General features: G+C 45.8%; 2 protein-coding genes across 2 annotated transcripts; one reads left to right on the plus strand and one right to left on the minus strand.

Moving 5' to 3' along the window:
- Positions 1 to 16,848: 16,848 nt before the first annotated feature.
- LOC125536950 (receptor-like protein 4) lies at positions 16,849 to 39,711 on the plus strand. The gene is made up of 9 exons (XM_048700244.1): positions 16,849 to 17,131; positions 17,913 to 18,971; positions 19,354 to 19,501; positions 37,488 to 37,559; positions 38,552 to 38,623; positions 38,698 to 38,769; positions 38,861 to 38,938; positions 39,102 to 39,286; positions 39,381 to 39,711. The coding sequence occupies exons 1-9, from the start codon at positions 17,041 to 17,043 to the stop codon at positions 39,509 to 39,511; spliced, it is 1,908 nt and encodes a 635-aa protein (XP_048556201.1). The 5' UTR covers positions 16,849 to 17,040; the 3' UTR covers positions 39,512 to 39,711.
- Positions 39,712 to 39,720: 9 nt separating this feature from the next.
- On the minus strand, positions 39,721 to 40,720 carry LOC125536952 (protein C2-DOMAIN ABA-RELATED 5-like). Its single transcript, XM_048700245.1, has 3 exons — positions 40,501 to 40,720; positions 40,322 to 40,417; positions 39,721 to 40,206 (listed from the first exon to the last, which is right to left on the minus strand). The coding sequence occupies exons 1-3, from the start codon at positions 40,615 to 40,617 to the stop codon at positions 39,919 to 39,921; spliced, it is 501 nt and encodes a 166-aa protein (XP_048556202.1). The 5' UTR covers positions 40,618 to 40,720; the 3' UTR covers positions 39,721 to 39,918.
- Between the last annotated feature and the right edge of the window lie 31,369 nt (positions 40,721 to 72,089).

Genomic DNA, 72,089 nt, shown 5'->3' on the forward strand with positions numbered 1-72,089 from the left:
TCCTCTGGAGTCACTTTCAAGGCGGAGGGCTTCTCGACTCGAGCCATGGAAAAGGGGGGAAGTCCGGTCGACTGACCTGGAGTCGGCTGGTCTTTGTAGTAGAACCAGGTCGACTGCCACCCTCGGACTGACTCAGGAAGGATCATGTCTGGGAAAGTGCTTTTACCTCTCATTTGAATCCCAAGACCCCCACACATCTGGATCACATGCGTCCTCTCATCACTCGGGTTGGCCTTCTTGACCGACTGAGAACGACACATGAAAATGTGCTTGAAGAGGCCCCATTGTGGTCTACAACCCAAGAAATTCTCACACATGGACAGTAAGGCAACGAGGTACACGATGGTGTTGGGGGAAAAGTGGTGGAGTTGTGCTTCAAAGAAGTTCAAGAAACCTCGGAAAAAAGGATGGGGAGGCAAAGAAAACCCGTGGTCAACATGGGTGGCGAGGAGAACGCACTCACCCTCCTGTGGATGCGGTTCGGTCTCGCCCTCCGGGAGTCACGCCGATTCCTGGGAGATCAGTCCCCCTCAACCAGATCATCGATGTCTTCCTGGCGAATCATCGACCGAATCCAATCGCCCTGGATCCAGCCGCGCGGCAGGCCAGACCTCGACGAAGATCCGCCCCGGCTGGACTTCTTCCCCTTCGCCTTTGCCGTCGCCTTCTTCACGCGCTCCAAGGCCACCATCTTCTCCTTTCCCATTGCAGCGGGCGGAGCTCGAACAGAGCGGCGGCACCGGGACCAGAGGTGGATGTGGCGGAGAAAACGGGGGAGAAAGAGGATGAATGGGAGTGCACTGTGCAAAAAACCCCGATCCCGCACCTTATATGAGGTGGTTTCCGAGTGGCTGACCAGTGGGTCCAGACGATCCTATCGAATCCCGCAACAGTCGCGCCCGCGATACGTGGCGAAAAAGGTGGCGCGGTGATTGAGGCGACCCTGCCTTATCCAACCCGATTACTACGGCCTCCTCTGCCCCCCGCGCTTCCCAAAATTCGAATCCCACAAGATCCGCGAGCAGCAGAGCAACCTGTCAGACGGAAGATTTTTCCCATATTAGCACTCGAAGCTTAACATTAAAAGTTCACTCGACAAAACCAAGAATGGATCAAGGCGACTGAAAAAGAAGTTGAAGTCATCGTGATTGCTCATTTGGTCCCAATAAGACGCTTTCGAAGCGCGAAATTGAGTAGGAGGTGTTCTCAACTCCTCCACTTGAACCCTGAACCATTCGGGGGCTAATGATGAAGCTATGTACCTAGGGTAGGGTCATAGGCCTGACCTAGTGTAACGCCCTCGATGCGGCTATATCTCCCACGTGTCGAGGCACGACTTAGAGGCATAACCGCATTGAAAGCAATGTCGCAAGTCAGGAAATCATCACACATTCCATGTACATAAATAATATAAAGGGGAGGTACATAGTTGGCTTACACTCGCCACGTCACATCAAAGTACATAAATAACATCCATCATACAAATCACTCATGGCCCGACTACGGTGCCAAAATAGAAAAGACCCCCAACATGCGACAAGGCCCCTGAATCGATAACCCCAACTAGGCACCACTACTGATCATCGGGAAAGGAAACATAATAACGCTGAGAGTCCTCGTCGAACTCCCACTTGAGCTCGTACTCGTCACCTGAAGCGAAATCACCTGGACCTGCATCTGGAATTATAGTATCTGTGAGCCACAGGGACTCAGCAATCTCGCACCCTCGCGATCAAAACTATTTAAGCTTATAGGAAGGATAAGGCAAGTATGTGGAGCTGCAGCAAGCGACTAGCATATGTGGTGGCTAACTTATACGCAAAAGAGAGCGAGAAGAGGAGGCAAGGCGCGAGCGAGAATCTAGAGGAACAACCTGCGCAAGCATAACTCCAACACCGTGTCCACTTCCCGGACTCCGCCGAGAAGAGGCCATCACGGCAACACACGCAGTTGATTCGTTTTAATTAATTAAGGTTTAAGTTATCTACAACCGGACATTAACAAATTCCCATCTGCCCATAACCGCGGGCACGGCTTTCGAAAGTTCAATCCCTGCAGGGGAGTCCCAACTTAGCCCATGACAAGCTCTCACGGTCAACGAAGGAAAAGACCTCCTCCCAAGACGTTCCGATCAGACTCGGTATCTCGGTAACTCAAGACACTTCGACAGGTTAAAACAAGACCAGCAACACCGCCCGAATGTGCCGACAAATCCCGATAGGAGCTGCACATATCTCTTTCTCAGGGCACACTCAGATTGTCCTAGGTACGGGTAGGCCAGCCCAGAGTTGCCCCTGGTGGCCACCGGTAGCTGACAGGTGGACCAACACTCAGAGGAGCACTGGCCCGGGGGGTTAAATAAGATGACCCTTGAGTCTGGCAGAACCCAAGGGAAAGAAAAGGCTAGGTGGCAAATGGTAAAACCAAGGTTGGGCATTGCTGGAAAAGCTTTAATCAAGGCGAAATCTATCAAGGGGTTCCCATTATAACCCAACCGCGTAAGGAACGCAAAATCCGGGAACATAACACCGATATGACGGAAACTAGGGCGGCAAGAGTGGAACAAAACACTAGGCGAGAGGCCGAGCCTTCCACCCTTTACCAAGTATATAGATGCATTAAGATAACATAGCAATATAATGATATCCCAACAAGTAAATAAAAGATGTTCCAACAAGGAACGGCCTCCAATCTTCACCTGCAACTAGCAACGCTATAAGAGGGGCTGAGCAAAGCGGTAACATAGCCAATCAACGGTTTGCTAGGACAAGGTGGGTTAGAGGTTTGACATGGCAATTGGGAGGCTGACAAGCAAATGGTAGGCATCGTAGCATTGGCATAGCAAGAGCGAGCAAACTAGCATAGCAAAGATAGTAGTGATTTCGAGGGTATGATCATCTTGCCTGCACAGTTGTCAGAGTTGACTGGATCCTCACAAGCAAACTCAACGGGCTCCTCGGTAGCGAACTCGTCTCCCGGCTCTACCCAACAAGACAAACAAGCAACAAGGATACAATCAACCACGTGCAAGACCAAGCAATATGATGAAATGATGACATGCTATGCGGGATGCGATGCGGGATGCAAAATGCAAGATATGACAGGAAATGCATGAACCTGGCCTCAACTTGGAATTCCAAGGGTGCCACTGGATAGAGGGGATGAAATCGCTTGAAAACGATATAAAGATCATTGGAATCGGAGTTACGGTTTGGAAATGGCAAGCGTTTTAAGATATGACACCGGTCTGCGATTTACAGCAAGTAGGCATCTAAATGCAACGAAATGAACATGCTACAGCCACCAAACATGAAAACAAAATACATGGCAGTGATGTACACAAGATGGTAACAAAACACTAGCACTGAGCCATAGGCAAATTCATCCATTAAGAGGTTCAAACAAGCATGGCAAAAATGAATATGCAAAACAGATTCCAGACTTAGTGAAATTAACACTAGCCTGAAATTTCAGATCACGATGCTCTCTTTGGAGCAGCAAAACAACATGATAAATGACCTGAACATGACAAGTAAGAACATGGCATGGAGCTACTCAACAAGCTTAACAAAACACCCAAAGTGACCTGGGGTCAAAAGGGTTCACAAAATACTCTACCGAGCTCACGAACATAGCTCGAACACAATCAGTTTTCAGACTTTGAAAACTGAGACATGCAGAAATTATAACTCACGAAGGCATGTAAACGAGCTCGATGCACTCACTACGGTGCAAGTCATGGCAAGGCAAGCATATATCTAGAAAGAAGACACAATATTGCTAGCTACACATGGCAAGAACAAAGGCATAGCATGCATGGAACACTAACGGTAGCATCGGCAAAATCGCAAACAAGTTGACGATCTGCCCAGATTAACAACGAAGCAAAAGTTGAGCTCGATTGAGTCAACCTAGAGCACTCCACATATGCAAACAAAGACATGGATGGATAGAGCATAACATAAATATCAAAACTCCCTTACTGATCATCCTCAAAAGAGGCACGGATCACTAGGAAACAAGCTGGACATATAGCATCATGAACTAAAATATCCCAGACTTAGTGAAAATCACTAAGTCCCTGAAATCAGCAATCTCAGGTACCTCTCTTCGCAAGCTTGCACAAGACAACACACACATCCTAAAAATGCATGGGTGGCACCTCTGGAAAGAAGACAAAATGCTTAACAAAACATATGAAGGACTCACAGGCATAGCATGCACACAATAATCATGGCAAAAATGACAAAAGTGCATGATGAACTAACGGATCTGCAATTTAACTCACGAAGCCTCCTACTAACAGCATTTTGGGAATCAAGATGACCTCAAATGCAAATGATGCAATGGAATGAAATGATGTACATGTCGAGACGAAGATTTTGATATATCATATGCCCAAAACGGAGCTACGGTTGCGGAGATACAAGCAGTCAAAGAATGCATAAAATCTAGGAGATTAGGGTTTCGGGGGAGAGGTCAACCCGACAGATCCAGATCCAGATCGGCACGCGGATCGAGGAACCGGGGATCACTGTAGCTGGCCGGAACTTGGCCGCCGGAGACGCGGGAGGAGGCCGGCCGGGGCGGATCCGGTGGTCGCCGGGGCGGTGGCGCCCGGCGCGGTGGCGCGGAGGCCCGCGGGCGGAGGCGGCGGTGGTCCGGCGGCGCTACGGGCGCCGGCCGGCAAGGGCGCGCACGGCGGTGCGGCGGCGGCGATGGCGTCCCGCGGCGGCGCCGGTCGCCGGAGGCGCGGAAGGCGGCGGCGCTCGGGGAAAGGAGGAGGCGCGGGGGCGCGGGCTCGCGGGGGCCGTCCCCGGGCCTGGCGGGCCGCGGCGGCGGTGGAGGCGCGGCTGCCACGTGGTGAGCCCTCAGTGGCTGCGGGCGGCGGCGGCGGTTGTCCGGGCCGGGACGGACATGTCCGGCTCGGCGCGGGGATTTTTAGGGTTTCGGAGGTGGAAGACGATCCGAAAACGGAGGGGCCTTTAAATAGGCATAGAGGGAGCTAGGAGAGTCCAAAAGAGGTGCGGTTTTCGCCCACGCGATCGTGATCGAACGCTCTAGGACATGGAGTAGAGTTTGGTGGGTTTTGGGCCAAATTGGAGGGGTGTTGGGCTGCAACACACACGAGGCCTTTTCGGTCCCTCGGTTAACCGTTGGAGTATCAAACGAAGTCCAAATGATACGAAACTTGACAGGCGGTCTACCGGTAGTAAACCAAGGCCGCATGACAAGTCTCGGTCCAATCCGGAAATGTTTAATCCCACACACGAAAGAAAGTAGAAATGGACCACCGGAGGAGAACGAAGCGCCGGAATGCAAAACGGACAACGGGGAAAATGCTCGATGCATGAGACGAACACGTATGCAAATGCAATGCACATGATGACATGATATGAGATGCATGAAAACGAAAACAACACACGGAGACAAAGACCCGAACCCGAGAAATAAATATAACTTAACGCCGGAAACGGCAAGAGTTGGATACAAATATGGAAAGTATATCTGGGGCGTTACAACACTCCACCACTACGAAAAGATCTCGTCCCGAGATCTAGGACTGAAAGAACTCCGGGTACTCAGAACGGAGGTGATCCTCGCGTTCCCAGGTAGCTTCACGGTCGGAATGGTGAGACCACTTGACTTTGAGAAATTTGATTGACTTGTTGCGAGTCTTGCGTTCAGTCTCTTCAAGAATAGCAACTGGGTGCTCACGATAGGAGAGATCTTCTTGGAGCTCAATGTCCTCGAAGTTGACGGTGCGGTCAGGAGTCTTGAAGCACTTTCGAAGCTGAGAGACATGGAACACGTCATGAACATTTGCAAAGTTTGAAGGAAGCTCGAGTTGATAGGCGAGGTCGCCTCTCTTGCTGACAATCTTGAAAGGTCCCACGTATCTAGGGGCAAGCTTCCCTTTGATACCGAAGCGACGAGTACCTTTCATAGGAGAGACGCGGAGGTAAACATGATCTCCGATCTCGAAAGCCAAATCACGGTGCTTACTATCATAGTAGCTCTTCTGGCGGGATTGGGCTGCTTTGAGGTTATCACGAATGACTTTGCACATTTCTTCTGCTTCTGTGATTAAGTCATTACCCAGCAGCTGACGTTCACCGGTTTCAGACCAGTTGAGAGGGGTACGGCACTTCCTGCCATACAAAATTTCAAAAGGGGCCTTGCCCAAACTTGCTTGAAAACTGTTGTTATAGGAGAATTCAGCATAAGGAAGACAATCCTCCCACTTCCTGCAGAAGGAGATCACACAAGCCCTGAGCATATCTTCAAGAATCTGGTTGACACGCTCGACTTGACCGCTTGTTTGAGGATGGAAAGCAGTGCTGAAACGGATGTTGGTGCCCATGGCCTTCTGAAAAGAATCCCAAAACTTGGAGGTAAAGATGCTGCCACGGTCTGAAGATATCACTTGAGGAATACCGTGCAGAGAGACAATGCGAGAGGTATAGAGTTCCGCCAATTGAGCTGCAGTGATCGACTCTTTGATAGGCAGAAAGTGAGCCACTTTGGTGAGCTTGTCGATGACAACGAATATAGCATCATTGCCACGCTTGGACTTTGGAAACCCAGTCACGAAGTCCATTTCGATGTGGTCAAACTTCCATTCTGGAATGGCAAGAGGTTGGAGGAGACCTGCTGGCCTTTGGTGTTCTTCCTTCACTCTTCTGCAGACATCACACTCGTTCACGAATTGAGCGATCTCGCGCTTCATTTGAGTCCACCAATAAGCTTGCTTGAGATCCTGATACATCTTCGTACTACCAGGGTGGATGGAGAGGAGAGAGTTGTGAGCCTCGTTCATGATCACTTTACGAAGTTCACCTTTGGGCACAACAATACGATCCTCGAAGAAGAGAGTGTCCTTGTCATCAAGGCGGTAGCACATGTACTTGGACTGACTCTTGGCAATCCCAATCTTCACCTTTTTCACCATAGCATCAAGAAGCTGGGCTTGGCGAATCTGTTCTTCTAAGGTAGGAGAGACTTGAAGGTTGGCGAGGAAACCTTGAGGAACAACTTGCAGATTCAGTTTGCGGAAAGCTTCACAAAGCTCGGGTTGATAAGGCTTGAGAATCAGACTGTTGCAATATGCTTTTCTGCTCAAAGCGTCAGCAATCACATTAGCCTTGCCTGGAGTATACTCAATACTCGGATTGTACTCTTGAATCATTTCGACCCATCGAGTTTGCCTTAGGTTGAGATTAGGCTGAGTGAAGATGTACTTGAGACTCTTGTGATCAGTGAAAATGTCCACTTTTCTTCCCAACAGAAGATGTCTCCAAGTCAAAAGAGCATGCACAACTGCCGCCAACTCGAGATCATGAGTGGGTTAGTTCTTCTCATTAGGCTTCAACTGGCGAGATGTATAAGCAACAACTTTCTTCTCTTGCATCAATACTGCGCCAAGACCTTGGAGAGAGGCATCACAAAAGACCTCGTACGGCTTGGTTTCATCAGGTGGAGTCAGAACTGGAGCAGTGATCAATTTCTCTTTCAAAGTGTTGAAAGCAAAATCACATTCTGGAGACCAAACATACTTGACGTGCTTCTGAAGAAGATTTGAGAGAGGCTTGGCGATCTTAGAAAAGTTTTCAACGAATCTTCTGCAATAGCTTGTGAGACCGAGGAAACTGCGGAGTTGCTTCACGTTCTGAGGAGGTTCCCAATTCACAATTGCAGACACCTTCTCAGGATTCACGGAAATGCCCTTGGCAGAGATGATATGACCAAGATAAAGAACCTCATCGAGCCAAAATTCACACTTGGAGAACTTGGCATAGAATTGATGTTCCCTGAGCTTATCGAGAACCAAACGCAAATGCTTGGCATGATCTTCCTTGTTCTTCGAGAAAACCAGAATGTCATCGAGATAGACCAAAACGAAGTCATTGGTGTAGGCGTTGAAGATGAAGTTCATCATGCGAGAGAACGTCGGAGGAGCGTTGGCGAGGCCAAAAGACATGACAGTGTATTCATATGAACCAAAGCTTGTTCTGAATGCTGTCTTGGGAATATCTTCTTCACGAATGCGAATCTGGTGATAACCCATACGGAGATCAAGCTTGGAGAATACTTGAGCACCCTTGAGTTGTTCGAACAGCTCATTGATGTTGGGAAGCGGGTATTTGTTCTTGATGGTCTTCTTATTCACTGGACAGTAATCAACACAAAGTCGACTCGATCCATCCTTCTTCTTCACAAAAAGAACACCACAACCCCACGGAGAAGTACTAGGCCGGATGAGACCCAATATTTCTTGCTCATCGAGTTGTTTCTTCAACTCCTTCAACTCTTCGGGGCCGAGCTTGTAGGGACGTTTGCACACAGGTTCCGTACCGGGCTCAAGTTCAATAACAAATTCAACCGGCCGGTTTGGAGGCATCCCTGGGAGTTCTTCTGGAAAAACGTCTTGATACTCACAAACAACCGGAATCTGCGAAATAGCATCCAATTCACCCTTCTCATTGAGAGAAAACAACCGGATGGTATTATCCCGAGCGGCAAAGACAATGACATCCTCAGACGAATGAGTCAGTTGAATCTGCCTGGCTGCACAATCAAGCTGAGCTTTATGCTTAGAGAGCCAGTCCATCCCGAGAATAAAATCAATATCCGAGTCACCGAGAACCGTAGGAGAAGCAAGAAACTTGAACTCGCCCATCGTGATAGAAACATCCGGAACGATGGAGTTAGCCTGCATGCGCTTGCCGGGAGAGACAACTGCTAAAGGACTAGGCAAAACTTGTGAAACCAATTCATGCCTATTTGTAAACGGTCTCGAGATGAAGCAATGCGATGCACCAGTGTCAAAAAGAACTTTTGCAGGAATATCATTAACAGGAAGGTTACCCATGATCACATCTGACGAGTCCTCTGCCTGAGCTGCATTCATCAAATTGACCTTAGCGTGCTTAGGGTTATGCTTGACCACAGCTGTACTTGCCGATCTCACAGGAGGAGGAGGAGGAAGACGCCTCTGGTTGAAACACTTGTTGGCATAGTGACCCTTCTGTTGGCACTTGTTGCACGTGACCTCTGAGAGCGGACGGTGATACGGAGCACTCGGTCTTGGAGCTTGAGACGAAGTTTTGTTCTGAAAGCCTGGGTTGGGTGGGTGAGAAGAACCACTGCCACCTTTGCTCTTCTGCTGATACGGCTGACGGAATGGAGGAGGAGGAAGCCAAAACTTCTGCTGCTTGGCCACTTGAGTAGAGGAAGACGGAGTAACATCTCTGGCACGCTTCCTGGAAGCATCACACCTCAACTGAGCAGCCTCTTGCTTCAGTGCCATGTTGTAGAACTCATCGTATCTCAACGGCTCAAAGAGGACAAGAGCGAGCTGAATTTCTTCACGAAGACCACCCCTGAACTGATAGATCATGCTCTTCTCATCAGGAACATCCTGCTTGGCAAAACGGGCGAGCTTCTGGAACAACTTGTTGTAGTCATAGACAGACAAAGAGCCTTGCTTCAGATTGCGGAATTCCTCACGCTTGCTTTCAACCACGCTCTGAGGAATGTGATGAGCGCGGAAATCTCGACGGAAATCATCCCAAGTGATAACACGTTCACCTCTGGAATCCTTGTACTGCTGGAACCATTCTGCAGCTTGATCTTTGAGTTGGAAGGAAGCGAACTTCACAAAGTCCTCAGGCCTGACGTTACTGCACTCGAAATGCTTGCCCAGATCCACTAGCCAATCGTCAGCATCGGTAGTCTCAACACAATTGCTGAACGTCTTTGGACCATTTGCGGGGAACTGGTTGAGTGTAGCAAAATGGTTCTGATTGCTGCCTTGATTCCCTTGACTGCCTTGATTGCGCTCTTGGAGGATTTGCATGATCAACTGTGTGTTTGCATTAGTAGCGGCCATCACAGCTTGCCATGCTTCCTGAGGAGGCGGAGGTGGAGGCGGGTCAGGATTCGGAGTCGTGCGCGTTGGAGGAGCCATCCTGAACAGGTTGACCACCATTAGCACATTGATAGACAAATATTGAAGCTGAATCCAACGGAATGAAAATTGCAACATATAGTCTTCACATCCGAACAAAATGAACGAATGCATTTCTCTTGAAGTGGTCACATATTCCTAAATTGCGAAGCCACGAAGAATCAGGTAGAAGGGGTACAACAACAAGGGATGGAATCAACATATGACGTCGAAGCAAAACGAATGCCACAACTCGAAATAAAACCAAGGGTTGGCTTGCGGAATAAGCCGGAACAAATACATGATAGAAATTTCGTCCGAAGTTTTCGTGGTGGGACCTACACGGGCTCGATCGTACAGCACCATCATGTACAAGGCAGTGCACATGACATACGAAGCGTCCCCGAGTCAGCATAGCCAAGGACTCTTTAAGACACAACGAGACCACTGTAAAATCGACCGTGAATAGGCGAACCACTAGACGTCGAACCCCAATTTCATATCATACATCTGTCGGAAAGATATCCTAAGGCTACTTGAATTCCCACCTATGAAATTCCCGAAATTTTCCCGGTTATGCAATCAGGTGTTGGGGATACAGGGGAAGCATAATATCTCACCCAAGCTAGCAAATCCTACATCCAGTTGTATCCATCCTTCAACACATAACCAAGAAACCTTCGGAAACCATCTATCTCAACCTTCGAAAAGCATCCGTTATACAAGTTATGGCGATACTCCCGAACTCCCGCCCCAGTACTGGGTGGCGTCGAGGTTATCTCACCAACGAACTGCATAAAGGAGATTTTCGATGTCGCGCACAAATCTCAAGTATACCAGAATTGCAACGATAAAATTGTGACGACAACACCTCGGAGCTCAACTCCCCGGGACACTGCCACAACCCCTAAAGACAGGAGGCACCAAGAACAATGTTCTCGTCACAAAACCATCGGAACAAAACCAAGATACTCGCGTGATCCTAAATTTTTTTTTTTGTGAAATTTGAGAAAAGAAGAGTCAAAACTCTACGTCAGGATGCCTTACCAGAGTGATGAGGAGACTGGGAAGTAAAAAGAATTCCTAAGCTCTCCGATATATAATTCCTAAGGACTCAAAACATTTTTCTAGACACAACTCGGCTTCTAAAAACGATCAACCAATGGGGCTCCTAAGGTCGGGGAAGGCTCTGATACCAACTTGTAACGCCCTCGATGCGGCTATATCTCCCACGTGTCGAGGCACGACTTAGAGGCATAACCGCATTGAAAGCAATGTCGCAAGTCAGGAAATCATCACACATTCCATGTACGTAAATAATATAAAGGGGAGGTACATAGTTGGCTTACACTCGCCACGTCACATCAAAGTACATAAATAACATCCATCATACAAATCACTCATGGCCCGACTACGGTGCCAAAATAGAAAAGACCCCCAACATGCGACAAGGCCCTGAATCGATAACCCCAACTAGGCACCACTACTAATCATCGGGAAAAGAAACATAATAACGCTGAGAGTCCTCGTCGAACTCCCACTTGAGCTCGTACTCATCACCTGAAGCGAAATCACCTGGACCTGCATCTGGAATTATAGTATCTGTGAGCCACAGGGACTCAGCAATCTCGCACCCTCGCGATCAAAACTATTTAAGCTTATAGGAAGGATAAGGCAAGTATGTGGAGCTGCAGCAAGCGACTAGCATATGTGGTGGCTAACTTATACGCAAAAGAGAGCGAGAAGAGGAGGCAAGGCGCGAGCGAGAATCTAGAGGAACAACCTGCGCAAGCATAACTCCAACACCGTGTCCACTTCCCGGACTCCGCCGAGAAGAGGCCATCACGGCAACACACGCAGTTGATTCGTTTTAATTAATTAAGGTTTAAGTTATCTACAACCGGACATTAACAAATTCCCATCTGCCCATAACCGCGGGCACGGCTTTCGAAAGTTCAATCCCTGCAGGGGAGTCCCAACTTAGCCCATGACAAGCTCTCACGGTCAACGAAGGAAAAGACCTCCTCCCAAGACGTTCCGATCAGACTCGGTATCTCGGTAACTCAAGACACTTCGACAGGTTAAAACAAGACCAGCAACACCGCCCGAATGTGCCGACAAATCCCGATAGGAGCTGCACATATCTCTTTCTCAGGGCACACTCAGATTGTCCTAGGTACGGGTAGGCCAGCCCAGAGTTGCCCCTGGTGGCCACCGGTAGCTGACAGGTGGACCAACACTCAGAGGAGCACTGGCCCCGGGGGGGTTAAAATAAGATGACCTTTGAGTCTGCAGAACCCAAGGGAAAGAAAAGGCTAGGTGGCAAATGGTAAAACCAAGGTTGGGCATTGCTGGAAAAGCTTTAATCAAGGCGAAATATCAAGGGGTTCCCATTATAACCCAACCGCGTAAGGAACGCAAAATCCGGGAACAAAACACCGATATGACGGAAACTAGGGCGGCAAGAGTGGAACAAAACACTAGGCGAGAGGCCGAGCCTTCCACCCTTTACCAAGTATATAGATGCATTAAGATAACATAGCAATATAATGATATCCCAACAAGTAAATAAAAGATGTTCCAACAAGGAACGGCTCCAATCTTCACCTGCAACTAGCAACGCTATAAGAGGGGCTGAGCAAAGCGGTAACATAGCCAATCAACGGTTTGCTAGGACAAGGTGGGTTAGAGGTTCAGCATGGCAATTGGGAGGCTGAAAAGCAAATGGTAGGCATCGTAGCATTGGCATAGCAAGAGCGAGCAAAATAGCATAGCAAAGATAGTAGTGATTTCGAGGGTGTGATCATCTTGCCTGCACAGTTGTCAGAGTTGACTGGATCCTCACAAGCAAACTCAACGGGCTCCTCGGTAGCGAACTCGTCTCCCGGCTCTACCCAACAAGACAAACAAGCAACAAGGATACAATCAACCACGTGCAAGACCAAGCAATATGATGAAATGATGACATGCTATGCGGGATGCGATGCGGGATGCAAAATGCAAGATATGACAGGAAATGCATGAACCTGGCCTCAACATGGAATTCCAAGGGTGCCACTGGATAGAGGGGATGAAATCGCTTGAAAACGATATAAAGATCATTGGAATCGGAGTTACGGTTTGGAAATGGCAAGCGTTTTAAGATAGGACACCGGTCTGCGATTTATAGCAAGTAGGCATTTAAATGCAACGAAATAAACATGCTACAGCCACCAAACATGAAAACAAAATACATGGCAGTGATGTACACAAGATTTTTAACAAAACACTAGCACTGAGCCATAGGCAAATTCATCCATTAAGAGGTTCAAACAAGCATGGCAAAAATGAATATGCAAAACAGATTCCAGACTTGGTGAAATTAACACTATCCTGAAATTTCAGATCACGATGCTCTCTTTGGAGCAGCAAAATAACATGATAAATAACCTGAACATGACAAGTAAGAACATGGCATGGAGCTACTCAACAAGCTTAACAAAACACCCAAAGTGACCTGGGGTCAAAAGGGTTCACAAAATACTCTACCGAGCTCACGAACATAGCTCGAACACAATCAGTTTTCAGACTTTGTGAAAACTGAGACATGCAGAAATTATAACTCACGAAGGCATGTAAACGAGCTCGATGCACTCACTATGGTGCAAGTCATGGCAAGGCAAGCATATATCCAGAAAGAAGACACAATATGATAGCTACACATGGCAAAAACAAAGGCATAGCATGCATGGAACACTAACGGTAGCATCGGCAAAATCGCAAACAAGTTGACGATCTGCCCAGATTAACAACGAAGCAAAAGTTGAGATCGATTGAGTCAACCTAGAGCACTCCATATATGCAAACAAATACATGTATGGATAGATCATAACATAAATATCAAAACTCCCTTACTGATCATCCTCAAAAGAGGCACGGATCACTAGGAAACAAGCTGGACATATAGCATCATGAACTAAAATATCCCAGACTTAGTGAAAATCACTAAGTCCCTGAAATCAGCAATCTCAGGTACCTCTCTTCGCAAGCTTGCACAAGACAACACACACATCCTAAAAATGCATGGGTGGCACCTCTGGAAAGAAAACAAAATGCTTAACAAAACATATGAAGGACTCACAGGCATAGCATGCACACAATAATCATGGCAAAAATGACAAAAGTGCATGATGAACTAACGGATCTGCAATTTAACTCACGAAGCCTCCTACTAACAGCATTTTGGGAATCAAGATGACCTCAAATGCAAATGATGCAATGGAATGAAATGATGTACATGTCGAGGCGAAGATTTTGATATATCATATGCCCAAAACGGAGCTACGGTTGCGGAGATACAAGCAGTCAAAGAATGCATAAAAATCTAGGAGATTAGGGTTTCGGGGAGAGGTCAACCCGATCCAGATCCAGATCCAGATCGGCACGCGGATCGAGGAACGCCGGGGATCACTGTAGCTGGCCGGAACTTGGCCGCCGGAGACGCGGGAGGAGGCCGGCCGGGGCGGATCCGGTGGTCGCCGGGGCGGTGGCGCCCGGCGCGGTGGCGCGGAGGCCCGCGGGCGGAGGACGTGGTGGTCCGGCGGCGCTACGGGCGCCGGCCGGCAAGGGCGCGCACGGCGGTGCGGCGGCGGCGATGGCGTCCCGCGGCGGCGCCGGTCGCCGGAGGCGCGGAAGGCGGCGGCGCTCGGGGAAAGGAGGAGGCGCGGGGGCGCGGGCTCGCGGGGGCCGTCCCCGGGCCTGGCGGGTCGCGGCGGCGGTGGAGGCGCGGCTGCCACATGGTGAGCCCTCAGTGGCTGCGGGCGCGGCGGCGGTTGTCCGGGCCGGGACGGACATGTCCGGCTCGGCGCGGGGATTTTTAGGGTTTCGGAGGTGGAAGACGATCCGAAAACGGAGGGGCCTTTAAATAGGCATAGAGGGAGCTAGGAGAGTCCAAAAGAGGTGCGGTTTTCGCCCACGCGATCGTGATCGAACGCTCTAGGACATGGAGTAGAGTTTGGTGGGTTTTTGGGCCAAATTGGAGGGGTGTTGGGCTGCAACACACACGAGGCCTTTTCGGTCCCTCGGTTAACCGTTGGAGTATCAAACGAAGTCCAAATGATACGAAACTTGACAGGCGGTCTACCGGTAGTAAACCAAGGCCGCATGACAAGTCTCGGTCCAATCCGGAAATGTTTAATCTCCACACACGAAAGAAAGTTAGAAATGGCCACCGGAGGAGAACGAAGCGCCGAAATGCAAAACGGACAACGGGGAAAATGCTCGGATGCATGAGACGAACACGTATGCAAATGCAATGCACATGATGACATGATATGAGATGCATGAAAACGAAAACAACACACGGAGACAAACCCGAACCCGAGAAATAAATATAACTTAACGCCGGAAACGGCAAGAGTTGGATACAAATATGGAAAGTATATCTGGGGCGTTACACCTAAACACCCTCCCCTAGGACATCACCCTAAAACCAGAAGCATTCGAGGGATAGCATAATCCACTCGACCTCGAAGCATTCCACTCGGAAGACTCGAAGTCACTCGACCACGACAACTATCACTCGATGGACAGAAGATCTAAAGTCACTCTGCACGACAACGGTCGGACGTTTACTTCAGACTTAATAGGCATTTATGTCACTTTATTGCTAGCGTTACCAGTAACGCCCCCTCTTGATGTACCTTAAAACCTTTGTAACATGGGCCGGCTGGGGTCCAGGCGCACTCTATATAAGCCACCCCCTCCACTAGCACAAGGGTTCGCACCCCCTTGTAAACACACATACATAATCCAGTCGACCGCCTCCGGGCACCGAGACGTAGGTCTGTTACTTCCTACGCGAAGGGTCTGAACTCGTAAACTCGTGTGTACAACTTCGCCATAGCTAGGATCTTGCCTCCTCATACCTACCCCCATTCTACTGCCAGTCTTAGATCCACGACAATGCGCCCCCCGAGCTTGCGCGGCGACAGCCCGCAGGGCAGCTCCAGCAGCAGCCGCAGCTCATGGGACGGCAGCTTGGGTCTGGTGGTCGCCGGCCTCGAGGCATTCTGACGAGGTCGCACTCAGGAAAGACCGTGGCGGGAGCTGAAAGTTCACTCCCGCCAACCATTTATTATTTTGCAGGTCCATGCAAAAATTGCCCCCAATCTCGTAGATACGAAGAAAATGAGCTCGCGGATTCAAGATCCCATATAATTTTTTTGAATGGCCGAATTTGTGGGATCTATTCAGTCCGGGTTTACAGGCTCCATCTTGTAAACAATGATTATTTTATTGGATGGCCCGGTTTACGGGATCTGCTAGAGATGCTCTAACGTGCTTGCATCGATGGGTTCCTTAATTTTTGTTGGGTTGATGGGATGCACGACATTTGTCTCCCAAGCGCTTAACTCGCCGCAACAATTGGGTGAGCTGAGCATGAGCCTTCTTCTTCTACTAGTACAGTACTGGGGTACCCGTGAATCCGCCCTTTGTTTACGCCACGGCACGCGCATTAATCACCGCCGTACCAGTGGACGAGACTATGAACTGTACCCGTGCACACGTCTCAGCTGCGTGCAAGCGCCCAAGATCCGGCTCGGATGGTTGTGCCGCACTACAGCGCTACTGCGTCCATCCAATATTGTTAGATCCAGGGGGTGGTGTGTGTGTCTCATGACTTCGTGAGTTGTGGATCGTGGCCAAGAGCGTGACCGGCTCCCATGCCTCCATTAAAACGGTGAAAAAGGGATACACAACAACCGCTGCAATCATCATTATTAGGGCATCTCCAACAGTACCATGTCATTGTTGGTTAGCCATTGCTACACAAGCCAGATGCTAAATGAAAGGGTAATATAATTCTTACTACATGCAAGCCAATGCAAAAGCCAAATCCTACTATGTGAAAGAGTAATCTATTGTCCTGATCCATTTTCAGTCTCAGCTTTAGACAGCTCATTCTGATTTCCCAGGCCAGGCCTTTTGCGGGAGAAGAAAAAGCAAAAGAGATACTAGTACTATCTCGGACTGGACTGGCGTACCAAAGCAAAGGAGAAAAGGCTCGTCTTTCTTAGAGAGGGAGGGGGAAGGGGCGAGAGGGAGGCGCGATGCACAAGAGATTTCTTCTGTGGCCGCTGCTGCTCGCTGTCTCCGCATCGTCAGCTCTTCTTGGTGTTCTCGCGGCCGACCTTAGCAAAGGTGAGCTTTCTTGCTTCCTCTTTCCTTTCCCTCAAAATTTGTTATTTCTGCTCAATCCTGCTAAATGTAGCATATTGTGAGGTATGTTTTTGCATTTATTTATGCGACCGATATTTGCAGTCTTACCAAAATCAAGAATCCAGAATCCAGATTGAGTAATTTTGTGCCTACTTTGCCATCCTGCTTTCCAAGTTTGCTGATGTAATGTGAGGTGGATCTTCCCCAAATTGATAGATTATCCGCCGTCCTTTTCTACGGCTAGCGAAAATTAGAGGCCGTTTGGTTTCAGGCTAGCCAATTTCTTGGAATACCATTCCGTTTCTAGATTTGCGGAGAGAGCTCCCCCTTCCTCGCATTTGGGGCGCTATTAGCACTGTGATGTTTGACGGAATGAAGAATTTGATGGAGACACATTTTCACAAGTTTTGGACACCCCCACCCCACCCACCCACGAATTCTATCCATTTGCTCATGTAATCATATTGATAGCTTCCTTATCCCTCGAAAGTAGTCCATTTACCGCCCCTTCCCGCTCATATGTGCAATTTGGTTTGCTAAATAGTAGTATGTCATTTAAAGATAGATATGCTCAGGCTAGGAAGGAGGCATGGGAAATTTAAGTAGGAGGAAACGAAAGAAGACGTCCAAGCTTTAATTTATTTCTCTACTATATTGTACTTTCATGATTCAATGAACCAAATGGTACATTGATTTTACAGTAATTGCTTACTTGATGCTTCCTAGCATTGCTATTCAGTTCTAAATGCTTGCTTGTTTTCAGAACCTTTTACCATCCGTATAAGCTGTGGGAGTTTCGACGATGTCCACACGGCACCTACCAACACGTTGTGGTACCGAGATTTTGGTTATACTGGTGGCAGGTTTGCAAATGCCACTCGCCCGAGCTTTATTGTACCCCCACTGAAAACTCTTCGATATTTCCCTCTGTCTGATGGCCCTGAAAATTGTTACTACATCAACAATGTTCCCAATGGGCACTACCAAGTCAGGCTTTTCTTTGCCCTTGTGGCTGATCCTAATCTTGATAGTGAGCCAATATTTGATGTTTCTGTTGAGGGCACTTTATTCAGTTCTTTGCTTTCGGGCTGGAGTAGCGATGATGAGAAGACATTTGCGGAAGCCCTGGTTTTTGTTCAAGACTCAAGCTTATCGATTTGTTTCCACAGCACCGGTCATGGCGATCCATCGATTCTTTCTATGGAAGTTCTCCAAATAGATGATAATGCCTATAAGTTTGGTTCCCTTTGGGGAAAGGGAACAGTGCTTAGAACTACCAAAAGATTGACATGTGGTTCTGGAAAGCCAGCTTTTGATGAAGACCTAAACGGTATCCACTGGGGTGGTGACAGATTCTGGTTAGGGTTGAAAACTTTATCATCTAGTTCTGATGATCAACCTATATCAACTGAAAATGTTATAGCAGAGACATTGCTTGCACCAAATTTTTATCCTCAAAGTATGTACCAATCAGCTATTGTGGGCACTGATAGGCAGCCGACGTTATCCTTTGAAATGGATGTTACTCCAAACAAGAACTATTCTGTATGGCTTCATTTTGCAGAGATTGATAATGGAATAACTGCAGAAGAGCAAAGGGTATTTGATGTACTTATCAATGGTGACACTGCTTTCAAGGATCTTGATATAATCCGCATGACAGGAGAGCGTTTTACTGCGCTTGTTCTGAATAAAACTGTTGCTGTCAGTGGGACAACGCTAAAAATCACCTTGCAGCCTGTTGAAGGGACACATGCCATTGTTAGTGCGATTGAGGTTTTTGAGATCATTCCAGCTGAAATGAAGACCTTGACTCAAGAAGGTTGGTGCTTGACACTCTCCAAATTATCTTCCTTTTATTTCAAGCAATAATAAGTTTATGTTATATAGTAAATATGCTTGTTGCTTGGAGACCTTTTTTATTGGTGAACCGTATGAAACAGGCATTTGCAGTCCTTGGTTGACATTCTTGCTATACATAATATGGTTCAGAAATCATCTAGGATATTTTCCATTTCAGGGTGTAATAATCAATTGATGGTTGACAAAATCTACTTTTCAATAAAGATGCTTTTATTAAATGCAAACAAGTAGGACAGCTTTTCTCTGTCTTCAGTTTACAGCTATTCGAATGAGTATCACCAGAGGCCAGAGTTTAGCAACTAGGTATCTATATTGAGTCTCTCCTTTGCCGTGCTCTGTAGTGACTGCTCTGCGGACTTTGAAGGGTTCACTTGGTCTTCCTCTTCGATTTGGCTGGAATGGTGACCCCTGCATTCCTCAGCAGCATCCGTGGAGTGGAGTTGATTGCCACTTTGACAATACCAAAAGGCAGTGGGTCATTGATGGACTGTATGTTCTCTACCTCATACCACTTTATATCACAAGCATTTGTAGTCTTTTATGATCAGGATGCTAAACTTCATGTGTTGTATTCAGTTTGTTAATTTTGTATGTGTTAAAATACCTGTGCAATTATCCCTAATCTATGCAAATAACACAGTGATGATATGCAGGGACTATCTGCTTATTGATTTGAGGTTGAAAAATCTCCCTGTTGGTTGGGTTTCTGTTACTTGAAACTAGACTTGTCCATGTGCAGTCTGACCAAAAGTCTGACTCAGCTGCAGCCAAATAGATTTTGCAAATATATAGACATAATGTGTTATTTAAGATGAAAATAAATTTCATATTACATATAACATAAATAAATAGGAAATAAAGACTTCTGGGTTCGGATCTAGCGTGTACAAGCCATGCATTATCATGCCTGGCCTGGGTCATGAAAACAGTACACAAGTACTTGAAAAATAGTGCATTGGTGTGCTTTACATGAGCAAGATTAAAGATGCAATGTGAATTGCCAACTTCACCATCAACAAAGGGCTTATAAGACCAATGAGCAGAGACAAAGATTGTACCTAGGTGCACTAGTCATCAACTAACAGCCCTAGTTTTCAATGAACTAACACAAATGACATCACTTACAAAATTCCATGTATATTGTGAAGGCTGTGGTAACTGGTAAGCTTAATGGAAGTTGTAGCACCTATTTTTTGTAGAATACTAAATATAAGAGCTTCATCATGTGTTTTGGGAGTTAACAATTTATTGTCCATCTGATATTCCATTGGGCTTGCTAGTGAAATTTTAGGTCTTACTTTCTTGAGAAATGCAAAAGCATCACATGACACATGTTGATGCACATCAAAATATCAGGGCTTCAATTGAGAGGTTTGGGGGTTTTGATCATGGGAAAATTGCTCTCATTATTATTTGAACCCACTTCACTCGCATGGCAGCATGGTGCACGTAGCTCCCTCTCATGCATGGTCCGGAGAAGGATCCGACCACTTTGGGTCTTTTCTATGCAGCCTTTCCCTGCATTTTTGCAAGAGGCTGTTTCCAAAACTCGAACCCGTAACCTCATGGTCACAAGGCAACAACTTTACCGCTGCGCCAAGGCTCCCCTTCACTTCACTCACATAGCGTTCTCGGAAAATGAGTTTGCTAAAATAACCCTACTTAATGGCATCACTATGCTCTGTCTTCCCTTCCCTTAGTCTTTCCTCTCCCCTCAGTCCAGATGAAGCCAAGAAGAAGTCCGAAGCCAACCTCCATTGACGTGATGGCTCATGCTGCTGCTCCTGTGCCTAACCTTCTCTTCTTCTCCCATGGTGATGCGGTCTGTGATCGTGATGTTGATGTTGTCGAAAGGCAATAATGGCTGGCATGATCTCGTCGGCATATGGCTCCTTCTCTGCTTCACATCGAGCGTGTATCTTGTTAAAATATGTGCTGAATATTAGTTGTACGAGTTGTGCTCCAGTTCGACTTGTAATTAGCAGAGGGTTAGGTGTTTTAGTCGAACACGTGTAACCCGGGCCTATTATATAAAGGCACCATGGGGTAGCCAAATATACTAGACATAAGCTGGTAGGCTAGATAGAGATTGTGCGATAGGCAGAAAGCGTCTTACCCTCGTATGAGAGGGCGCCGTGCATGTTTATAGGCAGGGGCGCACATCCCTGATGACAGCACATACAAGTTGTTAAGATTACATCCTTGGAGGAGAAGGGATAAGAGAGAATAAGAGGAGTTCGGTTTACAGAAGATAAGCTATCTATCCAGCCGAAGCACTTAAGCATCTATCTCTATCTATCCCTATGTCACGTACAATCCTATGTTTAACAACCTCCCTTAATCACAACTTCATCAAGTTGAGATTATGCTTGAAGTCTTCAAAACTCCGTGTGGGCAAAGCTTTGGTGAATCCATCTGCAACTTGATCTCTAGAGTGCACAAACCGAATGTCAAGTTGCTTATTAGCAACCCTTTCTCTGACAAAGTGGAAATCTATCTCGATGTGTTTTGTTCTTGCATGAAACACATGATTAGCAGATAGATAGGTAGCACAAGATTGTCACACCACAAACATGGAGCTTGAGTATTTCTCACACCAAGTTCCTTAAGAATGGATTGAACCCATATAATTTCTGCTGTTGCATTTGCCAATGCTTTGTATTCTGCCTCTGTACTGGATCTAGACACAGTTGCCTGTTTCCTTGCACTCCATGATATCAAGTTAGGACCAAAAAATACTGCAAACCCACCAGTGGAGCGCCTATCATCTAGGCTGCCTGCCCAATCAGAGTCTGAGAAGGCACTGACCAAAGTAGATGGTGACTTGCTGAAATTAAGACCAATGCTCAAAGTATTTTTGACATATCTAACTATACGTTTGGCAGCAGTCCAATGAACAGTAGTGGGTGCATGAAGGAACTGGCATACTTTGTTGACAGCAAAAGAAATATGAGGTCTCGTCAATGTTAAGTACTGCAGTGCACCTACCAAACTCCTGTATTTAGTGCTGTCTTCTTTACTTAGAGGTGTACCTTCTGTGAGAGACAGTTTCTCAGAACTTGACAAAGGAGTAGGTGAGGGTTTACAACCTTGCAAGCCAGCCTTTTTCACCAAAGTAGTGGCATATTTTTCCTGGGAGAGATGAAGCCCATCATCATGTTTCTTCACTTCAATCCCTAGGAAATAATGAAGATCTCCAAGATCCTTAAGAGCAAAATCTGCACTCAAATCCTTCAACAATCCAGCTATTACCTCATCAGATGAACTTGTAACAATAATATCATCAACATAAATGAGGACAAATATGGTTGTGTTCAATTTATTGTAAATGAACAATGAGGTGTCAGACTTGGAAGGAACAAAGCCAAGTGTTTGCATCTTATGGCAGAGACGTGAGTACCATGCCCTTGGTGCTTGCTTTAACCCATAAAGTGCTTTGTCAAGTTTGCATACAAATGAGGGTGCATTTTCATTCTCAAAACCAGGAGGTTGTTTCATGTATACCTCCTCTTCCAGAACGCCATGCAGAAACGCATTTTGTACATCCAGTTGTCTGAGACTCCAAGCCCTGAAAACAACAATGGACAAAACAAGACGTATGGTTGCAGCTTTAACAACGGGAATAAAGGTATCCTCATAGTCTATTCCATACCGTTGCTTGAAACCCTTGGCAACAAGTCTTGCCTTATACCGGTTAATGGTTCCATCAGGCTTCCTTTTTATTCTGAAGACCCATTTGCAATCAATAAGATTTTTACCTTGCTGTGGAGGAACAAGATGCCACGTGTTATTTTTCTCTAGTGCCAAAAATTCTTCCTTCATTGCCTTTTTCCATTTTTCATCATGAAGTGCTTCCTCAAGAGTGCTCGGCTCACCTGGTTCACCTGTGGAACAAAGTGGCCATATTTCGTTATATGCTTATAATCAACAGGTTGGATCACACCTTGTTGTAGTCTTGTTCTTCGTTGTGACGGTGCAGCAGGATCAGTTGGCGCAGAAGATCCCGAAGCAGGGACAGGAGTTCTGGATGCTGTGACACCCGAGGCAGATTCGCCTCGTGCTTCTCCTGGATCTTCTGTGGCTGCATCTCGTGACCTAGGCGCTGTAGAGGCTGCAGAAGATCCCGGCCGTCCGACCGGCTCATCATGGGCTCATGATTGCGCGGGCCCGAGCAGACCAGCACCGGATCCAGCGCCTATCAGCCGCGGCTCAGCGCGCCGCTTGTAGCAGCGCGACTCGTCGGGGAAGCGCGTGCCGCGTTGGCCACTTGGGGGCTGCCAGGTGTGAGGCGACGAGCGGAGTGGAGCGGGCGCGGGGCCACCTCCAGCTGCGGTCGGTTGTGTGGCACGTGCGGAGTCGCTGGCGGTTGCGCGGGCGTGCGGCGCAGCTGTCGGCTTTGGCGCGTTAGCCCGCACCGATCCCGGCGCAGATTGCCTGCGCTGCTGCTCCTGCAGCAATCCCGAGGCGGATCCAGCGGGTTCCAAGGCAGATTTGCCCTCCACGCCATGACACATGAAATATGGCATTTGGGAAGTGATTTGTGCATCATTTTCTTCTCTGTTTTCACTGCTGTTTTCTCCTGCAACATCACAAAGCTCATGGGTATGGTTAAGAGGGTTAGTCAGCATCTGATCAACACAATTATTTTCTCCCATGTGATCAAGGCCTGATAGATGAGATGGCAAAAGAGGGATTGATAGGTGTAGGATTTTGAGTTGAGCATCACTTGGAAATTTTTCTTAGTATTTCCTCGACCTCCTTTAACAGTACGGTGTTTCCTATGACTCAAGAAAGAGAAAATGAAACTACGAAAACAAAAGTCTTCACGTTTCATGTTCCTCGAATGAATACCAAGTCTTCAGGATCACACCAATTTCTTCACTTTTAAAGTCTTCAGAAAGTCTTCAGTCGAAGAACTTCATTTTTAGGGGCCGACTTTCTCTGTAAATATCAAACTCCTCATAAACTTATAGACCTGTGTACACTCACAAACGCATCAGTCCCTTAACCTATAAGTCTTCAATACACAAAAATCAATAAGGGGCACTAGATGCACTTACAATCTCCCCTTTTTGGTGATTGATAACAATGTAGGTTAAGTTTTCAACGGGGATAAACATATGAAGTGTAAGTACTGATATTGAGGAATTTGATTGCAAGATACAGAAGAACTCCCCCTGAAGATGTGCATAATGAGGAATTAGCTTTTGAAGCAATGCACACTTAAAGAGTAGAATCATGGAGATCTCCCCCTATATCTTGTAATCCATACACGCATTTAACATATAATATGAAGAATTTGAAATGCATGATGAAATATGGTGACTGATGTAATTCAGCATGCGTGCATTAACATATATGAGGAATAAGCATGCAGAAGAACACAATAAAAGTATCAGACCACCATCGGGTTTAAGTTTACAACTCGATCCAGCAAAGTCTTCAAAAGAACGAGAGTTGTAACTTAGAAAAAACGCCCATATAAGTAGACCCGCTTGAAGACTAACTCAAATCCCCCCCTTTGTCGTCGAATGAGCAAAAGGAACGAAAAATAAGGACTAACACCCCTGAAGAATATCATCACTGAGTCGATGAAGGAGCGCTAGCATTGTTGGGGTCGGTTGTTGAAGTAGGGCCTGCCGCAGTGTCGTCCAAGTCTTCATGTTCATCTGTCGCGCGTGATGAAGAATATGAGTTGTATACCAAGGAAGGAACTTTAGTCTTCTTGAATTTCTTCGCCGGTGGCGGCTGAGACCATTCAAGGTCCTGTTTGAAACCCATTTGCTTCAGATCATCTTCACCATACATATGTGACAAAACAGCCCAGGTGCGACCGAAGACTTCATGGAGGTAGTAATGGTTTTTCTTCACTGCATTGTGTGTAGCAGTCATGTTGTAGAGAATAGAACCAAATTGACGCTTAACCCATTTGTGGTTGCGATCAACCTTCTGGTGAAGACTGAGGAGAAGCTCATGATCAGTCGTCACCCTTGGAGCTGTGCCTTGAGGATTTTGATTTCAAGCATTTGCGGCAGGGTCATGAGTGGCAGAGTCATCATTGGTGAAGTAGGCTGCAGCTTTGTGGAACAAACCATCCAATGGACGAATGCCTTCATCAATAATTGCAGTAGCCTTGCCCTTTTCATCAGATGGGATAAGTGTCCGCTTGAGAACTTTAATGGAGGGCAAGTAACTGACAGGATTCTCAAAATCAGCCTTATAGTTGAGTGAAGACCTTGTTCTGAGGAATCTCATAATTCAAGGAGCATATAGGAGAGAGTGCAATATTAGCCAGAGTTCTCATGAAGAAATCATGGTAGTTGATAGGAATGCCATGTATGATATTGAATAGCAGATTGTTCATGATGCCAACAACTTCTTCATCATTTGAATCCTGGCCTTTGATTGGACTCAATGTCTTTGTCAGAATGCGATAGACAGTTCGAGGCACAAACAACAATTCCTTCACGAGGAATTTGGTCCTTGGAACTTGACCGGGCTTCAGCTGCTTCATCAACACTTGCATGTAGTGAGCAGTAAGTTCAGGTTCATGATAGATGCAACGAGCGCCTTCAAGGGGAGGACTGACAGGCAGGGCATGAAGTAATTCAGAGGTCGGTGCTTTGAAATATGTGTTCTCTGTCTACAGTCCAATACCCAAGTGTTCACATCTTCAGCTTCTCCTGTGATGTGCAGCGTCGCATAGAACTGAAGAATTAGCTCTTCATTCCAATCAATAATGTCAGTGCAAAAGTTGAGCAGCCCAGCGTCATGAAGAACACTGAGTACTGGCATGAAGCAGGGCAGTGATTCCATGTCCACGTGAGGAATATGCTCATGGTCGAAGACTTTGTTTTTGTTGAACAGCGGCGAAGAATAGAAATTTGCTTGGCTGGCAGTCCAGAAGCGCTTCCTTCTAAGGCGAGCAGAGTCATAGGGGTTGTAGTCCGTGAAAAAACATGCTCGTGAAAGAAGTCATCAGACTTGAATTTTTGGTTCTTTGAGAAAGGATCCTTTGGCTTGGGTGAGGAGTGTCAGTCAATTGCATTATAACCTCAGGAATTGCTATCTCAGGTTCCGCAGGCTGAGAAATTTCAGTTTCTTCTTCAGTGGCAGCCTGGGTCTTCAATTCTTCAGCGGCAATGTCATCAGCACTAGTGGCTGGAATCTTTTTAGAGATGGATGGAGTGGGGTGTGGTTCTTCAGAACCCATTTGAACTTCAGTAGTCACTGACGACTGAGGAATTTGTTGCATGGAGTGAACAACGGAGAATTGGGGTGCTGACTTTTCCAAAAGTCATCATTCAGAACGGGCGTTGTGCACCCAATGTCCACATCCTCATTTTCTCCATTCATTTTTCTTCAACGCCGACCTCTTCAGCAGTAAACTGAGGCATGGATGATGAAACAACTGGGGTTGAAGGGATTGCATCCACTCCAATTTCTTTATCCAACTGTTCTGAGGAAGCAGCAGAAGGAATGTCTTCATCGGATCCGCTTGGGATAACGTATTCTTCATCAAAAGGAACGAGTTCCTTTGATGGCATGCTTGAGACTGGAACAATATCAATTGGATTGTCAAACGAGCTGGTCAATTTCTCCATCTTCTTCGGAGTTGAAGAGTTTGATGAAGTTGATGCTTTCCTTTTCTTCACAGCTGCACGCTCCGCAGCCTTGGTCTTCTTAGCTTCTAATGCAAAAAGAAGAATTGGACTTGGTGCAGGTGCAGGAGCAGAGAAAATTGGGTCCATGTCTTCAGGCACAACAGATATGGTTGCCCTGGTAGAAGCAGTTTCTTCAGGCACAGCGGTTCAAGCTTCAGCTGTCGTGGCAATTTCTTCAGGCGCAACATTAGAGGTTGCCCTGGCAGTTCATCAATGGCTGGAATGCAGTCATCAGCCCTGGTATTAGTATTTTCTTCAGCAGTCTGATTATCATCAGCAGTGCTGGCATTTTCTTCAGTAGGCTGAGCAGATGCTTCAGCCTGAGGAATTTCTTGTTGCGTAGGGGCTGTAACATTGATAGTGAACTTTTCAGTTATCTTTACAAATCTGACTTTGGCTTCAAGCCAGTCAGCATAGTAGCGATCAAATTCATCACCCAGTTTCTTCAGTAGTAGACAGTGATACACAGTTATGTTTCTTCGAGGACCAACAGACTAAGGATCGTTCGAGGAAATGGCATGTGCCAGATGTTGACTTGCGGTCCACACGATTACCAGCATAGTCAGAGTCTGAATATCCAAAAAGATCAAAAGCCGAGCCCTTGTGATACCATAATCCAAGTGTTGGTGTGTGAGCTAGATATCGAAGAATATGCTTCACAGCCTTATGGTGTGATTCCTTCCGTGTAGATTGAAGTCGGGCACACATGGAAACACTAAGCATAATATCTGGCCTAGATTCACACAAATACAATAGAGAAACAATCATGAAGTGGTATATCTTTTGGTCGAAGTCAATACCGTTTTCATCAATGCATAGATGACCATTTGTGGGCATAGGGACTTTGACTCCTTTGCAATCTTGCATGCCGAATTTCCTCGGTACAACCTTGAGGTATTTCTCCTGAGATATGAATATGCCGTTTCGTTGTTGACGAATCTGAAGACCTAAGAAGAATTTCAATTCTCCCATCATAGACATTTGATATTCTTCACTCATTATATAGGCAAATTCATCACACGCCCGAGGGGCCTGCTTGAGGCCATAGAGGGCCTTATTGAGTCCGAAGACTTTGTCGGGATGCTTTGGATTTTCAAAACCTGAGGGTTGAGCAACATATACTTCTTCCTCAAGCTTACCATTGAGGAATGCAATTTTCACATCCATTTGATATAAGATGATATCATAATGGTTAGCATAAGCAAGTAATATGCGAATAGCTTCAAGTCTAGCAACAGATGCAAAAATTTCATCGAAATCAATTCCTTCAACCTGTGTGTAGCCTTGAGCTACAAGTCGTGCCTTATTCCTCACCACAAGGCCATTTTCATCTTACTTGTTGCTAGGGGTGGGCATAAAAACCGACGAACCGAAGACCGAACTGATGCCGAAACCAAAAAAACCGAAAGTTCGGTTTTCATTGTTTCTACAGAAAAATTCTGTTTTTAGCTATGTTAACCGAACTTAATTCCTTCGGTTTGGTATTAGCATGGTTAACCGAACAGGAAATCGAACATTGATGGGCGACACGTGAATCTGCAGCGATGCTCCCGGGCTAGGCAGCCTCGAGAGCGCGCGTGCGGTCGCGATAAAAAGATTCCATGGGCCAAACTGCCTGCCTGCATGCAGGCCCAAATTTACAAGCTATTATGGATTTATGGGCTTCTTTTTCACGTGAGGTTGATGTAGTACGCTTGCGCTGCAGTTTGATTGTTTAGTCCCACCTCGGCCAGCCACGCACAAAGAGGTGGATAGCTAGGCTATAAGACAACGCAGGTAGAATCGCTGGGAGGCACTCAGCCTATTCTTTGGCACATTCAGCAAATACGGTACAAACCGATTACTGAACCGAAATGCTCGGTTAACCGAACTATCGGTTAGCTCATTTTACAAGCTATTTTCGGTTTTTATCTTTGCTAACCAAATTTACAAAATAACCGAATGGCAGAAACCGAAAATTCGGTTTCTACCGAATGCCCAGGCCTACTTGTTGCGGTAGATCCACTTTGTGCCAATGATATTGTGCTTACAAGGATCTGGACATTTGACCAGTTTTCAGACGTTGTTGAGCTCAAATTGATGTAATTCCTCTTGCATAGCTTGAATTCACTCAGGCTCCAGAAATGCTTCATCTATCTTAGTGGGCTCTGTGATAGAGACAAAGGCAAAGTGCCCACAAAAGTTAGATAAATGTGAAGCTCTTGAGCGTGTGAGAGGACCTGGAATGTTGATGTTGCTGATGATTTTCTCAATTTGCACTTCATTTGCAACGCGAGGATGAGCTAGTTGTCGTTGAGGAATTTGATCAGCATTTTCATCAGCACCATTTTCCTCAGGTGCATCAGCATGACGTTCTTCATGTTCTGGAACGACTTCTTCAGCAGATTCTTCGGTAGGAATGACATCCTCAGTAGCTTTGAACTTAATAGATTCCCCAGGAGCTATTTCATATGTCACAGGAGGTAGGTGCTCTCTTTGCGAGCCATTAGTTTCATTGAACCGCACATCTACAGTTTCAACAACCTTGTGGTGATATGTGTTGAAGACTGTAGATGTGCGAGTCCTTACCATAACCGAGTATAAAACTTTCATGTGCTTTCGGTGCGAATTTAGAATTGTGATGAGGATCTCTAATCCAGCATTTAGCACCGAAGACTTTGAAATAATTCACATTGGGTTTCTTGCCAGTGAGAAGTTCATATGCAGTTTTCTTGAAGAATTCGTGAAAATATACCCTGTTGATGATGTGGCACGCAGTATCAATTGCCTCAGGTCAGAAGCGAGTAGGCGTCTTGTACTCATCAAGCATAGCGCGGGCCATCTGAACAAGAGTCCTGTTCTTGCGCTCCACGAGGCCATTCTGCTAAGAAGTATATGGAGCAGATAACTCATGAGTGATACCAAATTTATCAAGGTAGTCATCAAGACCAGTGTTCTTGAACTCAGTTCCATTGTCACTTCTGATGTGCTTGATCTTCACACCAAAGTTGGTTGAAACCCTCGCGGAAAATCGTTTGAAGATTTCCTGCACTTCAGTTTTATAAGTGATGATGCAGCATTAGTAAATGTGGCATATATAGATGCAGCATTAGTAAATGTGGCATAGTGAGTAGGGCCAAAGAGATCCACGTGAAGCAATTCAAATGGACGAGTGGTAGTCATGATGGTCTTTGAGGGATGCTTGGCCTTGGTCATCTTTCCGCTTCACAAGCTCCACACAAATGGTCTTTGAGGAATTTGACACCCTCGATGTCGATGACATGCTTGTTCTTCGCGAGCGTGTTCAAGTTCCTCATCCCAACATGACCAAGTCGTCGATGCCATAGCCAGTTTTCTGAAACTTTTGCAAGTAGACATGTAGCAGGTTGTGGTCCTGTAGAGAAATCAACAATATACAAATCTCCTCTCCTAAAGCCTTCGAAGACTTTGGAATTGTTAACTTTCATGATCATAAGACAATGATACTTGCCAAAGACAACAATCTATCAAGGTCACAAAGCATTGAGACAGACATGAGGTTAACCCTAAGGACTCAACAAGCATGACTTTGTCCATGTGTCGACCCTTTGAGATTGCAACCTTACCTAGACCCAATACCTTGCTTTTGCCTTTGTCAGCGTAGGTGATATGCTTCAAATATGATGGAGATAAAGCAGAGTCCATTAATAAGCTTCTGTTACGTCATGTGATTTGTACATCCATTATCGAGGACCCACTCAGTGGCTTTGGGTTGATCATCTTGCAGATGAATTAGTGCAACTTACGAACTCATATACTTCATCAGTGAAGAATATGATATCAATTTCATCAAATCAATTTCATCAAGCAATAAAACAGATAAAGCAGTATGAGGACGTGAGAAATGAAAATTCATTTCTTCATGATTAGCTTGCGTCCTTTCAAGCATATTCAGATCTCCAGCAAATTCTTCAGACGATTAAGTTTGTTTGGAGACCTGACCTTGCATAAGAGATTAGTTCTTTTTCTTCACCACCCACATCTGAAGGGGTGGCAAAGAGTTCATCATTCTGCGAGCTCTATAAGAGAAAGGTGGCATAGATGTCAATCCACTTCGTTTCACATAAGAGGGATTAAGGTAAGCATAAGAGTAAGCAGAGAAATTCTTTGAGGATTTATGAACATAATGATTTGAAGAATAATGCACATATCCATAATTCTTAGATCTTCCCTGTGAAACAGACGGGTTAGCATGATGATGCTCATATGAAGACTTTGATCCTTTTGAGGAATTTGATCCATGTGAGGAATTTGGTCCGTATGAGGACTTAGATCCATATGAAGAATTTGGTCCATATGAAGAATTTGATCTGGGGTTTCTATTCTTCACAGGTGGTGTCATGATAACATCCACCTGAAGATTTTCAAAGCACCTTTTGAGAACCCAGATTTTCTTCATAGAAGGACCGTTCCTGCAGTTAATGCCAACATATCTAGCAAATACTTCACAATTCTGATTTTTAAACAGTTTATAGTTGGCAATTGACTCATCAGAAGAATATGAAGATTCACATGTAAAGCCAGATAAAGTAGATGGATCCACTGAAGGTCCCTTTGCAGCAACCCATGAGGTTTTGGGATACTGCTCAGGTTTCCAGTAGGTCCCATCAGCATTAAGTTTCCTCTCAAAGGCAATACACTCTTTCCTAGGGTTCCTGTTGAGGATCTGCTTTTTAAGCACATCACAAAGAGCCTGATGCCCTTTAAGGCTTTTGTACATGCCTGTCATATACAATTCCTTCAGCCCTGCATCATCATTGATAGTAGCAATGTCCTCAGATGAGGAATTAGTGATAGCAGAGACAGTTGAAGAATTTGCAGCAATGAAAGCATTTGAGCATTTAGGTGGAGAATTAGCAGATTCACGTTCAACGCACTTCAAACATGAAGGAATAAATTCTTCTTGAGTAGCGCTGATTTGTTGAGCAAGTAATGAATCACGCTCCTTCTGAAGATCTTCATTACTCACTCTTAACTGCTCAAGATCTTACTTTCTTTGAAAAAATTCATAAGAAAGCTTCTCATGATCAGATAGGAGAGTGTTATGATGACCTTGAAGATTGTCAAACTTGGACTGAAGTCTCTGAAGATTTCCAGTCAAAATTTTAGTGCGATTCATTTCCTCGCCCAACATATCATCGCTTTTATCTAGCATATTTTGAACCCTTTCCAGAGCTTTTTGCAGTTTTACAGCAATCTTAGCAAGTTTAGAATAGTTGGGTTTAAGGTTTTCATCAGATTCATCCTCACTTGATTCAGAGGAGGGATATTTAAGTACCTTTGCATCTTTTGCCATGAAGCAATAGGTGGGAGCGTAGTCATCATCGCCGTCGCCAGTGGTGCTGGAGAGGTCCTTTTCCTTAGAGTTGAAGATGGACTTGCTGACGAATGCGGTAGCGAAGGCTAGGCTCGCCACACCAGAGTCTGACTCCTTAGATTCCTCCTCTTCCTCATTTTCCTCAGATTCAGCCTTAGAGTCCATTTTCTTGCCAATGAATGCCCGAACCTTCTTGGAGCTGCTCTTCTTGTGAGATGAAGACCTTGAAGGTTTTGATGAAGAGAACTTTGAAGATTTCTTCTTCTTCTTTGAATCCTCAGAACTGTAATCATTGTATTTCTTCTTCTTTGATTTCTTTTTCCACTGAGGACAATCTTGAATGTAGTGACCGGGTTTCTTGCATTTGTGACAGAGTCTCTTCTTGTAATCATGGGATGAGGAATCTGATCTTAAGTCACCACTTCTTAAGGATTTTCCAAAACGACCACGTCTTGAGAACTTCTGGAATTTCCTCACGAGCATTGCTAGCTCTTGGCTCAGTTTTTCAGGGTCACCAAGACTGCTACCAGAATCTTCATCTTCTAATTCAGACACTGTCTTGGCCTTCAGAGGTCGTGATCTACCATAGCTTGGTCCATGGAGACCTCTCTTCTCAGCAAGCTGAAACTCATGAGTGTTTAGCCTCTCGAGGATATCAGCGGGATCAAGTGACTTATAGTCTTCATGTTCTTGTATCATCAATGCCAAAGTATCAAATGAGGAATCAAGCGATCTCAGCAATTTCTTCACCACCTCATGGTCGGTGATGTCAGTGGCACCAAGTGCTTGAAACTCATTTGAGATGTCAGTGAGACGATCGGAGGTTTGCTGAACATTTTCATTGTCGAGTCCTTTGAAACGGTTGAAGAGATTGCGAAGAACGTCAACTCGAGAGTCACGCTATGTTAAGACGCCTTCATTGACCTTGGACAGCCTGTCCCAGATAAGCTTTGCTGTTTCCAAAGCACTCACTCTGCCATACTGCCCTTTGCTCAGATGGCCACATATGATGTTCTTTGCTTGAGAGTCGAGTTGCTTGAATCTCTTCACATCAGCAGCGTTGATGGTGGGAGTGACAGAGGGAACACCATTCTCCACAACGTACCAGAGATCGTTATCAATTGCCTCAAGATGCATGCGCATCTTATTCTTCCAGTAGGGGTAGTCCGTCCCATCAAAGGTAGGATACCCAGTAGAAACCTTGATCATATCTGCGGTCGACATAACTAAAACTCCAGGCGGTTAAACTAAAATCACACAGAACAAGGGAGTACTTTGCTCTGATATCAATTGAAAGTGCATTAAGTCGACTAGAGGGGGGTGAATAGGCGATTTTTATGAATTCTTCACTAGAGGGGGGTGAGGAAATTCCTGAGCGAAGAATTACTTGCAGCGGAATAAGTACTCAGAAGTAAACAAAACAGAACATGAGCACGGTCTTCATGATGAAAGGAAAACAAGCGCAGAGTATAGAAAGCGTAAGTTCAGGATAAAACAGGATGAAGACAAACAGACTGAAGAAATTAAACTGAGGAAATTGAGAAAGTCTTCAGTCAAAGTTTTCGAACAGATATGAACAAGCACACAACACAGAAATGAGGAAATGGAAGGGTTGAGGAAATGGAACCAGTTAGCTCGGTGAAGATAATGATTTGGTAGACCAGTTCCAACTGTTGTGACAGTTGTACGTCTGGTTAGGGCTGCTAGGTATTTAAACCTGAGGACACACAATCCCGGACATCCAATCCTGAACACGCAGTCCAGAACACTCAGTCCTCACCGTATTCCCCTTGAGCTAAGGTCACACATACCTCGTCCAATCACTCGTGGTAAGTCTTCAGGTGACTTCCAAACCTTCACAGACTCGGTCACTCGGCTATCCACAATTTCCTCTTGGATGCTCTAGACCATGACGACTAACCATCTGGAATATGCATAGTCTTCAAAGGTAACAAGCGTCGGATCCACGCAGGATCTATCTCTTCAGTGATGCTCAATCACTTTGGGTTTGTAGGTGTTTGGGTTTGGGTTTTCCTCACCTGATGATTTTCGCTCAAAGTCCTCGGAGGATGGGATGCTCTCAAATGACAAGTGTCAATTTCTCTCGGAGCAGCCAACCAGCTAGTGGTTGTAGGGGGCGGCTATTTATAGTCTAGGGAGCAGCCTGACATGATAAGACATAAATGCCCTTCAATGATATGACCGTTAGGTGGAAGGGTATTTTGGGACAGTTGGCGCGTAGCACAGCAACGGTCGGAAATTTGACTAACAAATTCCTCAGGGCTATCATGTTCCTCACTTGTAGGCAATCCGCACTGACGAATTCCTAACTCCTCAGTCAGAACAAATTCCTCAGAGACTAGAAGAGCTTCGTCTCTTTCACTGAAGAAATTGACTGAACTGTATGAGATTTCTAATGGCTTCACTCGAAGGGATTGGTAGGTGTAGGATTTTGAGTTGAGCATCGCTTGGAAATTTTTCCTTAGTATTTCCTCGACCCCCTTTAACAGTACGGTGTTTCCTATGACTCAAGAAAGAGAAAATGAAACTACGAAAACAAAAGTCTTCACGCTTCATGTTCCTCGAATGAATACCAAGTCTTCAGGATCACACCAATTTCTTCACTTTCAAAGTCTTCAGAAAGTCTTCAGAAATCCAAAGTCTTCAGTCGAAGAACTTCATTTTTAGGGGCCGACTTTCTCTGTAAATATCAAACTCCTCATAGACTTATAGACTTGTGTACACTCACAAATGCATCAGTCCCTTAACTTATAAGTCTTCAATACACCAAAATCACTAAGGGGCACTAAATGCACTTACACCAGGGTTGTCCAAAGCGCATGCGTCGTGGTGATCGCGGTCACCTGCACCAACACCTCTTTGGAGAGATTATTGAGCAGGTACCCGAGCACTTGTTGATCCTCCCGGACCCAGATTGGGTGGAGAGGGTTGGGCTCGGTGGAGTCCTTGCCGTCCTTGTCCTTGCCAGGAAGGAAGCGGGTTGGCTCCAGCGTGCTGCTGTCAGCATAGCCGAAGACGCCAGCTCCCCTTAGCTGCGGCGTGATCTGGACGCGCCACAGTACGTAGTTCGTACGGGTGAGCTTCTCCGTGACCTGGTTGTTGAGGCCGATCTGGGAGGAGCCGAAGGAAGGCATGCTAGGCACTAATGGAGATTGGAAAAACTAGATGTATTGGAAGAGGGATGCTCTGATACCATGTGCGATAGGCGGAAAGCGTCTTACCCTCGTATGAGGGGGCGCCGTGCATGTTTATAGGCAGGCGCGCACATCCCTGAGGACATCGCATACAAGTTGTTAAGATTACATCCTTGGAGGAGAAGGGATAAGAGCGAATAAGAGGAGTTCGGTTTACAGGAGATAAGCTATCTATCCAGCCGAAACACTTAAACATCTATCTCTATCTATCCCTATGTCACGTACAATGCTACGTTTAACAGAGATCACACGAGGGACGGTTCGGCACAAGTGGTAGGGATGGCCGGACCGGCCATGACAAGTGGTCGGAGACCTATCTGATGGCCTCAGCGGGCTTGTCGTTGACTGTATCATGTGATTTGGTACATGGAGAGGAGCACCCATAGTCATGCCCCAGAGATGTAGCCATGTTGATGAACCTTGTTAACAAATCTCGGTGTTGTGCTCGTGCTTTTGTGATTGCTTTTCCTCGACAAATTGACGCGCACCTCAGATTATTCTAACAAGTTGTATGAGAGCAAGGTTTTGATAAGGTCGCAAGTTGATCTAGAGTATGAATCGCGTTTGGTGCGAAGACGGCGTGTGGAAGAAACAGTTATTGAAGCTGATACTGGTCGGTTGGAGGATTTCTTCCACGAAAGTCGTCGGGTTGCGCTGGACTACATCGAGAAAAGAAGCAATTTGAAACAGTAGATTGGAAGGGCAGTAGCACGTGCAATGGCGGCAGCGTGTTCTATATCAATCTCGACGTGATTAGGTCGGGTCACGTGCAACAATGGGAGTCATCAGGATCTTAGAGTCGACAAGCGTTGTCGGCAACAGGAGTCCTGAGCGGTTCTGGCAGTGCAACACATAAGCAACATGCTACATGGGCCAAGGCGGAGCTCATGAATAATGGTTCAAATCCAAGGTACATGGAGGTTCGCGCATGGTGGCTTCAAGATGGCGGGGACATATTCGCCAAGGTATAGTGGAAAATATGTGTCGAATATTAGGTGTACGAGTTGTGCTACAGTTGGACTTATAATTTGCCGAGGGTTAGGTATTTGAGTCGAACACATGTAACCCGGGCCTATTATATAAAGGCACCATGGGATAGCCAAATAGACTAGACATAAGCTGGTAGGTGAGACAAAGATTACGAGAGGGACGGTCTGGCGCCCATTACAAGGGTGGCCGGGGACCTGTCTGATGGCCTCGGCCGGCTTGTCGTGGACTGTATCATGTGATTTCGTACATGGAAAGGAGCGCCCATAGTCATGCCCCGGGGATGTAGCCATGTTGCTGAACCTCGTTAACAAATCTCGGTGTTGTGCTCCTACTTGTGTGATTGCTTGTCCTCGACGAATTGATGCGCGGCTCGAATTATTCTAACATATCTTGGGATCATTTATGCAAATACTGTAGAGCATATTGTGCTAGAGGTGGCAAACCGTGGCATGCGCTGGTGAGCGGAATTGCCAGAGGTGGCAAACCATGATATGCATCGGTGAGCACGGGTGTAACGCTGCAGCCATAGCCACCGGTTCCCGGTCATTATGCCTGGCGGGATCTAGACTAGCCCCACAGACCAACACTAGTCTTTTCTGTGCACTTTACCCTCAGATGAGCCCTTCTGGGAGCAGCAGGGATGTCGTCAGCAAGAAAATCATTCTCATAGTGGAGGAGCCCTGGTAACCCATACACCGCCGACTATACGCTCTAGTCTATGGCTTTAAGCTCGCTGGCAACATTTCACAAAGCACCGAGGTCATGTCCTCTACTACTCTACACATAACACCTCACAGTAATGTGCTTCAGCCGACCAATACAAGATGTGCTACATGCTTGGTAGGGATAAGCTCCTTTTGTGTGTTGTTAATATACAATGACCGTTACAGATCAGAGCTTCGTCACACTTCACAGGTTGGAGTTTTCTAAATTGGGAGTACTAAAGGTTGAAGAAGAGCATTAGATGTGCATCCCACAGACCCAAAGGGCAGTGGGGAAAGAGAGTGAGGTAGAGGAGATTTAGAAGACTGCAGATAGAGCATAAGTGTGATTATGTGGTGGTATTTTAGGAGTGCTCTGAGAGCGAAGTGGATTTAAACTTTAAAATAATTTTATGAGAGCATTTTCCCCTCCAATTATTTGCTGTGTTACCTTGTTTTAGGCCTTAACAGCACCTTTTGCGTTCTTATATTCATTACAATTTCATTAATCGCCCATTAATGCTAAGTTATTGTTACTGCAAGTATTTGAACTACTCCTTGAACATGCAGAGGTCTTGACAACCAAGGCTTGAGAGGAGTTATACCTAGTGATGTATCTAAGCTACAACACCTGCAAAGCATGTAAGTTTGTTTCACAACCCCAATATGAATGCATGGGTGCATGATTATTTTAGTTCTTAATATGAATTGAAATGTCATGGTTACCGTTATGCTTTGCTATATCTTGTAGTACTGAAAACCTGTAACACCATTAGCTACATTTACTGTTGATGGATGCATTTTCATAAACCCGTGCAACCAAGGTTTTTGAGTCGTGAGTCAAGTCAAGTCACCATGCCTCCGGTTCAGCGATTAGCCGGACCTAGTTGGTGATTAGTCGCCACTAATTGCCCAAGTTGCTATCCTGCACCTTCTCGGTGATTAGTCGGCATCTAGTCGGTGATTAGTCCGCGACTCAAAAACCTTGTGTGCAACATGAAGGATCACTGGAAATGGACTTAAGTATCTAGAAACAACTTTGTAGTTGTTCAGTCAGATACAGAAGGGCTGTTCAAAGATCTGATTGCCTGGGTTCCATGCCTGATCAACAGAAATCAGCTATGCTGGAACAATTGCAACCATTTTATTTGAGTAATACAAGCCCTTGTTGCCGGCAAACAAAAAGTATAGTCTTCTGAAATATATGTTGCTATTTTTGAGCTGTTGGCGACTAGTTAATTCCTAATTACTTCATAGATGTGTTTGAATTTTGCACAAAAAAATGTAACTACTGCTCATAGCAAAATTTAACTATAAAATGAATCTTTGGGACAATTCTCGAGTGACATATGCTGAAAGTCAAAGTCTGTTCAAGCTTTGCATTACATGAATCATGCGGGATTCATACTCAAAATTCCCAATGCTGCAAACAGGCCAATTTCCATTGGCAGAATTAAATGGACTATGGACGCGATTATGTAATCAGGACCAAATCAATATTGTCAATGATCCTAAATTTGAGGATATCACTTAACGAAGTCTAAATGAATCTACCTGCCTTTCTTACTGTCTTAAGAAAGTACTGACACTATGATTTTGGCCTGACAAAGATAAACTTTCGTTTGATCAAACAGAAACTTCAGCAGTAATAGTATAAAGGGCAATATTCCATTGTCTTTGGGTACCATCCCAGGGCTACGAGTACTGTAAGTCTCTGCAACACCAGTATTGTGAAGTCCCAGTTTTTCATTTAATCCTTATTACGTAATCATATTTGTAGAGATCTGTCATTCAATGAACTCAATGGTTCTATTCCGGAGAGCCTTGGCCAACTGACGTCTTTACAGACACTGTGAGGACATCAATTGCACATTTTTTTCTTCTGTTTGGGACTTACTTTGTGCTTCTTCCCCCTTAACTAGAGATACTTTCTCTTAATGCAGGAACCTAAATGGCAATGATCTTTCAGGAAGAGTTCCAGCCAGCCTGGGAGGAAGACCTCTACACAGAGTTAGATTCAAGTAAGAACCCACAGCATTTATTACTACAGATAGTTTGCATTCCAGTTACTCCATTCTCCACATATATAGGAGCATAAACCCCAATCTAGATGTGCATTAGAGTTCCTGTTTGTCTTAATATTACTTGAATGTTTGGGAGGCTTACAAACTGTTGAAATGACAGCTTTACGGACAATGCTGGGCTGTGTGGAATTCCTGGTTTACATGAGTGTGGCCCTCATTTATCAGTCGCTGCAAAGATCGGCATGGCTTTCGGGGTACTTGTAGCTTTTCTGTTTCTAGTTGTATTTGCGGCATGCTGGTGGAAAAGGAGGCAAAACGTTATCCGTGGTCAGAAATTAGCTGCAGGTAAGAAGCTGTAGTAAACCATTTAAATCTGAATGCAGAGTATACAAATTTGTTCGATATAATGGACTAAGTTTTTTTTCCTCCCGTTTTGCAGCAAGGGAAGCTCCGTATGCTAAATCAAGGACCCAGTTTACACGGGATGTGCAGATGGGCAAGCACCACCGCCCGCATGAGACGAGCCCACGGGGTGGCAACAATGAAAGCTCGCCACATTTGCTTGCCTAGTTACTTGCCGCGATTGGTAATGCTATTTCGGTTGTGCGTCCTCTCCGGTATGCTCAGTTAATGCTGCTGTCAGCTTGAGTTGTAAAACAACTGTACATACTAGGTCAGGATGGTGTATATACTCCCTTTTTTCCTCCAAATGTTCAGTCAGGGAGTATTGTCAACTGGGAAATGATCCAGATCATCCTATTTCTAGTTGAGATTACGTATATGCAGAACCAAAACTATAAACAGACATGACCCCCCAGTAGCATAAGTCTATTGCATGCCTTACATAACACCCACTGTAATGATCTGTAGATCTCACCAGGACGTTGCCTATTTTCATAGCTCACAGAGCAAGCAACATTCCAGTCACAGAAAGCAGCCAGTAGAACTGCCTGACCACCATGGTTGGCCACTGAGGATCACTGCACCGTGCCTGGGATGTTAACCCGCTCCAGGTGCAGGATGATCTCGCCGGTGTCGGTGTTCCTCAGCTTGAGGACAATGTTCTGAGAGACCTTGCCGTCTTTCCATGTGATGTGGCTCTCGGTGGAGAAGCAGTTGCCCTTGTCAGGGTGGATCGTCTTCATCACGGTGTCGTCAGGGACGTGGCTGAAGTCCTTCTTGGCGATCTCGACAAAGTTGAGGATGCTGAACTCTGCATCGCCCATGCTGTCATCCTTGGTGAAAGTATCATGGTCAAAGACGTCCTGTAAAAGTAATAATGAAAGTAAAACCCCAAAGGTTGGTTTCAGGAACAGGAGATCGACTGGAGATGTTCATCAGAGTAGAGTGTATTGGGATGGAGATGTTGATCGAACTTACAATCTTAACGGGGAGCGTCCAGTTAGTGATGGACAGGGTGAGCTCCTCGTTCCATTCCGGCTTGGTGGATTTATATTTGATACCGGACTTCACTTTCTGCACATGATTACATCTCGGTTTTAGATTTAGCACTCGATCGGCCCAGGCCCAGGCCCAGTGATGATCGGACAGGAAAGTACCTGCTGTCCGAGGCGGATGGCGACGTAGGGGTCGCTGCTGTGGGCGAGGGGGTCGCAGATGGCCAGGTTCACCCCGCTGACCACCTTCACCTTGAGCAGCCCAAGCAGGCGCTCCATGGAGGAGCCGCGGAGAAGAAGAAGATCGATCGCCGTGGACGTTTCTTTACGCGAGGGGCGCTGCTAGGCGTAAGCCGACTGATTTCAGGAGAAAATCAGTCAGCTCGTCAGCCGTTCGATTCAGGCCCCCACAGCCGTTGGATTGGTCTTTCTTATGCAACGCATGCCGCAGCTTCGTCCTCCTCCTGTGGTGAAAATTCCCCACGCTCTCGATCCTCTTCCACGCACACGGGAGCCCTGGCTACGGCGGCGAGCTCCGGCAAGACATACCAACCAGGCTCGCAGTGCCATGTTCAGCCTTGTAGCAACGCCGCTACCGCCGGCACCAGAACCACCGCTGCGGGCGGCCGGAGAGCCGGCCCCTTGTAACACCCTCGGTGCCTCCTCCTGCAGCACCGCCACCGGCGAAGCTCCATTGAAGCACTCAGCGGCCTCGATGGAGCTTCATTGCAACACCGACGACCGACCGGCGAAGCTCCATTGGCAGCGACGGGTGCTGTGACGCAGCGCATGGTGAAGACGGTGAAAGTTGAGAATCTAATATGTAGCGCCGGCCATGGCGGATGCTGCGGTGCAACGTTGGCAGCGATGGGTGCTGCGACGCAACACATCGTCCATGGCGGAAACTCCAAGACAGCGCGCGACGACAGCGAAAGCTGCGATGCAGCACCGGCGGCCATGGAGGATGCTCCGAAGAAATGTTGCCGGAGACAGGTGGTGCAACGCAGCGCGAGATGACACCGACGGCCATGGCGAAAGGCTGCGATGCAGCATGGGACGTGCGCGGTGCAGCGCCGTCGCCTAGGCGGGTGCTGCGATGCAGCTCGACGGCGACAGGAGCAGCGATGCAAGACGACGGCGGATATCAACGGCAATGGGTGACGAAGGGAATGAGATGCGTGTGTGGTCGAGACGTTAAAATTGTTGGGAAACCGGGTCACCTGGAGGGGTGGCCACGGCCGCGTGCGTATCGCAGGGGCTAGCTCCTCCCGGTTCCACACTTTATCTTAAGCCTTCTTTAGTTTGGAGGATTTTTGTAGGAATTTCATAGAATAAAATTTTGTAGAATTTTTTTTAGAGCCATTTGGTTTGTAGGAATGGAATTCTATTTGTATGAAGGAATTCTTCCTATCCTTCACAATTCATAGGAAAATAAACATTAGCCTAAACTCAATGAAAAAAATTCTTGAAGTGAATCAAAGGACATCTTCTTTTCTATTTCTATTCATAGAATTTGAGATGCATGTCATCCCATTTTCTATAACTTTTCTATTCCTATGATTTCCCTGCCCTATGAACCAAAGGAGATCTAAGTGGGTACTTATCCCTTAACCTTTTACCCCTATATAAAGAAACGAGGAGCAATCATTATAACGATTGATCATTGATTAATAAAGATAGTCTTTTCCATTCCATACTTCCCTGTGTTCATCTATTTTTGCGTGTTCGACTACTCCGCAACCTCGGACCGGACTCACCGGCGGAGTTGCGGAACACGTTATCAGCACGCTTCGTTTCATCAACTCTCCATCAAGCCTGCATCACGCAGGCTTTCGTCGATCCTACGGAGGTATAAGATCTGATCTCCACTTTTGTAAAAATGGATTCCTTTCGCTACTGCGATTCCGTTTTTGCGATTAGTTTATTTTTTGGATTTATTTCACCTATGGTGTGGATTTTCCTCCCAAGAACCGAGCCGACGAATACGTCGCCGACCAATGTCGATGTTCTTGGATCAAGAGGAACTTGTTAACTGCACTATAGGGAGTCGGTACAAATTGTGACCCGGATGGTCACGGTACCGCCGCAAAAGCACCAGATGTGCCATGCGCCGTCAGAGTTCCGGATGAAGGCGACGAAGATTTGCATCCCGAGGCCAGCGTCCAGATGACGCCGTGCCAAGCCATCAACGGCGTCGCCATGGCCCTGCTGGCCCCGCGCCATAGCCATCTGTCGGCCGCGACCTTGCTGGTCGCGCGCGCCGCGCCGCGTCCCGCCGCCGCCGCCGTCCCGCTGGACGGCTTGTCGCCGCACCCCGATGGCCCGCCGCCGTTCCCTGCCAGCGCGTGCTCGCGTGCAGCCCACCCCGATGGCCAGCCGCCGCGCACTGCCGGCGCGCAGCCCGCCCCGATGGCCAGTCGCCGCGACCCGCACGTCCTGCCGACGCCGCGTCGCGTGGCGTGGCCGCCGCCGCCGCGCACTGCCGGCGCGCAGCCCGCCCCGATGGCCAGTCGCCGCGACCCGCACGTCCTGCCGACGCCGCGTCGCGTGGCGTGGCCGCCGCCGCGCGTGGCGTGGCGCCGCCGCGGCCGTCGCCGTCGAGTGTCGAGGCGGCCGCCGCGTTGCCGCATGGCGCGGCCACAGCCGCCGCCGCAGCATGGCGTGGCCGCCGCCGTTGCCGCATGGCGCGGCCACAGCCGCCGCCGCAGCATGGCGTGGCCGCCGCCGTTGCCGCATGGCGCGGCCACAGCCGCCGCCGCCCTGCCCACTCAGGTGAGGAACCCTAGCACGCCCTCTCCACTCGGGTGAGGCCGGGTGGGCCGCCTGGCACTAGCGGCGGGCCCGGATGGGCCGCGGCCGGGTCTTCGCATAAAAAAAAGAGGCGGATGGGCCGGCTGGTGCGCACTAAACGGGCCGACGACCCCTTTTTCGGCCTGCAGCCGATCCGGACCGAGCCGGATTGCACGCGCGCGGGGGTTCTTTGCATTTTAGCCCCTGCAGTTTTTTCTTTTTACACGCATTATATTTCTGCTGTAATATTTCATGTAGAAGCCCCTGAAACTGTCTTTTTCACTGAAAAACGCATCTTTGGGCTATAAAATGTCTCGGGAATTCATTTTTGGGCTAGTTTTCACGTAAGAAATGCGCTTAACATGCTATATTTTGTAAACATGTTTTTATTGTATGATTTTATTACTGTAGATTAATTGTTTAGCACTCTTAATCATTAAGTAAGTCATATAAGAACGTGTTTTAAAGAATGGAACGTTATTTTTATTGAATAACTTTATCAACATCGCATTTGTGCAAAAGATTACCTGCTGTAATCTCATGATTTTTGCATAAATCACATTTGGCCGGAATTGTCAACAAGGAGTTTGCTGAGTTGGCCCAGACGGGGCTGAACTACCTGTCATGGGCCTCTGACTGTGAGATCTTTCTCCAGGGAAAAACCCTCCCGAGGGTGACCGATAAGGGGACCCAGCTGGCCCCCACTGATCCCAAGTTCGAAATTGAGAATGCGCAGGCTCTGCATTTTCTCCGTCATCACCTGTCACCTACTCTGAAAGACGAGTATATGGTTGAGCGGAGTGCTTCTAGCCTTTGGACCGCTCTTAAGCAGCGGTTTGAGCAGCTGAAGTAAGCTGTTAAGCCACGTGCAGAGGCAGAGTGGATCCGTCTGAGGTTTGCGGACTTCAAGACAGTTGGGGAGTACAATTCGGCTCTGCACCGGATTTGTACGACTCTTCAGATGTGTGGCACTCAGATTACCGACACTCAGAAGATTGAGAAAACCCTATCCACTTTCCACCCTGACGTGGTCCTGTCCGCACAGAACTACCGCCAGGGAAACTACATGAGGTATTTAGAGTTGATTGACGTCCTCCAGGTGGCAGAGGCACAGGACGAGGTTTTGAAAAAGAACTTTGTCGCGCAACCACTTGGGGGGAGTTCTCGCCAGGAGGTGAATGCTCTCAAAGTACGCAAGCCTCAACAGAAGAAGAGGGGCCGCAAGGGCAAGAAGGGCCCTCAACTCCCCCCAGTGTCACGCGCCACAGGAGGCCGTTGATGCATACAAGGCTCGCAAGGTGCGTGAGACGCACCTCGCCTTGGTTCAGGAGGGAGCACCACCGGTGCCCATGGCGGCACCCGTGATGATCTCTACGCCCCTACTACGCCCATCGCGGTGACCCCTGTGGTGCCCATCGCGGCGGCTTTGGCGGTCTCTAGTGACACCAACGTTGCCATGGAGGTTGACCACATGGTCGCCTCGGTGGTGCCGCAACTAGATGTTGATGTTGCCTCCAAGATGATTTCTAAGGAGGATCAGCTCACTAGTATGGAGATTGCGGCTGAGGTCAATGGCTTCTTCATCGAGTCTACTTAGCATACCTCTTTGGTTATCATGATTCCGTGATTTGATACAATAAATTCGAATAAATTTTATTTGGTTGTAAGCTCTATGAGAGCATAAATTTATTCTTTACTTTGGCGATTGGATGACATTTATTCATTTATTTCATTATTTATACATGATAGTATGTTATGTTCTGGAATGTGTGCATTTATTATTAATGTAGCGTCTTCCTCATTACGTTAATTATATGTCATATTTTAGAACGCATGTGGCGCCCGAATGGAGGAAACGTGCCTTGCCGATAGCGCAACTACACATACTATTTTACGAGAAACTAAGTACTTTGAGTCTATTAAAAAAATCTCCGGAAAGTATTATGACAATTGCCGGCTGCAGTTTGCACATAGTTGGCTCCGGATGAGCCAACTATTATACTTCCTATGGGAACAACTTTGATCATTAATGATGCGTTGTTGTACCCGGAGTCGACTCTGTTGGGGAACGTAGTAATTTCAAAATTTTCCTACGCACACACAGGATCATGGTGATGCATAGCAACGAGAGGGGAGAGTGTTGTCCACGTACCCTCGTAGACTGTTAAGCGGAAGCGTTATGACAACGCGGTTGATGTAGTCGCACGTCTTCATGATCGACCTATCCTCAGTACCGAACGTATGGCACCTCCGCGTTCAGCACACGTTCAGCTCGGTGACGTCCCACGAACTCACGATCCAGTAGAGCCTGGGGAAGAGTTTCGTCAGCACGACGGCGTGGTGACGATGTTGATGAAGTTCTGCAGCAGGGCTTCGCCTAAACACCGCTACAGTATGACCGAGGTGGATTATGGTGGAGGAGGGCACCGCACACGGCTGGGAGAGATCTTTGTGATCAACTTGTGTGTCTAGAGGTGCCCCCTGCCCCTTTATATAAAGGAGCAAGGGGGAGGCCGGCCGGACCTTGTTGGCGCGCCTAGGAGGAGGAATCCTCCTCCTAGTAGGAGTAGGATTCCTCCCTTTCCTACTCCTACTAGGAGGGGGAAAGGCAGGGAGTCAAAGAGAAGGAAAGGGGCGCCGCCCCCTTCTCCTAATCCAATTCGGACAGGGGGAAGGGGGCGCGCTGCCTGCCCTAGGCCGGCCTCTCTCTTTCCTTTATGGCCCAACAAGGCCCATTAGTCCCCGGGGTGTTTCGGTAACCCCTCCGGTACTCCGGTAAAATCCTGATTTCACCCGGAACTATTCCGATGTCCAAATGTAGGCTTCCAATATATCAATCTTTACGTCTCGACCATTTCGAGACTCCTCGTCATGTCCGTGATCAAATCCGGGACTCTGAACTACCTTTGGTACATCAAAACATATAAACTCATAAAACCGATGGTCACAGAACTTTAAGCGTGCGGACCCTACGGGTTCGAGAACTATGTAGACATGACCAAGACACGTCTCCGGTCAATAACCAATAGCGAAACCTGGATGCTCATATTGGTTCCTACATATTCTACGAAGATCTTTATCGGTCAAACCGCACAACACTATACATTGTTCTCTTTGTCATCGGTATGTTACTTGCCTGAGATTCGATCGTCGGTATCCCAATACCTAGTTCAATCTCGTTACCTGCAAATATCTTTACTCGTTCTGTAATACATCATCCCGTAACTAACTCATTAGTTATCATGCTTGCAAGGCTTATAGTGATGTGTATTACCGAGAGGGCCCAGAGATACCTCTCCGACAATCGGAGTGACAAATCCTAATCTTGATCTATGCCAACTCAACAAGTACCATCGGAGACACCTGTAGAGTACCTTTATAATCACCAAGTTATGTTGTGACATTTGGTAGCACACAAAGTGTTCCTCCGTTATTTGGGAGTTGCATAATGTCATAGTCATAAGAACATGTATAAGTCATGAAGAAAGCAATAGCAGTAAACAAACGATCAAGTGCTAAGCTAACAGAATGGGTCAAGTCAATCACATCATTCTCCTAATGATGTGATCCCATTGATCAAATAACAACTCATGTCTATGGTTAGGAAGCTTAACCATCTTTGATCAATGAGCTAGTCAAGTAGAGGCATACTAGTGACACTATGCTTGTCTATGTATTCACACATGTATTATGTTTCCTGTTAATACAATTCTAGCATGAATAATAAACATTTATCATGAAATAAGGAAATAAATAATAACTTTGTTATTGCCTCTAGGGCATATTTCCTTCAGCCTCCCACTTGCACTAGAGTCAATAATCTAGATTACACAGTAATGATTTTAACACCCATGGAGCCTTGGTGTTGATCATGTTTTGCTCGTGGAAGAGGCTTAGTCAATGGGTTTGCAACATTTAGATCTGTATGTATCTTGCAAATCTCTATGTCTCCCACATGTACTTGATCCCGGATGGAGTTGAAGCGTCTCTTGATGTGCTTGGTTCTCTTGTGAAATCTGGATTCTTTTGCCAAGGCAGTTGCACCAGTATTGTCACAAAAGATTTTCATTGGACCTGATGCACTAGGTATGACACCTAGATCAGATATGAACTCCTTCATCCAGACTCCTTCATTCTCTGCTTCCGAAGCAACAATGTACTCTGCTTCACATGTAGATCCTGCCACGATGCTCTGTTTAGAACTGCTCCAACTGACAGCTCCACCGTTTAATATAAACACGTATCCGGTTTGCGATTTAGAATCGTCTGGATCAGTGTAAAAGCTTGCATCAACGTAACCATTTACGATGAGCTCTTTGTCACCTCCATAAACGAGAAACATATCCTTGGTCCTTTTCAGGTACTTCAGGATGTTCTTGACCGCTGTCTAGTGATCCACTCCTGGATTACTTTGGTACCTCCCTGCTAGGCTAATTGCAAGGCACACATCAGGTCTGGTACACAGCATTGCATGCATGATAGAGCCTATGGCTGAAGCATAGGGAACACTTTTCATTTTCTCTCTATCTTCTATAGTGGTCGGGCATTGAGTCTTACTCAACTTCACACCTTGTAACACAGGCAAGAACCCTTTCTTAGCTTGATCCATTTTGAACTTCTTCAAGACTTTATCAAGGTATGTGCTTTGTGAAAGTCCAATTAAGCGTCTTGATCTATCTCTATAGATCTTGATGCCTAATATATAAGCAGCTTCACCGAGGTCTTCCATTGAAAAACTTTTATTCAAGCATCCTTTTATGTTGTCCAGAAATTCTATATCATTTCCAATCAACAATATGTCATCCACATATAATATTAGAAATGCTATAGAGCTCCCACTCACTTTCTTGTAAATACAGGCTTCTCCAAAAGTCTGTATAAAACCATATGCTTTGATCACACTATCAAAACATTTATTCCAACTCCGAGAGGCTTGCACCAGTCCATAAATGGATTGCTGGAGCTTGCACACTTTGTTAGCTTCCTTTGGATCGATAAAACCTTCAGGTTGCATCATATACAACTCTTCTTCTAGAAATCCATTCAGGAATGCAGTTTTTACATCCATTTTCCAAATTTCATAATCATAAAATGCGGCAATTGCTAACATGATTCAGACGGACTTAAGCATCGCTATGGGTGAGAAGGTCTCATCGTAGTCAACTCCTTGAACTTGTTGAAAACCTTTTGCAACAAGTCGAGCTTTGTAGACAGTAACATTACCGTCAGCGTCTGTCTTCTTCTTGAAGAACCATTTGTTCTCGATGGCTTGTCGATCATCGGGCAAGTCAACCAAAGTCCACACTTTGTTCTCATACATGGATGCCATCTCAGATTTCATGGCCTCAAGCCATTTTGCGGAATCGGGGCTCATCATCGCTTCCTCATAGGTAGGTTCGTCATGGTTAAGTAACATGACCTCCAGAACTGGATTACCGTACCACTCTGGTGCGGATCTTGTTCTGGTTGACCTACGAGGTTCGGTAGTAACTTGATCTGAAGTTTCATGATCATCATCATTAGCTTCTTCACTAATTGGTGTAGATGTCACAGGAACCGGTTTCTGTGATGAACTACTTTCCAATAAGGGAGCAGGTACAATTACCTCATCAAGTTCTACTTTCCTCCCACTCACTTCTTTCGAGAGAAACTCCTTCTCTAGAAAGGATCCATTCTTAGCAACGAGGAGAAGTTGCCTACCAATTGGAACTACCTTCGCATCTGTCCAGAGTTCACAATGTCTTCCACGTTTCTCAACTCAGGCATTGCTTCGCGGATCCTATCCGTGGAGTGGACCACGAAATGCTTGATCTACAAGATAACCTCTCATATCGGGAATATCCCGTTCGTATCCTTGATCAAGCCGAGCGTACCACTCGACGCCATAACATCAAGTTTCTCAAGGTTCAATGGTCACACCATTCCGAGAAAGAAGCCACTTGGGAAAGGGAGGATCGTCTTTGACTCGAGTACCCCACCTTCTTCCTGGAGAATCCTAAATCTCGGGACGAGATTCTTTTGAGTGGGGGTGAGTTGTCACACCCTAGCTAGTTCAAGCATTAGAGTGTGCATCATGTTTAAATTCCTCTTAAATTTGAAATGGGGAAGGCAGAAACCCCCAACACCCCCCTGGAAACAACTAGGGTTTACTAAAATTATTGTCAATGAACCTGAAATGCCCTTCTAAAAAGTTCACCCTCTTTGTCTTGGGTTAGAACCTCTGGCAAAATTGGTGCACAATTTTCTAGGTCAACAAAAGGTCATTGAATTAAATCATAAGTATTTGAATTTGGGCATTTAAATGCTATAAAATAATTTAAATGCTCAAATAATTCTGGAAATAAATGTTTGCTGTTGGAAATATTCTAAACAGAGCCCACAATTATTTTCAGGATTTTTGGAAACGTTTTAGTATTTTTAATAAAGCCCAACAGTTGCAGTTAAATAGAAAAAGAAAACAAATCAGAAAAAGAGAGAGAGGGAGAAGCCCACCTGGGCCTTACCTGTGCTGGCCGGCTCACCTGGCCTGTGCCAGTCGTCACCCACCTCTGCCAGTAGGCAGAGGCGTGTCGCCGGCGCGTGCTCCCGCGGCCACCTCCTGCTTCCACCTCCTGCTGCCTCCTCGTCCCCATCCGAGCGCCACGGAGACGCCCAGCACCTCCCTGCACTCCTCCCCTCTCTCCCCCTCATCTCCCTCACCCTCTCCCGCGATGGCCGAGCGCGATCCTCGCCGCCGTTCGCCGTAGTTGCCACCAGAGCCACCCCCTCGCCTCCCTGACGTGCCTGTGAGCTCCGTCTCCATCGTCTACTCCTCCCCGTCGACTCACGCAACGTCGGACGCCTCCAAGTGCCTCCCCGACGCCTTCTTCTTCCTCGGTTCGCCGAGATCGCCGGCAACGCCCCGACGACGTCTGACCTCCCCCGAGCCCGCTGAGACGCGTCCTGCAACCGCCGTGAGCTCCTCTACCGATCCCCCCTCTTCTCTGCTTCGTTTGCCCGCCGTAGACGCCGCCCCCTTGCTCACCGTAGCACGCCACCGCGCGAGCTCGACGCCGGCGTCACTCCGGTGGCCTTTTGGTCAAGCGCGGGTGCTTAACGCACTCACCGCACCTCGCAGCGCCTCGCTAGCACGTCCATTTTCCCCCTAGCTCGCTGCAGCAGCAAAATCACCAACGGCCGAGCTCCGGCCGCCGCCACGAGCTCGACTCCGGCGAGCTCGCTCCACCCCAGCTCCTCCCACTTGCCCCACTAGATGCGCGCGAGCCCCAACTATGCGTAGGACCAAACCGCGGTCGAATTGGTTGCCTGTGGCCGATTTCCGTAGCTCTCCGCCGTCTCGGCCTCGCCGGCGGCTCAACGCCGGCGGGATTAACCCCGCTGACCAGGGGTTTGACCCTAGTTTGACTCCGCCTGAGACACTGATAGGTGGGGCCGGCTCCTAACTTTTTCAGATTAGTTTAAATTAGAGCTAATAACTCTGTTAGAGGCTAATGACGTCGTTAACTAACCCTCTCTCACTGACATGTGGGCCCAGGGCCTAACTAACCCAGTTTAGTGCTAACTAACCACTAACTAACTCTGTTAGTTAGCTGAGAGACTGACAGAAGGGGCCCACCAGTCAGGTTTGACCTGGGCTAGCGCCTTTGACCCGCTGACGTCACAGTGACGCAGTGCTGACGCATTAATTCAATTACTGGATTTATTCTTTAATAGAAAATTCCAGAAAATAGTCAAAACTTCTAAAAATCATAGAAAATCAACCATAGCTCCAAATGCAAAGTTTTATATATGAAAAATGATCAGAAAAATTCAATCTATCCATCCGTAATGGTTTCATGCATGACAAAACAAGTTAACCTTGCTGTTTAAGCAGAATAAGGTAATGCACTAATAAGGCCATGTTTAATGAACTAATATTTGAATCTTTGATTCAAATGAGTTCATACCATTCCATTTTAGCTTGCATTAGGCCCAGACACTTTCATCTTGCCATGTCATAGCATGCATCATATTGTTGCATATTTCCATGTGTTGATTATGTTCGGTGTGACTTTTGTGGTAGGTTCTGCCTCCGAGGATAACCCCGAGTATCCGTCTGAAGGGCAGTACCCTACTACCTCTACAACAGGCAAGAAACCCATTGATCATTCCTATACAACCCATGTTCCCGCTTCTGCTCTTGTTTACTGCATTAAGACAACGCGATTCAAACTGCTGTGTGCTACGGTAGCTGAACCCTTATCCTCTGCATGACCTGTCATTGCCACAGTAACTAGATGAAACCCACTTGCATGTGTAGGAGTTGATTCAGCCATGTATGTGATTCCTACCTTGCTATGCCTGCTATGCTTAGAGTTATGTCAGGTCTGGTTCATCTGGGTGATGGGCTAGAGTGATATGATTATGTCGGTAATATGAGGGATGTGTTGAACATGTTTTGGTAAAGGTATCGATGAGAGGCCATGTAGGAGTACATGGTGGGTTGTTTCATTGAGGCCGTCCATAAGAACTGAGATCTGTATGTGTGATTTAAGATGCAGTTACTATCGTACATTGGGCCCGAAACCAATGGACCCTCTCGGCTTCTTAATCACCCTAGTACTCTGTCCAGGAGTTGCAAATAGTTTCTGGTGTTTGTAGGTTATGTGTTGGCGGCCGTGCGTAGCGCTGACCCTAGGGGTGGGCTATGTTGCGGTAGATACACCGTAGCACGGTGTACCGAGTCACCCGTTTGGTGTCTTGGGAACCCTGTTCACATCGCTCGGGGCCGTAAGTGGAAACCTCGGCTGGACTCCCTGCGGATGGAACCTAGATAGGCGATAAACCTGGACTAGAGACTTAAGTGTTTAGGTAGGCCGTGGCCGACACCCTCGCTGGGCTTCCGCTTAAAGGTTGTCGAGTACATGTCGTGTAAATGGCGGTAAGTGGTGAAAGCATGTATGAAGAAGTACACCCCTGCACGGTATAAAACTATTCGAATAGCCGCGTCCGCGGTAAAGGACTACTTGGTTGCCTATACAGTTCATAGAGAAGTTAATGGATACTACTAAAAGACTCAAGATAAGTGTGAGTACCGAGGAAGGCCCTCTCGTAGGATGACGAGAGAGGATCCCCGGTGGAGTATTGTGTTGGTGAGTAGTGGACTCGTGTGCGAAAACTATTTTACTAGTGGAGTTCCGTAGGATAGCTTAGCCAAGAGTTAAAGCTGGCTTGCTGCAATAACCCCACCACCTTCTTGAGAATGATCATGTATATTAGGTTCTGATGTAAGACTTGCTGAGTACCTTGTACTCATGTTTGCTTATTTATTGTTTTCAGATGACAACACCACCCCCTCCGGTGGGTTTTATGTAGACCTTAATGTCGACGAGTGACTAGCCACCCAGGTGGTGATCCTGGCCATGGAGGGCCCTATGTAGATAGACAGGCTTCGAGAAGCCTTCTTTCTTTCTAGTGTCTGTACTCAGACTAGTTGCTTCCGCATGTGCTTGTACGATTGTATGACTTGAGTGTCGGGTCATGTGACCCCTATCTGTATGAACATGTTATGTATGGCTCTCGGGAGCCTTTAATTAAAGTACTTGAGTTGTAGAGTTTTGTTGTGATGCCATGTTGTATGTACTCATATCGGGCATATTGTGTGTATGATTGAAATGCTTGGTATGAGTGGGATCCGACAATCTAGTTGTTTATCCTTGGCAGTTTTTCTTATGGGGAAATGTAGTGTAGTGTTCCTCGAGCCATAGTAGTCCGCTACAGCCTGGTTCACCGGAGTCCTGCTAGCCCAGCACTACTGTTCAGGACACTTGACTGGCCGGCATGTGTTTCACTTTGTTCCTATGTCTGTCCCTTCGGGGAAATGTCACGCGGTGATATCCGGAGTCCTGCCTAGCCTGCTACAGCCCGGGTTTCCCTGGAGTTCTGTTAGTCCAGTGCTACAGCCCGGAATCACTCGCTGATGACCGACATGCTCGATGTGATTCATGTATGCCTGTCTCCATAGGTCTGTGCCGCTTTGGGTTCACGACTAGCCATGTTGGCCTGGGTTCTCTGTCATATGGATGCTAGCGACACTATCATATACGTGAGCCAAAAGGCGCAAACGGTCCCGGGCCATGGTAAGGCGACACCCGTGGGATACCATGCGTGAGGCCGCAAAGTGATATGAGGTGTTACCGGCTAGATCGATGTGACTTGGAATCGGGGTCCTGACATCTGATACCAGCTTCTCACAAACCGGAGCTTATCACAACAAGCATAATGGTTTTCGGTAGGGAATGGCCCACCTTTGGGGACGAAATGATATCCATTGGCTCTTATTACTTTGACATTTTTTCTCGTGTCAACATAGAACAACAGGAGTGTTGCGTGAATTTTTGTGATTTTTCGGGGTTCGTTTGGACATTTTTTATGTATTAACTAAGTTTTCAATGCATTTATGTGCTTAACTCAAATTTGAACTAGATGCGCATGCTCCAGTGCATATAAATTGGTTGAAAAATCAAATTTGTGTTCTTGGGTGCATGCTTAGGTCCCATGCAAGAAATGGGAATGAATTTCAAACACCAGCGCACCGTTGATTGTAGGCAAAATGTTGAGATGCCTGGTTTTTAAATTTTAGTAAATCCAAAACTTGTGTGAAATTCATGAAACTTGGCATGCTATCATGGAGCGGCACCCGACATGTCGTGCTAAAATTTTTGTCCCATTTGGGGCAGGTTTGGGTATATGCTTCTCACGACAAGCATGATGGTTTTCAGTAGGGAACGCCCCACCATTGGGGACGAAATAATATCCATTGCCTCTTATTACTTTCAAATTATTTTCTCGTGTCAACATAGAACAACAGGAGTGTTGTGTGAATTTTTGTGCTTTTTCGGGGTTCGTTTGGATATTTTTATGCACTAACTGAGTTTTCAATGCATTTATGTGCATAATTCAAATTTGAACTACATGCGCATTCTCTAGTGCATATAAATTGGTTGAAAAATCAAATCTATGTCCTTGGGTGCATGCTTAGGTCCCATGCAAGAAATGGGAATGAATTTCAAACACCTGGGCACCGTTGATTGCCGGTAAAACGTTGAGATGCCTGGTTTTTAAATTCTAGTAAATCCAAAACTCGTATGAAATTCATGAAACTTGGCATGCTATCATTGAGCGGCACCCGACATGTTGTGGCATTTTTCGTATCCATTTTGAGAGAAGGTGCACTCGAATAATGACTGCCAACAAAGGCATTTTGAAAAAAAAACTGCCACTTTAATATCTCAAACGTTTGTATAATTCAAACCGTGTGCATTCGGTTAACCATTCACGTGACGCCATGTGTCTTGGTTTTAATGGCTATAGGAGGTGCCGTGTGGACAGCTGCTCGACTGTACGGGAGGCGTGCGAGCGCAGTCCGGTGTGTAGGCTCACCGGGAAGCATACAAGATGTTCAACGCAGGATTTGTGCATCTCTTCAACGCAAACAGTTCAGATTACGATATGCAAATTGAAGCCAGACTTCGGCGCTAAGCCAAGAGACACTGCGATTTGTCAAAATATGCAGGTAAAAATCAATATCACTATCTATTTTTCCGCTAAAATTCAGTAATTAACCATAGATTTCATTCATATTGGAGATTGAGCAGTCGTTCTCACCGGGAAGCGAGACAGCCTTGGACCGCCGCCCGCCTCGCTCCCACTGGTCTATATTAATGGCACCGCCGAGCGGCCGCACCCTCCCCCATCCTCGCCACACACACAATTCCTCTCTCTCCACCCGCATCCTCGATGCCACTCTGAGTCCTCAAAGCCGTCAGTGTACGAGGATGCCGCCGAAGCGCCCCATCGGAGGGAGTGGCGACGCTGGGGCTGCTGAAGCATCGGAGCACGACGTCAATACGGAGATAGAGGTTTCCATCCCCGCCGACGAGGTGGAGAACGAGGCTGCCAACAAGCGGAGGCGGGTCGAGAAAGAACCGCAAGCAACTCCAGCAGGCCTAGACTTCATCAACAACCTCCCCGATGATATGTTGATAGTCATCATATCCCTCCTCCCAATCCAAAATCGGGCGAGGTCAGCCGCCGTTTCCCGGCGGTGGCGCACCCTATGGCTCCGCACCCCTGTCGACCTCCTCCACGCCCACAAGCTCTGCCATGGCTATCACCAAAGCTTGGATGCATTCTCCCAGATCCTCGGCAGTCACCATGGCCCAATCAAAGGCCTTATCATGGGCAAGTTCTGTTCCAATGGCAAGGAGCAAGCCAAGCTTGATGAGTGGTTCCCATCCCGCGCCATAGATCAGCTCAAGAAGCTAAGTTATGATGATGGGCTTATGAGCTTACTGCCGACGTCCGTGCTCCGCTTCGCGCCAACGCCGCGCCTCGCCAAGTTCATGAACTGCCATCCCCCCCCCATTAATGACGTGCCTGCTCTTTTTCTACCACGACTGAAGCACCTCGAGCTTGTCGTCGTCCGCATCACAAAGGATGACATGGAGTGCCTACTCCGTGGCTGTAGTGCACTCGAGTTCCTTTGTCTTCAGGCGATGAATTGGTCGACTACCTTGCACATCACCTCCAGGACTCTCTGCACTATTTATGTGTGTTGCTGGTGCTGCAACGAGAAATCACAAAAGGTGGACCACAGTATGGTCATACAGGACACACCTTCACTTGAGAGATTACGTGTAGTTGATCAACAAGGTCCAACAAGAATCAATGTCATTTCTGCGCCGTAATTGAAAGTGGTGGGCTACTCGTTTGTCAAATACTACAACTTTTAGGTGCAATAGTCGCCTTATATACCTCTCCTTCTTGATATCAACGTTATTTCTAGTTTTGAAGATGTATGTTCGTCTCTCATCCAACGAAGCTTCACCCAGACTCTGGGTACAGTGAAGGTCTTGGCACTAGAATCTGTCGTCCCCAACCTGGACCAAGTTTTCAGTTGCCTGAGATGCTTTATGTGCCTGAAGAAGTTGTATATCGAGGTGATGTTCCTTTCCTGTTAAATGTTAACCATAAGGGAGTTCAATTTTTTGCACCTTTTCCCAAGTTTACAATGACAATGTACTACAATTTCTGAAGGAATTTTGGAGGATTTTAGGACATACACCCCCACCCCATATTGGTTGCTTCATTCATATGGTTACAATCGTCCATAAGCATTTCTCCTTTGGATTCATATGTACTACTTTTCTTAGGGAATTTTTCATCCAATCCAACCTCTTGTGAAGAAGGCTACATGTTTCTGCGTTGTAGTCAAATTAATGCCCATGTTAATCATGCCAGATCAAAGATGGCACGTTGGTGCATTTTACAAATCCTGCAAACCAAATGGGCGTGTAGCAGTGTTCAAAACTGCATGTAGGCACTAACACGTTCTCTTCTTTTGCAGTGCATATTAGGTCTAGTGGAAGATGTTGATAACGACAATCACATCAGATGCCTGGATCTGCATCTCTCAAATATTACTTTGAACTCCTACCAAGGGACCCCACCGGAGATTACACTCGCCATGTTCTTTCTTGCCAGAGCAAAGGTGCTGAGGGTGCTGATGTTGAACACGCATTGAATTAGGAAAGATCAATGGTATGATTATCAGAGGCGGCTAGTACTGCGGGATGGAAGTGGCTCCAAAAATGCCAAACTTCGTATTGGAAGAGCATATGGCAAAGCAATTGGAAGCTATTGTGTCAAACCCATACTTGACTTATCATCGGCTGATCCCTTTTCAGAAATGAGACAGCTTGCAATGTTTGAATTTGGGCGTTGTAATCTTTGAATTTGAACCTTGCAATATTTATGGTATTTGTTATATTGAACCATTTATGTTCTCTTGTCTCAACACAAACAGTTCATCCAGGTGAACCGCATGTCGTACATCGCACACACCTTGATCTGGCTAACCGTTTCTTTTGTGTTCCCTAATCACAAACAGTTCATCCGAGTGAACTATATGATGTACATCGCACACACCTTGATCTGGCTGACCGTGTGTTTCCTAATCACAAACAGTTCATCCGAGTGAACCGTATGCTGTACATCGCACACACCTTCATCTGTCTGCCCGTTTCTTTTGTTCCTCCTCATCGAAAATGGTTACTTGAACTGAACTATATGCCCTGAATCGCACAAGCAACTAAAATCTGAACCGTGTTTGATGCATCCGTCATCGCAAATGCTTTTGCACCTTTTTGACGGTTTTTTTACACCACCGTTTGCGATTATTGCATCGCACACAGTTTCGTCGAAGGGTCTCTGATCGTAGTGTCACGTTAGCAGCATCCTGCAGTAGTGTAACGACAACGACCACACAGCGTAGTGGCAGCTCGCCGGAGTGGCGCTAGGGGTTGCAGCTTGCCGTGCTAAGAGCACCAGGAGGAAGCCCTCGCCCGGCTACATCCAGGGAGCATGCAGTTGGGCACAAGAAGGCCGTAGTGGACGGCGGCAACCAGTTGGGCGATGGCTGAACCTACAACATCGACGGAGTCATCACTATGCAACATGGGAAGGCTTGATGAGGTGAGCAAAGGCCTCCTGGGAACTCCAGGAACACGATGACATGCTCGGCCTCGAGCGATTCAAGCTAAGGGTGAGACGGCGACATGGACACCGGCGGGGAGCTCGGCCACGGTGGGACAAGTAGCTAGGGGAAAGGAGAGTGGCTCACAGGGAGTCTTATGGAATGGTCGGTGTGGTCGTGAACATCCTCATTGCTGTGAATTGACAACCGCAAACGGCAGATACCTGATACCCCATTTTGCATCATGTTTTCCTACTGATATTTATGATGTTTTTATGCATAATAATGCTTTTTGGAGTAAGTCTAATGCCTTTTCTCTTATAATATGCAAGGTACACACAAAGAGAGAGAATTTCGGCACCTGGAAATCTAGACCTGGAAAAGCTATGTCAGGGCACCTATTATGCACAACTCCAAACAAGCTGAAATTTTACAGAGATTTTTCATGGAATATATGAGGAAATTGGAGCCAATAAGTACCATAGGGGGCCCACCAGGTGGGCACAACCCGCCTGGGCGCGCCAGGGAGCCCAGACGCGCCTTGGTGGGTTGTGCTCTACTCGGCCCACCTCCGGTGCCCATCTTTTGGTATATAAGTCATTTTCACCTAGAAAAAATAAGGATAGGACTTTCGGGACGGAGCACCGCCGTCTCGAGGTGGAACTTGGGCAGGAGCACATTTTCCCTCCAGCGGTGCGATTCCACCGGGGGGAACTTCCCTCCCGAAGGGGGAAATCATCATCATCATCATCACCAACCGCTCTCCCATCTTGAGGAGGGCAATCTCCATCAACATCTTGAACAGCACCATCTCATCTGAAACCCTACTTCATCTCTTGTGTTCAATCTTTGTACCGGAACTATAGATTGGTGCTTGTGGGTGACTAGTAGTGTTGATTACATCTTGTAGTTGATTACTATATGGTTTATTTGGTGGAAGATTATATGTTCACATCCATTATGCTATTTAATACCCCTCTGATATTGAGCATGATTATCATTTGTGAGTAGTTACTTTTGTTCTTGAGGTCACGAGAGAAATCATGTTGAAAGTAATCACGTGAACTTGATATTTGTTTGATATTTTGATAGTATGTGTGGTGTGATTCCATTAGTGGTGTCTGTGAACATCGACTACATGACACTTCACCATATTTGGGCCTAAGGGAATGCATTGTGGAGTAGTTATTAGATGATGGGTTGCGAGAGTGACAGAAGCTTAAACCCTAGTTTATGTGATATTCCTTAAGGGACCGATTGGATCCAAAAGTTTAGTGCTATGGTTAGAATTTATTCTTAATACTTTTCTTGTAGTTGCATATGCTTGTGAGGTGGTTAATCATATGTAGGAGGTTTGTTCAAGTAAGAACAACACCTAATCACCGGTCCACCCACATATCAAATTATCATAGTAACGAACACGAATCGAATCAACATGATGAAAGTGACTAGATGAAATTCCCGTGTACCCTCAAGAACGCTTTGCTTAATATAAGAGACCGTTTTGGCCTGTCCTTCGCCTCAAAAGGATTGGGATATCTTGCTTCACTTTTGTTACTACTATCAATACTTGCTCGTTACAAATTATCTTTCTATCAAACTACTCTGTTACTTACAATTTCATCACTTGCAGACATTACCTTGCTGAAAACCACTTGTCATTTCCTTCTGCTCCTCGTTGGGTTCGACACTCTTACTTATCGAAAAGAGCTACAATTGATCCCATATACTTTTGGGTCATCAAGGCTATTTTCTGGCACCGTTGCCGGGGAGTGAAGCGCCTTTGGTAAGTGGAATTTGGTAAGGAAACATTTATATAGTGTGCTGAAATTTACTGTCACTTGTTACTATGGAAAACAATCCTTTGAGGGGTTTGTCTGGGGTATCTTCACCTCAACCAGAACCACAATTAGCTACCCCTCAACCTACTTCACCTACTGAAAATATTGAATATGAAATTCCTTCGGGTATGATAGAACAACTGCTAGCTAATCCTTATGCAGGAGATGGAACCGAACATCCTGATATGCACTTGATATATGTGGAACAACTTTGTGGATTGTTTGAGCTTGCAGGTTTACCCAGAGATGAAGTTAAGAAGAAGTTTTTCCCTTTACCTTTGTAGGGAAAAGCATTGGCATGGTATAGGTTATGCAATGATATTGGATCTTGGAATTGGAATTGATTGAAATTGGAGTTCCACCAAAAAATTATCCTATGCATCTAGTTCATCATGATTGGAATTACATATATAATTTTTGGCCTCGTGAAGGAGAAAGTATCACTCTAGCTTGGGGGAGGCTTAAGTCAATGTTATATTCATGCCCCAATTAGAACTCTCAAGAGAAATTATTATCCAGAATTTTTATGCTCGGCTTTCTCATAATGATCGATCCATGATTGATAGTTCTTGTGCTGGTTCATTTATAAAGAAGACTATTGAATTCTGGTGGGATCTTTTGGAAAGAATTAAACGCAACTTTGAAGATTGGGAACTCGGCGAAGGTAAAGAGTCAGGTATTAAGATTAAGTATGATTGTGTTAAATTTTTATGAATACCGATGCTTTTCAAAAGTTTAGCACTAAATTTGGACTTCACTCTGAGATAGTAACCTCCTTTTGTGAATCATTTGCTACTCATGTTGATCTCCCTAAAGAGAAGTGGTTTAAATATCACCCACCTATTAAAGAAGAAATTAAAGAACCGGAGCTAGCTAAAGAGGAAACTATACTTTATAATGTTCATCCAGTGGTTCCTACTGCTTATATTGAGAAACCACCTTTCCCTGTTATGATAAAGGAACATGCTAAAGTTTCAACTGTGGTCAACAAAAGTTATATTAGAACACCTAAACCAGATGAGCAAGTTAGAGTAGAGCCTAGTGTTGCTATGGTTAAGGATCTCTTGGAAGAAAATATAGATGGGCATGTTATTTACTTCTGTAATGAAGCTACTAGAATTGCCAAACCTGATAAAGAGGATAAACATAGACCCATTGTTGGCATGCCTGTTGTCTCAGTTAAAATAGGAGATCACAGTTATCATGGTTTATGTGACATAGGTGCTAGTGTGAGTGATATTCCCTTTACCTTATATCAAGAAATTATGAATGACATAGCACCCGCTGAAATAGAAGAAATAGATGTCACTATTAAACTGGCTAATAGAGACGCCATCACACCACCTGGGCTTGTTAGAGATGTTGAAGTCTTGTGTGGGAAAATAAAATACCCTACTAATTTTCTTGTTCTTGGTTCCTGATACGTCTCCAGCGTATCTATAATTTATGAAGTATTCATGCTGTTATTTTATCATTCTTGGATGTTTTACAATCATTTTATAGCAACTTTATATCATTTTTGGGGACTAACCTATTGACCCAGCGCCCAGTGACAGTTGATGTTTTTTGCTTGTTTTTTACATTGCAGGAAATCAATATCAAACGGAGTCAAAACACCGCGAAACTTTTTGTGGATTTTTTATGGACCAGAAGACTCCCGATGGGCCAGAGCAGCACCTGGGGGTGCCCCGAGGGGGGCACAACCCACCAGGGCGCGCCTGGGGTCCCAGGCGCGCCAGGTGGGTTGTGCCCACCTCAATGGCCTCCCACACCCCCTCTTTACCCTATAAATTCCCAAAAAATCCAGTAACCCTTTGGGTTAGCCTAGATTAGAAGTTTCGCCACCGCAAGGCTCTGTGGCCGCCGAAAACCAATCTAGACCCTTTCCGGCACCCTGCCGGAGGGGGGAATCATCTCTGGTGGCCATCTTCATCATCCCGGCGACCACCACGATGAGTAGTGAGTAGTCCACCCTCGGGGTTGAGGGTTTGTACCAGTAGCTATGTGTTTAATATCTCTCTCTCTCTCTCGTGTCCTTGAGATGTCATGATCTTGATGTATTGCGGGCTTTGTTAATATAGTCGGATCATATTGTGTTTTCCCCTCTCTATCTTGTTGTGATGAATTGAGTTTTTACCTTTGAGATTTCATTGTTATCAGATTGAATACTTTTATGGATTTGAGAACACTTAATATATGTCTTGCAATTGAATACTCGGGGTGACAATGGGGTATCGTATTGATTCACTTGATATATGTTTTGGCACTCAACGCGTGGATTCCCGAGGTGACATTGGGGTAATCTATGCATAGGGGTTGATGCACGTTCTTGTCTTTGTTTCTCGGGTAGAAATCTTGGGGCACTCTTTGAATTTCTTTTTGTTGGATTGAATATTATGAATCTGAATTTGCTTTGGTGTTATTTTAGTATGAACTCTTGGTTAGATCGATTGGAAAGAATAGCTTTGTGTTATTTTAGTACGAAATGTAGGATAGATTGATCGGAAAGAATAGCTTTGAGGTGGTTTCGTACCCTACAAACAATTCCATCTTATGTTCTCTGCTAGATAGGAACTTTGGAGTGATTCTTCGTTGCACGTTGAGGGACGATTATATGATCCAATTATATTAGCATTGTTGAGAGATTGCACTAGTGAAAGTACGGACCCTAGACCCTGTTTTTAAGCATTGCAATACCGTTTTTGTGCCCGTTTACTATTTTCTACCTTGCTGTTTTTATTTATTCAGATTATAAAAATATATTTCTACCATCCATATTACACTTTTATCACCATCTCTTCGCCGAACTTGTGCACCTATACAATTTGCCATTGTATTGGGTGTGTTGGGGACACAAGAGATTTCTTGTATTTGATTGCAGGGTTGTTAGAGAGAGACCATCTTCATCCTATGCCTCCCATGGATTGATAAACCTTAGGTCATCCACTTGAGGGAAATTTGCTACTGTCCTACATAACTCTGCGCTTGGAGGCCCAACACGTGTCTACAGGAATAAAGTTGCGTAGTAGACATCAAGCTCTTTTCTGGCGCCGTTGCGGGGGAGGTGAGTGCATGAAGGTATATGTTTAGATCTTGCAATTGAATCTTTTAGTTTCTTATTTTATCACTAGTTTGGTTTATAAAAAGAAAACTACATAAAAATGGAATTGAGGTTGCATCATATTATTGATCATTTTTATAATATCTTTCTTGAAAATGATGGTTCGGAAAATTGTGCTAAATTGTTAGAAGAAGTCAATAAAATGTTTGGCACAAAATATTTGAATGATGAGCATGATTGCAATGTTGTTAGTATGAATTCTTTGAATATCCATGATGAAGGAAATATGCCCTAGAGGCAATAATAAAGTTATTATTTATTTCCTTATATCATGATAAATGTTTATTATTCATGCTAGAATTGTATTAACCGGAAACATAATACATGTGTGAATACATAGACAAACAGAGTGTCACTAGTATGCCTCTACTTGACTAGCTCGTTAATCAAAGATGGTTATGTTTCCTAACCATGGATAAAGAGTTGTTATTTGATTAACGAGGTCACATCATTAGTTGAATGATCTGATTGACATGACCCATTCCATTAGCTTAGCACCCGATCGTTTAGTATGTTGCTATTGCTTTCTTCATGACTTATACATGTTCCTATGACTATGAGATTATGCAACTCCCGTTTACCGGAGGAACACTTTGTGTGCTACCAAACGTCACAACGTAATTGGGTGATTATAAAGGGGCTATACAGGTGTCTCCAAAGGTACATGTTGGGTTGGCGTATTTCGAGATTAGGATTTGTCACTCCGATTGTCGGAGAGGTATCTCTGGGCCCTCTCGGTAATGCACATCACATAAGCCTTGCAAGCATTGCAACTAATGAGTTAGTTGTGATATGATGTATTACGGAACGAGTAAAGAGACTTGCCGGTAACGAGATTGAACTAGGTATTGAGATACCGACGATCGAATCTCGGGCAAGTAACATACCGATGACAAAGGGAACAACGTATGTTGTTATGCGGTCTGACCGATAAAAGATCTTCGTAGAATATGTAGGAGCCAATATGAGCATCCAGGTTCCGCTATTGGTTATTGACCGGAGACGTGTCTCGGTCATGTCTACATTGTTCTCGAACCCGTAGGGTCCGCACGCTTAAGGTTTTGATGACAGTTATTTTATGAGTTTATGCATTTTTATGTACCGAAGTTTGTTCGGAGTCCCGGATGTGATCACGGACATGACGAGGAGTCTCAAAATGGTCGAGACATAAAGATTGATATATTGGGAGCCTATATTTGGATATCGGAAGTGTTCCGGGTGAAATCGGGATTTTACCGGAGTACCGGGAGGTTACCGGAACCCCCCGGGAGGTATATGGGCCTTAGTGGGCTTTAGTGGAAGAGAGGAGAGGTAGCCAGGGCTGGGCCGCGCGCCCCTCCCCCCCTAGTCCAAATAGGACAAGGAGAGGGGGCCGGCGCCCCCCTTCCTTCTCTCTCTCCTCTTTCCCCCCTCCCGAATCCTATTCCAACTAGGAAAGGGGGGAATCCTACTCCCGGAGGGAGTAGGACTCCTCCTGGCGCGCCCTCTCCTGGCCGGCTGCACCCCCCCCCTGATCCTTTATATACGGGGGCAGGGCACCCCATAGACACACAAGTTGATCCACGTGATCATATTCTTAGCCGTGTGCGGTGCCCCCTTCCACCATAGTCCTCGATAATATTGTAGCGGTGCTTAGGCGAAGCCCTGCGACGGTAGTACATCAAGATCGTCACCACGCCGTCGTGCTGACGGAACTCTTCCCCGACACATTGCTGGATCGGAGTCCGGGGATCATCATCGAGCTGAACGTGTGCTAGAACTCGGAGGTGCCGTAGTTTCGGTGCTTGATTGGTCGGGCCGTGAAGACGTACGACTACATCAACCACGTTGTGCTAACGCTTCCGTTGTCGATCTACAAGGGTACGTAGATCACACTCTCCCCTCTCGTTGCTATGCATCACCATGATCTTGCGTGTGCGTAGGAAAATTTTGAAATTACTACGTTCCCCTACAGTGGCATCCGAGCCTAGGTTTTATATGTTGATGTTATATGCATGAGTAGAACACAAGTGAGTTGTGGGCGATATAAGTCATACTGCTTACCATCATGTCATACTTTGGTTCGGCGGTATTGTTGGACGAAGCGGCCCGGACCGACATTACGCGTACGCTTACGCGAGACCGGTTCTCCCGACGTGCTTTGCACAAAGGTGGCTAGCGGGTGACAGTTTCTCCAACTTTCGTTGAACCGAGTGTGGCTACGCCCGGTCCTTGCGAAGGTTAAAACAGCACCAACTTGACAAACTATCGTTGTGGTTTTGATGCGTAGGTAAGATTGGTTCTTGCTTAAGCCCGTAGCAGCCACATAAAACTTGCAACAACAAAGTAGAGGACGTCTAACTTGTTTTTGCAGGGCATGTTGTGATGTGATATGGTCAAGACATGATGCTAAATTTTATTGTATGAGATGATCATGTTTTGTAACCAAGTTATCGGCAACTGGCAGGAGCCATATGGTTGTCGCTTTATTGTGTGCAATGCAATCGCGCTGTAATGCTTTACTTTATCACTAAGCGATAGCGATAGTCGTGGAAGCATAAGATTGGCGAGACGACAACGATGCTACGATGGAGATCAAGGTGTCGCACCGGTCACGATGGTGATCACGACGGTGCTTCGAAGATGGAGATCACAAGCACAAGATGATGATGGCCATATCATATCACTTATATTGATTGCATGTGATGTTTATCTTTTATGCATCTTAGCTTGCTTTGATTGACGGTAGCATTATAAGATGATCTCTCACTAATTATCAAGAAGTGTTCTCCCTGAGTATGCACCGTTGCGAAAGTTCTTCGTGCTGAGACACCACGTGATGATCAGGTGTGATAGGCTCTACGTTCAAATACAACGGGTGCAAAACAGTTGCACACGCGGAATACTCAGGTTATACTTGACGAGCCAAGCATATACAGATATGGCCTCGGAACACGGAGACCGAAAGGTCGAGCGTGAATCATATAGTAGATATGATCAACATAGTGATGTTCACCAATGAAACTACTCCATCTCACGTGATGATCGGACATGGTTTAGTTGATTGATCACGTAATCACTTAGAGGATTAGAGGGATGTCTATCTAAGTGGGAGTTCTTTAAGTAATATGATCAATTGAACCTAAATTTATCATGAACTTAGTACCTGATAGTATCTTGCTTATTTATGTTTGATTGTAGATAGATGGCCCGTGCTGTTGTTGCGTTGAATTTTAATGCGTTCCTTGAGAAAGCTAAGTTGAAAGATGATGGTAGCAATTACACGGACTGGATCCGTAACTTGAGGATTATCCTCATTGCTGCATAGAAGAATTATGTCCTGGAAGCACCGCTGGGTGCCATGCCTGCTGCTGGAGCAACACCGGATGTTATGAATGTCTGGCAGAGCAAAGCTGATGACTACTCGATAGTTTAGTGTGCCATGCTTTACGGCTTAGAATCGGGACTTCAACGACGTTTTGAACGTCATGGAGCATATGAGATGTTCCAGGAGTTGAAGTTAATATTTCAAGAAAATGCCCGGATTGAGAGATATGAAGTCTCCAATAAGTTCTATAGCTGCAAGATGGAGGAGAACAGTTCTGTCAGTGAGCATATACTCAAAATGTCTGGGTATAATAATCACTTGATTCAATTGGGAGTTAATCTTCCAGATGATTGCGTCATTGACAGAATTCTCCAATCACTGCCACCAAGCTACAAGAGCTTCGTGATGAACTATAATATGCAAGGGATGAATAAGACTATTCCCGAGCTCTTCGCAATGCTGAAAGCTGCGGAGGTAGAAATCAAGAAGGAGCATCAAGTGTTGATGGTCAACAAGACCACTAGTTTCAAGAAAAAGGGCAAAGGGAAGAAGAAGGGGAACTTCAAAAAGAATAGCAAGCAAGTTGCTGCTCAAGAGAAGAAACCCAAACCTGGACCTAAGCCTGAAACTGAGTGCTTCTACTGCAAGCAGACTGGTCACTGGAAGCGGAACTGCCTCAAGTATTTGGCGGATAAGAAGGATGGCAAGGTGAACAAAGGTATATGTGATATACATGTTATTGATGTGTACCTTACTAATGCTCGCAGTAGCACCTAGGTATTTGATACTAGTTCTGTTGCTAATATTTGCAACTCGAAACAGGGACTACGGATTAAGCGAAGATTGGCTAAGGACGAGGTGACGACGCGCGTGGGAAATGGTTCCAAAGTCGATGTGATCGCAGTCGGCACGCTACCTCTACATCTACCTTCGGGATTAATATTAGACCTAAATAATTGTTATTTGGTTACAGTGTTAAGCATGAACATTATATCTGGATCTTGTTTGATGCGAGACGGTTATTCATTTAAATCAGAGAATAATGGTTGTTCTATTTACATGAGTAATATCTTTTATGGTCATGCACCCTTAAAGAGTGGTCTATTCTTATTAAATCTCGATAGTAGTGACACACATATTCATAGTGTTGAAACCAAAAGATGCAGAGTTGATAATGATAGTGCAACTTATTTGTGGCACTGCCGTTTAGGTCATATTGGTATAAAGCGCATGAAGAAACTCCATACTGATGGGCTTTTGGAACCACTTGATTATGAATCACTTGGTACTTGCGAACCGTGCCTTATGGGTAAGATGACAAAAACACCGTTCTCCAGTACTATGGAGAGAGCAACAGATTTGTTGGAAATCATACACACAGATGTATGTGGTCCGATGAATGTTGAGGCTCGTGGCGGATATCGTTATTTTCTCACCTTCACAGATGACTTAAGCAGATATGGGTATATCTACTTAATGAAACACAAGTCTGAGACGTTTGAAAAGTTCAAAGAATTTCAGAGTGAAGTTGAAAATCATTGTAACAAGAAAATAAAATTCCTACGATCTGATCGTGGAGGAGAATATTTGAGTTACGAGTTTGGTGTACATTTGAAACAATGTGGAATAGTTTCGCAACTCACGTCACCCGGAACACCACAGCGTAATGGTGTGTCCGAACGTCGTAATCGTACTTTACTAGATATGGTGCGATCTATGGTGTCTCTTACTGATTTACTGCTATCGTTTTGGGGATATGCTCTAGAGACGGCCGCATTCACGTTAAATAGGGCACCATCAAAATCCGTTGAGACGACGCCTTATGAACTGTGGTTTGGCAAGAAACCAAAGTTGTCGTTTCTGAAAGTTTGGGGCTGCGATGCTTATGTGAAAAAGCTTCAACCTGATAAGCTCGAACCCAAATCAGAAAAATGTGTCTTCATAGGATATCCAAAGGAAACTATTGGATACACCTTCTATCACAGATCCTAAGGCAAGACTTTTGTTGCTAAATTTGGAAACTTTCTAGAGAAGGAGTTTCTCTCGAAAGAAGTGAGTGGGAGGAAAGTAGAACTTGACGAGGTAACTGTACCTACTCCCTTGTTGGAAAGTAATACATCACAGAAACCTGTTTCTGTGACACCTACACCAAATAGTGAGGAAGCTAATGATAATGATCATGAAACTTCAGAACAAGATACTACTGAACCTCATAGATCAACCAGAATGAGATCCGCGCCAGAGTGGTACGGTAATACTGTTCTGGAAGTCATGCTATTAGATCATGATGAACCTACGAACTATGAAGAAGCGATGGTGAGCCCAGATTCCGCAAAATGGCTTGAAGCCATGAAATCTTAGATGGGATCCATGTATGAGAACAAAGTATGAACTTTGGTTGACTTGCCCAATGATCGACAAGCAATTGAGAATAAATGGATCTTCAAGAAGAAGACTGACGCTGACGGTAATATTACTGTCTACAAAGCTCGACTTGTCGCAAAAGGTTTTTGGCAAGTTCAAGGGATTGACTACGATGAGACCTTCTCACCCGTAGCGATGCTTAAGTCTGTCCGAATCATGTTAGCAATTGCCGCATTTTATGATTATGAAATTTGGCAGATGGATGTCAAAACTGCATTCCTGAATGGATTTCTGGAAGAAGAGTTGTATATGATGCAACCAGAAGGTTTTGTCGATCCAAAGGGAGCTAACAAAGTGTGCAAGCTCCAGTGATCCATTTATGGACTGGTGCAAGCCTCTCGGAGTTGGAATAAATGCTTTGATAGTGTGATCAAAGCATTTGGTTTTATACAGACTTTTGGAGAAGCCTGTATTTACAAGAAAGTGAGTGGGAGCTCTGTAGCATTTCTGATATTATATGTGGATGACATATTACTAATTGGAAATGACATAGAATTTCTGGATAGCATAAAGGGATACTTGAATAAGAGTTTTTCAATGAAAGACCTCGGTGAAGCTGCTTACATATTAGGCATTAAGATCTATAGAGATAGATCAAGACGCTTAATCGGACTTTCACAAAGCACATACCTTGATAAAGTTTTGAAGAAGTTCAAAATGGATCAACCAAAGAAAGGGTTCTTGCCTATGTTACAAGGTGTGAAGTTGAGTCAGACTCAATGCCCGACCACTGCAGAAGATAGAGAGAAAATGAAAGATGTTCCCTATGCTTCAGCCATAGGCTCTATCATGTATGCAATGCTGTGTACCAGACCTGATGTGTGCCTTGCTATAAGTCTAGCAGGGAGGTACCAAAGTAATCCAGGAGTGGATCACTGGACAGCGGTCAAGAACATCCTGAAATACCTGAAAAGGACTAAGGATATGTTTCTCGTTTATGGAGGTGACAAAGAGCTAATCATAAATGGTTACGTTGATGCGAGCTTTGACACTGATCTGGACGATTCTAAATCGCAAACCGGATACGTGTTTACATTAAACGGTGGAGCTGTCAGTTGGTGCAGTTCTAAACAAAGCGTCGTGGCGGGATCTACGTGTGAAGCGGAATACATAGCTGCTTCGGAAGCAGCAAATGAAGGAGTCTGGATGAAGGAGTTCATATCCGATCTAGGTGTCATACCTAGTGCATCGGGTCCAATGAAAATCTTCTGTGACAATACTGGTGCAATTGCCATGGCAAAGGAATCCAGATTTCACAAGAGAACCAAGCACATCAAGAGACGCTTCAATTCCATCCGGGATCTAGTCCAGGTGGGAGACATAGAGATTTGCAAGATACATACGGATCTGAATGTAGCAGACCCGTTGACTAAGCCTCTTCCACGAGCAAAACATGATCAGCACCAAAGCTCCATGGGTGTTAGAATCATTACTGTGTAATCTAGATTATTGACTCTAGTGCAAGTGGGAGACTGAAGGAAATATGCCCTAGAGGCAATAATAAAGTTATTATTTATTTCCTTATATCATGATAAATGTTTATTATTCATGCTAGAATTGTATTAACCGAAAACATAATACATGTGTGAATACATAGACAAACAGAGTGTCACTAGTATGCCTCTACTTGACTAGCTCGTTAATCAAAGATGGTTATGTTTCCTAACCATGGATAAAGAGTTGTTATTTGATTAACGGGATCACATCATTAGGTGAATTATCTGATTGACATGACCCATTCCATTAGCTTAGCACCCGATCGTTTAGTATGTTGCTATTGCTTTCTTCATGACTTATACATGTTCCTATGACTATGAGATTATGCAACTCCCGTTTACCGGAGGAACACTTTGTGTGCTACCAAACGTCACAACGTAACTGGGTGATTATAAAGGTGCTCTACAGGTGTCTCCAAAGGTAGATGTTGGGTTGGCGTATTTCGAGATAGGATTTGTCACTCCGATTGTCGGAGAGGTATCTCTGGGCCCTCTCGGTAATGCACATCACATAAGCCTTGCAAGCATTGCAACTAATGAGTTAGTTGTGAGATGATGTATTACGTAACGAGTAAAGAGACTTGCCGGTAACGAGATTGAACTAGGTATTGAGATACCGACGATCGAATCTCGGGCAAGTAACATACCGATGACAAAGGGAACAACGTATGTTGTTATGCGGTCTGACCGATAAAAGATCTTCGTAGAATATGTAGGAGCCAATATGAGCATCCAGGTTCCGCTATTGGTTATTGAACGGAGACATGTCTCGGTCATGACTACATTGTTCTCGAACCCGTAGGGTCCGCACGCTTAAGGTTTTGATGACAGTTATTTTATGAGTTTATGCATTTTGATGTACCGAAGTTTGTTCGGAGTCCCGGATGTGATCACGGACGTGACGAGGAGTCTCGAAATGGTCGAGACATAAAGATTGATATATTGGAAGCCTATATTTGGATATCGGAAGTGTTTCGGGTGAAATCGGGATTTTACCGGAGTACCGGGAGGTTACCGGAACCCCCCGGGAGGTATATGGGCCTTAGTGGGCTTTAGTGGAAGAGAGGAGAGGTGGCCAGGGCTGGGCCGCGTGCCCCTCCCCCCCCCTAGTCCGAATAGGACAAGGAGAGGGGGCCGGCGCCCCCCTTCCTTCTCTCTCTCCTCTTTCCCCCCTCCCGAATCCTATTCCAACTAGGAAAGGGGGGAATCCTACTCCCGGAGGGAGTAGGACTCCTCCTGGCGCGCCCTCTCTTGGCCGGCCGCACCCCCCCCCTTGATACTTTATATACGGGGGCAGGGGCACCCCATAGACACACAAGTTGATCCACGTGATCATATTCTTAGCCGTGTGCGGTGCCCCCTTCCACCATAGTCCTCGATAATATTGTAGCGGTGCTTAGGCGAAGCCCTGCGACGGTAGTACATAAAGATCGTCACCACGCCGTCGTGCTGACGGAACTCTTCCCCGACACTTTGCTGGATCGGAGTCCAGGGATCGTCATTGAGCTGAACGTGTGCTAGAACTCGGAGGTGCCGTAGTTTCGGTGCTTGATCGGTCGGGCCGTGAAGACGTACGACTATATCAACCATGTTGTGCTAACACTTCCGTTGTCGATCTACAAGGGTACGTAGATCACACTCTCCCCTCTCGTTTCTATGCATCACCATGATCTTGCGTGTGCATAGGAAAATTTTGAAATTACTACGTTCCCCTACACATGATGCTAATGATATGCAAAGCTACAAGCTTGGGTATGCTATATTTGATGAATATGATATTTTTAGTTCCCAAGTTTTTATGAGAAAATTTATTATGATGATTGCATGCCTCCTATTTATGATGATTATATTGATGAAAGTGGATTTGGAGAGGACATGACTATATTTAATGATGAATCCACTATTTTCGAGGAGGTTGCAATTGACTATGAAAACAAAGTTCCTATCTATGATTTTTATGGTGATGACATGTGTGCTACAAAGAATTATGATAATCATGAAACTTGTCATCGTGATTTTAATTTTCAATCTCATGATAGTTATTTTGTTGAGTTTGCTCCCACTACTATTGATGAGAAGAAATTTGCTTATGTGGAGAGTAATAAGTTTTTTATGCTTTTGTGTCATGAAAAGAATGTTTTATGTGATGGTTATATTGTTGAATTTCTTCATGATGCTACTGAAAATTATTATGAGGGGCGAACTTATGCTTGTAGGAATTGCAATAATATCAAGTTTCCTCTCTATGCATTGAAAA

The sequence above is a fragment of the Triticum urartu genome, chromosome 2, assembly GCF_003073215.2.
Source record: "Triticum urartu cultivar G1812 chromosome 2, Tu2.1, whole genome shotgun sequence".
Classification (NCBI taxonomy): Eukaryota; Viridiplantae; Streptophyta; class Magnoliopsida; order Poales; family Poaceae; genus Triticum; species Triticum urartu.

Excerpts from the sequence above, each read along its gene's own strand:
- LOC125536950 (XM_048700244.1), top strand. The coding sequence starts at position 17,041 with ATGCACAAGAGATTTCTTCTGTGGCCGCTGCTGCTCGCTGTCTCCGCA. Across the intron at positions 38,624-38,697 it reads ATCCCAGGGCTACGAGTACT|AGATCTGTCATTCAATGAAC; the intron begins GTAAGTCTCTGC and ends TCATATTTGTAG. Across the intron at positions 38,770-38,860 it reads CTGACGTCTTTACAGACACT|GAACCTAAATGGCAATGATC; the intron begins GTGAGGACATCA and ends CTCTTAATGCAG.
- LOC125536952 (XM_048700245.1), bottom strand. The coding sequence starts at position 40,617 with ATGGAGCGCCTGCTTGGGCTGCTCAAGGTGAAGGTGGTCAGCGGGGTG. Across the intron at positions 40,418-40,500 it reads CCATCCGCCTCGGACAGCAG|AAAGTGAAGTCCGGTATCAA; the intron begins GTACTTTCCTGT and ends AATCATGTGCAG. Across the intron at positions 40,207-40,321 it reads GGACGCTCCCCGTTAAGATT|GACGTCTTTGACCATGATAC; the intron begins GTAAGTTCGATC and ends TTACTTTTACAG.